At 39.3% G+C, this 72089-nt stretch overlaps 2 protein-coding genes across 3 annotated transcripts; both read left to right on the top strand.

Moving 5' to 3' along the window:
• Positions 1-26593: 26593 nt before the first annotated feature.
• sall3b (spalt-like transcription factor 3b) lies at positions 26594-36312 on the top strand. The gene is made up of 4 exons (XM_026347388.1): positions 26594-27454; positions 30978-33956; positions 34058-34401; positions 35417-36312. Exons 1-4 carry the CDS (start codon positions 27376-27378, stop codon positions 35807-35809), a joined length of 3795 nt encoding a protein of 1264 aa, XP_026203173.1. The 5' UTR covers positions 26594-27375; the 3' UTR covers positions 35810-36312.
• A 990-nt stretch (positions 36313-37302) lies between these two features.
• On the top strand, positions 37303-69839 carry atp9b (ATPase phospholipid transporting 9B). Of its 2 annotated transcripts, XM_026347390.1 has the most exons (30): positions 37334-37429; positions 37856-37925; positions 41629-41802; positions 43821-43971; positions 44953-45066; positions 45384-45492; positions 46088-46146; positions 46555-46606; positions 47861-47955; positions 49166-49246; positions 50686-50761; positions 52239-52315; positions 55191-55351; positions 55543-55685; positions 56907-57019; positions 58739-58990; positions 61892-62053; positions 62165-62257; positions 63133-63216; positions 63486-63656; positions 63881-63979; positions 64106-64195; positions 64511-64655; positions 65082-65146; positions 65283-65438; positions 65651-65715; positions 65800-65908; positions 66042-66099; positions 67052-67255; positions 67971-68107. In XM_026347390.1, the coding sequence occupies exons 3-30, from the start codon at positions 41666-41668 to the stop codon at positions 68105-68107; spliced, it is 3258 nt and encodes a 1085-aa protein (XP_026203175.1). In that variant the 5' UTR covers positions 37334-37429; positions 37856-37925; positions 41629-41665. The 2 variants fall into 2 exon arrangements, with proteins under 2 accessions (XP_026203174.1, XP_026203175.1); XM_026347389.1 differs by lacking the exon at positions 37856-37925 and having other exon boundaries at positions 37303-37429; positions 67971-69839.
• The last annotated feature ends 2250 nt before the right edge of the window (positions 69840-72089 follow it).

Below are 72089 nucleotides of genomic sequence, written 5' to 3'. Positions count from 1 at the left end.
AAAAGCAGTTTAACAATAGATTACCACCCAGTAATTCCCAGAAGAGCCACAATGAATGGCACAGGGGGCTACTTCAGCTCATGACTGTGCTGAATAAAAAATATTACTGCAGACCGTTCTTCCAGGGCTGGAGGCGCTGTTAATAACACAGAGGTGGTTATGAATCATCACAGGATCTCAGTGGGAACTCTGGGCTGCTACTGAGTAACTCTGATGGTTTGGATGATGACGCTTTTGGCCTTATTGTAATTTCATAAGAGTGAGACCTGAAGGTGGCAGAGCAGGGAAGGTGAGGGCAGGGTGGATTGATTCAAAGTGCAGAGAGTTCTTTTACATTTCTGACATGAGAGTGTGAGCGTGCTTTTGTCCTTGAGATAGTGCACCTGAATTGTTATCTTAGGAAAACAGACAGTGTTCGAGTGGAATTCACCTAAAAGAAACTAACAAATATAAAGCCACAGCTGCCAGTTGTTATTCCTTTTCCTACAAACAGAAAAACATCTATCTCCCATCTAAAGGAGCCTATAAAAACTGTATGTGTTAGATACTTTGTCAGTCACTGTACTGATAAGTGCACAAGAGAAAGCAAACTAGTGCTTTATGGAGTGTCATCGGTGGTCCAGAGAGATTAATTTAAGAATTTACCCATCATCCAAATACTCAATACATTAAGAGTTTCAGACCGAACCACAGCTAGTCTGTCCTCCATAACAAAATGTACCCAGCACCACGAAGTGAAGTGACCCGCAGAAACTCCAGGATGTCACTGTGACGCCTGCACGTAACCCCCTGTAAACAATGTCATTGTTTACACTGCACACAGGTTTTGTGCAGATAATGCAAATTGCTGTTATAAAACATTTTTACAGATGAAGACTTAGTGACATGAGTCGTGGCTTCAAAGAAGTCAATACAGACTCATAGAGTTCATATTACTTTGAGTGTAAACCTCCACCTTTTTGAGAACTGTATCAATTTCTTGGCCCATGTTGTGCAGAGATAACATGAGCTGACATTAGATCTCTATCCAGCTGCCCCGGACTCCTCGGTTTTCTGAGTACTGCAGCCGAAGAGGTGCAGCTCTCTGGGCTGAGGACGACCGTAGCAGCTCTGGCTGTCACCCTCTCTGATTAATGGCCCTGCTGAAACATGTCCAGCCACATTAGTGCCCCATGTATCTCCCAGAGTCCACACAGGCCTGGCTCTTTGTTCTGATGGGAAACGGTGTCAGCCGCTCACCGCTGCTCACCCAGAAACAGATAAAGATTTACTGTCATCAGAGGCCAGATTAAAGCGCACAAACGCAGACATTGATTTCTGAGAGGGAGAGAGGGGAGAGGAGGGGGAAAAAAAAAGACACATTTTTGGTAGGAAACTCATTCCAGGGCTGACGGAGATATGATCAGCTTATTTGGGAGGTGGATAATATGGAGCCCTTTCCCAGAATGAACTTTGAAAGAAGTAAATTGTAAATATTGATTTCTGAAATGAACTGTCAATCTCACTTGGCGAGATTATTCCTATCATCTTGTTGAGTGGGGGCCAATGGATTCAAAAGCTCGGACAAAGGTGGGCGTGCTGGATTTCTGTTAGGGAGCCCTCAAAAGAGCTTTATTCGCTTAGTGATGGTTGTTCAATTTCATCAGATAACAGCGGAGGAGGTCTCGCCGGTGGTGAAAAATGAAATGAACTCCCACTCGATGTCCAGATCGCTGCTCTTGTCCACTCTGAGATCATCTACAGAGGAGCTGCTGCAGGTGCTCAGGCCACTTCATTCCCTAAAGCTGCTGCGATCTGGTGTGAACAAAGACCTTATCCTGTCTCACCCAGGGGCCAAGTCGTCTGAGGGCCAGTTCGATGTAGCGCCGACATGGAGAGGAGTCGTCTGTTACAGCTTAAAGAGTCAGTTCACCCAAATCTTGACACCTAGATGTGAGCAACCACGCAAATTTACACCGATTTCTTACCGAATGAAACACCTCAAAACTTTGATGAATCATAATATCATATGGCTGCATGTATAATTAAATTTTGTTTTTTTTAAATGGGTGAACTGACAGAGGAAAGCATCAGATTATTTCAGGCACCTGTTTATTCTCTAAATCTGATCCAGCTCATATGGTTAAATATTCATTGTCTCTCTTACTCTACTGCAGTGAATCTAATTCTATTGTTGATCAAATTTAAAATCTAATTTGAAACGAGTTTTAATTTCAGCAGTAATTAGCTTTTCTATATATCACATCTTTGAACTTTACTAAAGTTTCTGTTATTTAAGAGTTCAATTAAAGCACAACATTTATTTATTATCCAGCAATGAGTCCGAATTAAAATGGTAATTTAAAGTGTCAGTCTTTGCATGTCAAGTCTCACTAGGTGGCAGTGTGTGACTATGCAAATCATTTGAACTTTTTTGTGTGTAGGTTTTTTTTGCAGTGACTTAAGATGAATCAGTGGGAGTTACGACGACCTCTGTGGGTCCATCGCTGCTTGTTGTGGTCTTTTCCTCTTCACTCTCTCATCTCTGATTCCTCTGAACAGAGCAGCAGCACATCACAGACCCCACTTCACTTACACGGAGAGGTCTTTGAGTTAAAGTAAAACTAATGATGCTCATTTCCAGCAGCACACCGCAGCACTCTGTTGACCATTTCTGTCATTTATCAGTGTTTTGTTCTGAATCTGTGGAGTGGGCTCAAAGGTTTCGCTTCAGGAGAAGCAGAGGAAACACATCCAACAGCAGTTTTTGTTCCCTACAGTACATATTTGCAGCTGATCACACTGATCACTTTTTCCATTATGTTTAATTGATTTAATAGAAAGAGCTGGATTTTTTTTCCACCTCTGCCTCATTTTAACAAATGAGTGTCAAAGGCCAGCGGCTCTCAGCAGCTGGGTGTGTTCCTATCAAAACCAACTGTGAAAAGCAAGGACAGCGCCTGCAGCACTTAGTGTCCTTTAATTGCCATTTACATAGTAGGCTAATCATTATTTTTTTATGTCCCCTATTACCCACTATCACAGCTATCAGCACTCTCTGCTCTCTGTCTCCCTGGGCCAAAACAATAAGCTGTTTGTCAGAAGTGATTCTCTGATGGTCACGTCACTGATGGAGGAAATTATAATTATATTATTTAAAAAATCCACTCTAATTGCTCAGTAAAGTCGGTAAACAGCTGAAACCTTTGTTAAATTCATTGGCTCATACTTCAGCACTTTTACTTTTGTGATTTCCTGTTTCCTTTTTTATTTCACTGAACATACTGCCTCTTTATTTTTTTATTGTTTTTTTTTTTGACTCCATTTCAATTTGAGTCAAATTGAGGCCTTGAATAACAATCATGTTCTATCAACACGTTGTACAGCCACAATGCACAAATGCAACTTACATTTCACTGCAAGGCTGCTTCAGTAGACTAGAATAATCCGTCCATCCATTTTTCTAACTGCTTCTCCTGTGCAGCTGTCATTGAGAGAGAGGCAGGGTACAGGACAAACTTTCCATTCTTCCGTACTTCATCACTCTGTATGTTTGATGTGCGTCTTCAGTAAAGACGTGAAAGATCATCACTGTGTTTTACCAGCTAAGAAATAATGTCTGTGTTTATACTGTGGCGAGGATCTGATCACATTGTTTGGGCTGGCAGCATGGAAGAAGATTAAATAATAGGAATTCCAGCACACATGAGTTTTAACAATTGATCATTTTGCACAGCAGCTCCCTCAGGTTCACTCATGATCTGCAACAAGTGAGCATTTCTAAAGCTTCCTGTGGTAAATCACATACTATCCATGCACATGCACCATCACTTAAATACACCTGACAACAGCAGCTTGTGTAAATGTATTTAGTTACTTTCCACCACTGTTTAAAACTAAACTGAACTGATTCATCTGTGTTTGGTTTGAGTTCGTGTTTGGACTTTCAGAGCTGTTTGATTCTCCCTTTAAACTTTGACGAGCTGCGCTCTGTGCCAGACCTGACCCCGGGTTTATCTGCCTTTCCACGCACCACAGAGTAATAATGACAAATCGGAGCGATGTTTGCTAATGATTAGTAGAGATTGTTTCAGTTCACTTGTAAAAGCCATGTTTAAAAGCTGTATTTATTGTTCCATTTGCACATTTTCAAGTGTGTTTGAGAGAGGACTAATCGTTATTAATTAGGGTCATTGTTCTAGTGTGTGTGTGTGCGTGTGTGTGGATGGGGGTGGAGTGTGTTTGCGTGTGCACGTCTGTTTATGTTTGTGCGTGTTTTATTTTGTATGCAGATGTGTTCCTGTGCTTGAGAGCGTCTAAGCGTGTGTGTGTGAGTGTGTGCAGCCCTGAAGCCATACTCGGCAAGCTGTGACAAAGGTCCATTACCTTGTCTGATCACAACAGCCTGTGATCTATTAGCATCATCTAAAAGCTACATTAGGATGAAGTGGAGACACTCATAAACAGAACGCTCTGATGAGGCCTTTTAATGGGTTCACTGGTTTTACATGGAACCTCTCCGGCTTATTCCCCCTGGTTTGTAGGTTAATGCATTTTCAAGTACCCACCAGACAACACTCAATTGACAATGAGGCGTATACATCAGCCATTCAATCTGAAACAAGTGAGGATCCACCAGTGAATTCAAATGGAAAGTGTACAGCAGCTGTTGTTGGAATATTGAGTTATTAATTCTGGATCTGCTTAGGTTCACACCCAATTGCTGTTGGAGGATAATGTATGGACAACATATCACTCGATCATATTTTAAATCGGGGGTTCCAACATTTTTGGCTTACGACTCAAAGCGAATGAGTGTAGGTTCATTAATGTGATTACAGCTTCTATACATCTCTATCTGCTGGGAAACACATGTAGGCGCATTGCTGTTACTTGCTGATCCTTCCATTAGCTGGTTTACAAAGAACACAGGATGTGACTTGTTCTTTTTCTACCTGGTTACTAAGTTTGCAGCTTCTTATTGACTGTAATTCGATAATGGCTAATTCCTGAAAGGTAGCCTGCACTCTGCCACACTGCAGAGCGTGGCAGATGGTAGAAGAGCAGAGAGAGAGATGGGGGTGGGCTGGGAGGAGCAAATAGGATTGATCTCCAGTCTTATGGTAGCGCTACCTGTAGTTGTATAATGTAGCTTTAAAATATATGTGGTTGTACTTTAGTTGATGGAGAACATCAGCAATTAAAGGATCTGTAAACATTAAGCTACACTGATCGGCCCCTGAAGCACGATATTCACAAAAAGTGGATATCCTGTGAAAGTTACAACCTTTTTAGGACATGATTTCTTCCACTTCAACTCAACCAGGAAACACAAGAGACTTGATGTGATCACTTCAGATGAAAGTCTATCCTTCTATTCTGTGGTTAGCATAAACTGTGAGTGGTCACAGCAAGTAAAAGTCATTTTCACATTGTGAATCTAACCTAAGTGTCAATGAGTAAAAAATCGAAGTGACTAAATCTTTTCTAACACCATCAACACATCCTTCTCTTCTTTCTCTAAAACCTTTTGTAACTAAACCCTTTGCTTATGCACAATTTAACCATCTCATTCCATGATCCTGCTGCTGTTTGACATTTCTCTCAACTTCAACCCTTTAACAAAAAACTTTATATTTCTGTAATTGACTTATCCTCTGCCTAGAACGTATCTCTGTGCTGAGCTGCTAGCTGGGCCAGATTTTCTAGAAAAAGATGCTCTTGAATTCAATAAGAAAACCTGGATGAAAAAAAAAAAGCTTAAGTAAAATGAATAAATCATATTCACCTACATCAAAGGTTTTATCGTGTCATTTGTGGAGCTTCAGACCTGAATGTAAATGAGACCCACAGACTAATGCATGAGGTCTGACAGACATAAAAGAAATGTTATTAAGAGGGAACAACGGTGAAATCAATAGAGTGAACTTGAAACACGACGGAATACATTTACAACAGTACGATAATTAGTGCACAGAGCTCATATCTGCAACGTGCAATCCCTTAATTATTTTTTGCATGATATCTGAGATCTTTTTCAAAACTATAATGGTCGGACAAGTCTTCAGATGAGAGATGAGATGAGTTCAGTTGTGCGGTGCATAAACGGCTGTGTTTTTGATATGCAGAGAGGGAGCACTGAGGCCTGCTCAGGTTATAAGGCTCACAACAGCAGCAGCCTTATTGTGCGTGAAATTATCATAACCTCCTGCCACCTTAAGAGTCCGGGAAGATCAGGCAGTGGCCGTCTGCAAACCAGATTATCATAAATATAAAACACAAGAAGCATCAAATAACCTGGGCAACAAATTTTAAATAGTGACTCAAAGTAACGGCTCTGGCAACACGACAACACAGACATCACATTTGGAAAACGTAAAACCTGAGGAGTTTATGTATTACTGCATGTTCGCCGTAAAGGCCTGTCACAGTGGAGGAGAGGCCAGAGAGTGGCTGCCATATTCTGCTGAGTGATATACGGCAGTGAACCATATGGACACTGTGTTAATAGAATGAGAGAGACATCAGGGAGATGATTTATGATTTTGTTGTGATTTGCAAGTCGTAGATTGCATCTGTAACGTCTTCACTATGTTCAACACATTCTGAAACATGACCTGCAGAGATCACTGTGCAGGAATCATGTTTTTTAATGTAGTTTTTCTTTATATTTACTATTAAGAAAAACATTTAAAGAATCCCAATCAGTCGAACAATGTGCAATTACTGTATCACAATTAATTAAATATGTTTAAGGTGAGAAAAGCAAAGGATCAGGAAAAAAAGCACTAGAAGCAAAATGAGAGGAAACAACATAAAAGGACAGGTGAGAAAGAGAAGGGGCAACACAAGGCTGTGGAAATGACAAACAAACAGGGGAGGGAACAGAAAGAAATAGGAAAATACTATAATACAAGTTTAAAAAAAGAAGATCAGAAGAGATATCATGCAGAAACTTAATCAAATCACATAGTATTAGCTGACGCTCTGACAGCGGTGGTGTGACCCAGCTGTCATGAGAACAGCTCCCCACGTTTGTCCCGAACACGTCCTCATCTTCCATCTCCCACTGGGACGTCGTCACCTCGGCTTTGCCCGGCAGTGATCTGACGGCTGGAAGTAGACAAAGGTCCTCCCCCGCCACCACCTCCACAACCCTTTAACCTTTTATTTATTTATTTGGTCAGTTGACGTGATGGATGGTGCTGGAGCTATGAACCCTGCTATGAATGAAGGTTGGCTAATTGAGAGATTAGACAGCTTTAATATTAAAATAAGCGTGGGTTAAATATTACATACAAATTGCGGCATATTATTAAAAATGATAAATTTTTCTGTATGATTTCTTAAATAATTAGATTTTAGGTGTATATATAGATAAATACAGGCTCTGCTGCTTTGTATCACTGGAACATTTAAAAAAAATAAATAAATAAATACCAACAGATAAAATCCTACCAATGCAACCAAAAAATAAAATGAGCCTTATGATAGTTACACTTTACATATCATTACACTGAAAATACTATTATATAAAATACTATAATACATTCAAATATGCAACATGTATGTTGTAAAGGTAGTTATGTTCTACTTCAGCTGGTTTCTTTTGGGAGTAAAATAACATTTTACTTAAAAGAATAAAGTAAATTTAAAATCTGGAGCAACAACAAGAGGCTGCAGTTAAAAAATCTCCAACATTCATTTAGAAATTAAAACTGAGTTCTATATAGTTTATTATCCACATTGTTATATGCAAATATCAACTCTTCAGAACAAGTTTAATACTTGACACAGGACATTTTTCATGTCTAGCTCGGTACCTTTATTGCATATATAATTGTACTTAAACACATTTTGAAGCAAACAATTTACCTTTCACCAACTGTAAATAAATAAATAAACATAAGAGCTGCTGATTCTCAGGAGTTTTATCTACTCCTCAATATCTGCTAGCTAATGTTGAACTAGCACAGCTACTGTTTTTAGGGACCCAGTCAGACATCACATAATAAGAAAAGAATTCACTGTACATGTGAGATGATCCTGCAGTAAACTGAGATAAAGGCCAGTTGTGCAGTCACCACGTAGCAGCACTAAACCTGCCAACATTCAGACTCTCTGAGTCATCACCACCAGAGGCAGTACATACAGCTCCACTTAACGTTGAATCACAGGAAGAAAACCTCCGGTTATAATGCTTCGTATGAAAGAAATAAACACTTCTGATTTCTTTAAGCAGACAGAAATGGACTGTGCAGAGTCTGTAAATGAAGGGATGTGTCACAACAGATTTTTAGTAGAATATGCTGCAGAAAACGGTAACAAATCTGTGTGTCGCTCCTTTTCAGGCCGGGATTTTTAAAAGTAACAGATCAGACATATGACAACAGCAGAAGCAGCAGCAGCAGCAGCATCTCCCACTGACGGCTCAGAGTCCCCCTGGAGGGAAATCCTCTTTGTCTGGGCGGCGAGAGCCAGCCATGTCTTTCAACAGGATATCCCAACAGAAGGTGAGGTCAACTATGAGCAAACTCTGCACAATAGGATCTGGAGCTGGATTTGATGTTTCACAAAGCAGTGGTGATATTCTTTGAAGATTTCGCCACCTCCCCGAGTCAAGTCTTTGAGAGTTAATTAAACATTGAGCAGCTTGAGGTCAAGCCTCAGCTCAAAAATGAGAAAACAAAGATTCAATTTTATTATTATCTGTCACCTTGACAGGATATGACAAGTGTTATTTGTTGTTATGACGGGTTTTATGAATGACACTTCAAGATTGGAGCTTAGTGGAAAGTGATGTTGAATATTTATCTTGAAATTACACTTCACTTCTACTGCACTTTACATTTCACTAACCACTTTCTGCACTTTCTGCACTCACACTGTAAAAGTTCAGTTTAATTCAACTCATTCTCATTAATTGAATTAAGAGGGCATTAATCTCTTTCTCTTCAACTGACACTTCAGTTCCTTTCATTGCTCATACATGGAAACCGTTCTAATCATCAAATCTTCAGCTTGAATAATTAAGAAAAAACCTTTTTTACCTAACACTACATCAATCGTTCATATACAGAACACTTCAACTGCTTTCACTGCTTTCGGGTCACACTGTAACTTTGTGTTTTTCAATTTGTACACTTGAATTTCTTCAAACTCAGTGGATAACCTACAATTTTTCTCCTTTCAGTGGTTGAATGATTGACCGTTCACTGCCACTCTAACTAAACTTGTTTGATAAACAAATAATTGTCATACTGTAGAAAAATACATTTTTTAAAAACAAATAAACTACTTTTACACTTGAACTTCTTTCAATGCTTTATCATCTCCTGGACTTTTTACTGTATTAATCCACATTTCTTTAAATCATTTCAGGTTTTCTCCTTTGAACAACAACAAAATAACACCTTCAGCTAATCTAACTCTGATAACTGCTTATGCTTCTACTCAGTCAACATTTTAACTCCTTTATTGACTTTCTGCACTTTCATTTGAACTGATTTCACTCAGGACTCACGTTGACTCTTCAACTTCTTTCAGCCCCTCACTTTACTTTTATTAATATGTTTATTTCACTACGTGTGAGTCTTATCTTTAACATCGTACCATTCTAATGCAAAAACCTAAATAGAAATTGGTAAATGTTGGAGTGTTATTTTTCATTTCCCTCTTGAATGAGTTTGGCAGGACATCCGTAGAAGTTGAGCTGTTGGCTGCCCTTCCATGTCTTCTGTTGTTGTTTTCTGGAGGCCTCAATGGGATGGGTAGTTTGTGAAATGACAGGACATGCCAACAAATTGCATCACTTCTGGCTCAGCGGCCAAGGACAATGCCATGCCATATGCCAATCGGGGGGGTTACGGGTAAAGGGATGAATAGGTCTCATTTCCATGTGCTCCCTTCGAAGCCTGACCCACCCCGCCCCACACACCCCTATCCAAAACTGCCCTACTCCTAACTCTCATGTTTCCATGACACACACCCAAAAAGCCCAGTCGGGAGGCTACCTTGGCCAGTGGTGTGACACAGACATATGAGCTGACACATCAGCCATTAGCTAAAACAAAACATCCAGAGATTCGTTTCAGTAGGCGGGCGGGCTGGAGGAACTTCATTGTCCCTGTTGAGCTCTCTCCGCCTGCAGCCTGCAGAGCAACAGCTACTGTACACGGTGACTTTTACCAGAGATTATGTTGTTTTACTCAATTTAAAGTCACTTCACAAGTTAGATCTGTTTTTACTGACAAGTCAAACAACTTTGTTCATGTCTGAATTAGAAATTCCCTCTTTGTGTCTCCTTTGAATAAACTTCCTACTTTGTGTCTATTGTACTTAGAATCCACTCGTATCTATTTTTCACTTTGTGTATATTTTGGACCTATTTTGCAGTTAATTTATTAACTTTACTTTATGTTGACATTCAGTTTAATATATGTTTTTTTAATTTCTACTTTCTATTTTTAATGCTCTCTGTACATTCTATCTGTTCTGTAATTATTTGTCAGTTGTCTAATTGACTTTGTTTAATTTCTACTAATATTTTATATTTATAATTAATATTCTACCTTGCCTAAGTATTTATAATTTGTATTTATTTTATACCTGCTTTTAACTTTGTATTCACATGTGGTAACTTCTTTGGATCCTTTTTGTGTTAACTTTCCATTTATATCTATTTCACATCTGGTGACTTTATACTCTAAAGCAACTTTCAAAACACTTTACATTACTACTTTCTTCTTTACTTCTACTTTCTAACTATGTTATTTCTACTTCTACTTAATATGTATTTACACTTTCCAGCTCTTATTTTACCTAGATTCTGCTTTGTTTTTAACAAAGAACAAACAAATTTTATGACATTAGAAATTAGAATAATGGAAATTAGATAACAGCACTGCGTAGCACATGACTGAATTTGGTCAATATTGTAATATTTTATCTCTTTAGACAATGTGGAAAAGTTTGTGTTTTTTTTTTTTTATTCTCCTACAACATATTAGAAAAATATTCTCTGAGAACAGCTTTGTGTTAAAATGGACATAAACATACTTTGACGTCACATTTACTTTTAATTACTTTTTCGCTTTTATAATATTTGTATAATACTTGTTTTTTGCTTTCATAATATTTGTGGAGTACACTTGATTTGTAGTAAAACCACATTTAAGAAAGTTCACACTTAACTCCCTGTCTCTTTTCTGTCTCTGTAAGGTTCACAGATTTAAATAGGATGAGGTAATTTGACCAGGGAGTGAGAAGCAGTGATTTAGGAGGTGTTTTTGCAATGACATGATACAAATGAGGTTGGCACTAAAAGGTCAAGCAGCCTGCACCATCACCATATCGTGCTAATTGGGACAATATGTGCATGATAAATCACTATGAAAAAAAAAAAACACTTTTGTCTTAAGTGTTCTCATTGTTGAAGGAGTTGAAGTTGTGTTGCTGGCCATATGTTTTTAAAGAGCATATGTTCTGTGCTGTTGCTGCTGAGCGAGGGAAGAAGCTGTGAAGGGGTTTTAACCTTCTATGTGGGGGAAGTTGTGCAGTTAATACTCCAGCCACCTCTTCATTGGGCCAGTGCCAAGTGTATCTCCAGCCTGAGCTCTGTGAAGGGGGAGGACAAGACCTCACAGATGCTTTCTCTCTGTCCCCTCTACCAGGGAGCCAGATGCCGAGAGGATAAACTCCGGTAGCTTCAGGACCACAACATCAAGGTTGTGTCCAAAACTGGAGCCTGCGATATTAGTCACAGAGGGGCTGTGATGTATGACGCCAGTTTGTGTTCTGGCTCAGCAACATCTGAAATCACAAGACAATATGACACAACTCAGAACAAATTAACATCAAGGAGTAGCCCATAATAAAATAACTTGTAACTGAAGGGACAAGATTCTGCATGATATGTATTATATTAGCATGTCCATTTGGCTAACGTAGCTAGCTGATAAAGTTGTTAATCCCGAAGAGTTTTTTTGTAATTATTCAAAATACAAAAATATAAATGTAACATTCATTTTGTGCTATTAACTTAACAACAAATCACTTTTGTCACTAAATTAACATTTTATTGGTATGACATTAACATTTGCACAGCCAATGTAATAGCTAAATTCATCCAGTGTTAGGTAATTAGGTAATATTAGCTGTGATAGTAAGGTGGTCATCATGTAGGGCTGTTAAAGCAGTTTTCTGTGGGGTACGGATTAAACAACCAAACTCCATTAGGTAGGCCCTACATGAAAATGCTACCTGGCTTAAAGGTGTGGTCATGGTGTGGCCACAGCAGCCTGCTGATACTTCGTTTATGGCTGTGACCATTTAAAACCTGATGTTAACCTCAAATGTTTATTTGAAGACATTTGAAGTTCCATTCGATGTTGTTCTTCCCACCGACGCTGCAGTCTTGCACCTGCATGTATTCTCCTTCTGTGCGAACAAAGGCGGCAACCAGTTAAGAGTTAATTGGCAGCTTCCAGCTTTGCTAATTAGCCGTTTACAGAAGTCTGTTGTTGGTGTCCAACATGGAAAAATAGAGAAAAAACAGACAAATTAAATCAGTAAATACAGGATGTTGAGTTTATGTTTAAAATAAATGCTGGTTGAACCTTTTTTTTTTTTTTTTGGCAGTTTTATGTGAACGTATGTTTCCTTTGGCTCTGAGTCTGTCTCAGTGTAAAGAAAAGTCTAAAGTCAGAAACGCTGTCTCACAAGTGGAGAAATGGCTCACAAATGTGGGAACCCATCATAATTATACATGCAGATTTATTCTACCAATCTTACATAATCTTTTTCTCTCTTGTTTTTTGTTTTTTACAGATAACTACGGGGAGGAGGAGAGGGAGCTGGAGGAGGAGACGAGTGAGGGGGGAAGACCTGTGGATGATTAGCTTCTTTTTGTCCTCTGTTTTTTCTCTGCTTTATTTTCCCTGAGAAGATTAAATATTTCTGCTTGAGAAAATCTTTTTAAACTGCCACTGACTGCTGTCCTGGCCCCCTCTGTCACTGCCTGAGCTCACAGGGTCCCCCTCCAAAAAACCCACAGTTCTCCCCCATTTTGTCACTCCAAAATGTGGTAAAAAAAAAAAAAATGTAATCTTCTAACAAAGAATAGAAAAGGGAGGCTATAGAGGAATTTTTTTCTGCAAGTGGCCTCTTTATTGGGTGGGGGATGGGCAGCAAAGGGCTCCTTCACAGTATCCACACACAACAGGGTCCAATCTGTCAAATAATTAGCCAGTGTGGGAGGACAAAGGTTTTTATTTGCCTGAATTTCATACATCACTGCTTGAATACATCATCACTGTATTGTGACGGGTCATGGGAACGTCAGCTCAGAAACAGACAGGGTGAGACAGACAGGTCTAGAAAACTGATAATGAAAAGACTGAACTGAATAAAGAATGTATACATACAATACATACAACAGGCATTTTTATGTTAATCAGAAATTGACATAATTTTGCCAGAAAGTGGTTCCATGAAGCTCAACGGAGCAGAACGAACTTTGTAAGAGTGGAGAAATGTCCTGTACCTGAGCTGAAGTCATTGTCTGTTCAGACAAAATAACAAAAATCCTGCAGTAAAGTATAAATTATATGTGATGGTAAAGTATACTGTTGATTCTTAAATAATTAGTCATTCTTACATATATTATAGTTTTAATGTGGAGGGAACTGACATGAGGTCATGTGCATACTGTTGAGGAACAAATGTATTAGTTTGAACTACACAAAGAAACAGCTTTAATTCTTCTATTTACTCTACTTTGCAGACTTTCATATTTAATATGTGTGTTTTAATGTGTCATAAGATGACAATGACATGCTAACCGAGCTGCCACTGATGATTATTTCAATTATCACTCAATGAATTGTTTCTTCTTTGATAAAATGTACTGACTGTTTAATCTATAATATATTAAATAGCTCATCGCTGTCTGTGCAACAGTTCAACAATCTAAAATATTGACTTTACAATGTTTAAAACAAAACAAACAAAAAAAACAAAAGCAATGAATTAATAACCCTTTAACAGGAAATTGTGTGATAATATAAATCATTTAAATGTAACGGAGGAAATGAATTGACTAATCATTTAGCTTTACAAAGCACAACAATAATAAAAATATGAAAAATAAAAACAAGTGTTGATTGAAGACAACAAGACATCTTAAGATCTACAGAGACACAGTTTTTTTTTTTTTGCTGTACAGAAATAATTCACAAGCTGATTAACTACCTGATAACACACTTTTTGATAAGTTATCTAATAAATTGCATAATATGCACTTGCATAAATTAAAAAAAAACAATGTTTAAACAAATCTATTGATGAAAAGTCAAATTACTTCCTGTAAAAACGACCAAAGATCCACTGGTACTGGTTCAACTGATTGACTGACTGTTTCATGTGGCTCATGAAGAGACGCTGCTTCATTCTCCACGTTTATTTGAGGTGTCTGTCAAAATAAGCCAGGTTCACTGGATACTTAGAAACGTGAGTCGAGGATTAAAATGTATTAGGAGAAACTGGAATCAGAAAAGAAAAGTTAGCAGCGTCTCGATGCCGTCTCTCTTTCTAAAGGAACTGCTCTTTTCACCTTTGAGCTCCTGGCCGAGGGAGATAGACCTGTGCACGGCCATTGTTTGGCGTGATTGCTCCAGTCCATCACACATTTCTCTGAAGGATTAGATTGATCCACTGACTGAAGATGGACTCCTGGTGTCTTTACTGTACCGAGCAACAAAAGACTCAGGAGTTGTTTTCCTCCTTTACCGCCATAAGTGTGGTGATATACTTTTTGTATTGTTGTGGTTTTCATACAGAAAGAGCACAACGAATGAAACAGTCAGTGGCCAGAGAAGCTGAAGGCCTAAGAAATGAAGCTGTAAACAACAGAGGCACACGGCTGTCATAACATTAACGAGACACTGTATGTGTTCGTATTAATATCTCTCTGTGATGGATCTTGGTTCAGTGTTTCTTGTTTTTTTTTTTTTTTGGTAAAGATTTTGCATTTTAAAAAAAAAGTCTACACACATACACAGAATGTGAAACTATAATTTACAATACAACTTACACAAAGTATAAAGGAGAATTTAGACATCTGATGTTTCACTATGAGAAGCTCCCTTTCATTTTTAAAATTATATTTGAGTAGTCGGAGCCAAAATGTATGAGAAGCAGCAGATATAATTTCATATTTCTAATGTTATAAAGTTGAATTTAAATAAAACTTCAAGAGACATTTTAAAGGAAACATTCAGGTCTCTGGGAAGCAGAGGTCACAGTTACTGTTTTGACACGTGTGTGAGAATATCACAGTATTCTGCAGGTTAACGTTTTCTATTTTATTGATCTAAAATAATGTCTAATGGTGATATTTTTGGGCATGATTGAGTTGTGTGGCCTTTAAGAATATTTTGTATTTTAAATGTTGTTATATCTTCATCTTTAGTAAAAGCTACAGTGCACATCGCATTTATGGCACAGAAAATAAACACTGACCAAAAAATACCATCAAAGACAACAAAGAACAGATAACTAACATACGTTTTCATATTTTAATTTATATTATCAACAATAGTTTTTAGATTTAACGCTATGTTATCCTGGTCTCATTTTATTTTTTCCTTTTCTGTTTATTTTGTGTTCTTAAAATTTTCTGTTAAATACTAAAATAGCGAATCAGCTGAAGACGGACGAGGACAAATGTCACCATAAAACGAGAAAGCTAAACACACTCCTAATTGTCATGTGTGACTAGTTGACATTCTCAAATCTCGCCTCAGACTGAATGTTTTACTTTCTCCCTCGTCTCTTTTTTTTTTTTTCCTCTTTCTGAGGCTGTGATTTATACACACAACATGTTGCACAATAGGAGCCTTGTTTGCTAAATGGGATAGCCTTAATGGAGACTTATATTTCCAGGATTATATCTGTATTCAGTTGCAAATGATTTGGAGGGGGGGTTGTTTCAATACTCTTCCTCTGTCTATGAATAATAGTATCATTTGAATTAAGTGGACACCTGGTGCAGTGGGTAAGGCTCTGAGGCGCGCTGTTGACCCGCTACCACTGCCAACTTCCCTTTTTCCCAGCCTGTCCTTATCCATCCCTCCAAGCCTCCGATTTCATTCTCCCTCCACAAAATGCCACACACTTGTAACTTTAGTCTCCCTTCGGTAAAAACTTGCTCTCTCCTGAAAAGCAAAAAGGGAGGAAAAAAAAAACTTTAAGGAGGAGGGAGAGAGGAGGAGGGAGGGAGAGAAATTCTTATCAATCTCCTCTTAGATTTGGGCAAAGTCATTTGAAAGCACGGTGTAATGTTTCAGGGAAAACTTCCAATTAAATACTGTAAAAAGATAAAATAACAGTACCCCGGACCTGCCCGTTGCTGGTATTAAAGCCCCCTTTTGTTGATTTATTGTACATTAGCCACTGAGCCATGCAAGGAAGGGGACATTTCAGAAGGGATTCTATTTGTATGCATCGTGCGTCTACTCCACACACAATCAGGCCTGTATTGCGTTTTGCAAATTTATACCAGGATGTAGGTTTAGAGTGTTGCACCCCCCCCACACACACACCAACCCACCCCCACCTCTCCTCCTTCCCCTGAAAGAAAAAGAAAGTTTTTCAAGTAAGTGTCTGCTTTCATGAGCACAAGTGATTGAGGCTCACAAACAAAGCTTTGTTTCTAAACTCACAGATGTACAGCCCTGCCGTAGCTTTGTCCTCTGCCCCTGAGATGCATTCATAGATTTCTATTAAAGCACAACATTGGATTGTTTGGAAATACTTTTAGAGTGGACATCCAATAATAACCCGGAGCTTTCCCAGGGCTGTATTTTTCAAGAGGAGAAACGAAAGACGCCTTTTTTTAGCCTTGATATCAGATAAAAAGGAAGTAGCCCGCGTTCTTCTTCTTCTCAGTCTTTCGTCCTGATTTTACTTTGAAACTTCTCCTGAGAAACTAATGGGACTCTCAGCTTTTTGAAATCAGATTAAATCAATGATGTCTGGCACTTTAGGTTTTGAATGGCGGAGGAGGAAGTGACAGGAAATCGTGGTTTCGCTTCAGATTTTTTCATTAGACACAATATACTGTACGCAGAGGTTGAAAGAAAGGAAATAATATTTTAAGGTACAGTTGCATATTCTACGTTATACTTGTTGTCTGCTACATTTCATTTTTAGTGCACAGCCTGGGTTTCAGATGTCTCTGAGTTGTGAGCACCTCCACCAAGGAAACATTAAACTTCTCAAAAAGACAAATTCAAAAAATGTATAAATATCTGTGTAGTCGTGTAACTGTAAACAAGGTAGGCATAAAATAATATGTCAGCTTCTGTAGAGCAAGTAGTTTTGCTTGCTTAAGTTTGAGAAAGTCAGTCATCAAACCGTGCAAACACACACTCACAGTCGCACAGCGTTTCCATCCCTTCATCACAGTGACTCACATTCATTTCCCTGAACAATAACTCCCACCTTAGCCTGATATTAAACCAAGTCTTCTTCCTGAACGTCACATCATAAGGGACGTGTCAACGGATGTATTGTGCGAGCAGCACTAGTACAAACACGCACACAAAGAGAAGCACAGTCACGTTAGATGACAGAGCAACAATTATCCCTCTAACTCTCCAGTCGATACAGTTATGTCTTATGGTCGATGGACAAGTAGTTGTTAACCCTGATCGATATTTAGACACTTCATAACACATCAGAGCATGATAGAAGCTGATATCCTGACTGACAGCCCCTGATCCCCATTTAGCTATGATTGCAGGCGTCGCTGTGAATCTGTTTGGCTGGTTATGGATTAGCTACTTTGGCCCTGAAGTGGCTGCAGTTGATGATGTGATTAAATCAATGATCATCTCTCCAAAGGCTCTTTGATTTGTTTTCGTTTGGCTGCGCAGCAGAACAGATCTGAGTGTCTCAGTCGCAGTGGGACAAATTACACAGGATTCACTTCAAAGGCATGACCCGTTCAATGTCCTAAAATAAGGCTGGAAAATACAGTATTCCTTAAAGCAGTGCAAGCACGACTAGTAAAAATACACTCAAGTAGTAAATATTTGAAATATTTTTGTGTATGATAAAATAATCTCAACTCAATCAAACCACGTACAGGATTGTTCTCAGGTTTTGACGGCAACTCACTCAAACATCAGCGAAATGGAGGCGACATTTTTTTTTTGTTGAAGACAGATTCGTTTGTGTGTATTTTAGAATACTGGCAGATTTTCTGTCTCTGTGTTAGTTTAATTAAATGTTTAGTTGTATAATCTTGCAGACGTTTTTTAGGATTGAAGAACTTTTTAGAGATTTCTTTTCTTTTTTTTTAAGATTGTTTAGGATTGGAAAGTTTATTTTAGGGAGAATTTTAATTGTTTGTGCTAATTTAAAAAAAAACATTCTTCATTATTTATAACAAAGCATCATCCATTATCCTGGATCCAGTGGTAAAACTTTTAATTTCCTCCACAGACGACCAGTGAGCATTGATACAACTCCTGCCTCAGTTGTGTCTAGACCACAGGAAATGCAAAATTGCATTTGTTTACAGCCAGCTCTGCAGCTCAAAGCTGGTGGTGGTTTAAAAGTGCAGCAGCCAGCGTTGATGGCAGAATGGCACAGAGTAAAGCAGCAAATAGGCCGGATATGAGAGAGGGTTTGTCTGCAGGCAGCCAGTGAGGCTCAGCCCAGGATGTGTTGTAAAACTGTTGTAAAGCAGATTGGACTGTTTTTTACTGTTTGCATTGCAAGACGTTTGTTTTTCTCTCTCCACACTCCCCCGGCCACCGCCTCCCCTCATTTCTCCTTTTGAATAGGCTGTTTGACGCCCATTCTACCATTTTGTGGTACAGTGTGCTGCATTGTGGCTGCAGGACAACAAGCATGTGAGGCAGGTAGAAGTTTAAGTGAGATCATAGTTGAACCTGAACATCATCATATTCACCAGTTCCTTCACCTCAGGGCCAAACATAATGCAAACATAACCCTGATGACAGATTTTCTTTCTCGTCCATCTAAGCTATTGATTATGCTTCAGCAGGAAGTCATAACAGACTCACGATCATCTGGTTGAAAACCATATTCCCGACATCTGAACTATCACCAAAGGTTAATCATATAAACCACCCTCCACTTACGGAGCATGACTTTGCAATTACCTGTTCCTTTCTTCACCTGTGCTTCTTTTATTGCATCATTAATACGTGAGAAGTCAGGTTGGCAGCTGAGGGAGATTGAAACACCAACACACTGCTCGGTGTATTTACGTCCATATGCTAACACTGATCTGCTAAAACAGAAAATCTCAAAGCTTTAACAGAGGAAAACCAAAACGATGCCAACAAACGACTATCACAACTTCAATCAGTGACATCGATGCCAAGAGAGAAACACACAGTATCACTGATGCTCAGGGATGCTGTAACATTTAGTATAGTGTCAAGACGAGTTATTATTATCAGAGAAATAATGACGGGAGGCATGGACGGCAGCTGATATGTTATTTACATCTGTTGCCTTCAGTTCCAGCTCCTAATTTTTCTTTGATGGAAGCAACAACGCTCACAATGTTGAATTTTAGGACACAAAGGCAGCACTTTTTTTTTTTCCTTAGAACATGAGAAACATGGATAACAGCAAGAGAATTACATTTTATTAATTAATAAATTCAGAATTTGCCACTACGTTCTAGATTTATATAATTTTAATTCATCACTTTATGATGCTTTCAACTTGAAATATTGTTTTATCATATAGTTATAATTAAGGGATCTTAAGGGATGGTTTAAGTATGGATTGCTGACATGTTTGCTCTGTTTTTTCTTGCTGTCCGGTTTAGCTGAATTTTTAAACCTTAAAGGTTTTAAGCTTCAATCTGCAATAAAAAGGGTTTGAATTACCTTAAAATAGAAGCGTGATAAGAACTAACAGTTGAGTTACCCCCCTGTGAATCCACTACCACACAGTACATGCGGTAAAATCTAACGAATAGCAGAATAAACGTAAGACAATCTTACCTACGACTTTGAAAATCAGCTCCTGGTAAATACTATGAAAAGTGGCCTCTTTCATCAGGCCGGAGCCTGAATGGGAGACCAGCAGCAGTCAGACTGTAACCCTGGGAATGTGTGCCATCTTGCATGATAAATATCAGTGATTTGCTCCAGGCTTCAGACTGTGACTCACAGGAAGTCACTGTTTGAGTCGGTTTACACAGATGGAGACCATTCTTAGTCAACGTTCACATAAAAATCAGCCTGGGCCCTTTAGTTTCTGTTTTTCTCACCTCCTTTTCATTGTATGTAGACAGCGGTGGACCTTTACGGTTTTACTGGGCGGGAGACAACACCTTTATTTGCTTGTAGGATCTTTGTGAGCTGACTTCAAATTTCACATGAATCTGCAACTTCACACATGAGTAGGTCTGAGTAAGTCCAACAATTTATGCAATGCGAGTCACACTTTTGTGATCCAGCCCTTTAAGACTGTTATCATGTGGATTTCACATTCTTTTAGCTCCGTGCTCCCAGCTCCGATGATGTGGCACAATGAAAATTTGCACTTTGGTTCCCAGCAGTTGGCCTTTTGGTCCAAGTTTTCACCTGGTGTGCTTTGGGATGAGTTTCCTAATCATTATTCTGTCCTGTGTCTGTCTCCTACTGAGAGGCACACTGAAGGAGGAGGCTAAAAACTCTTCACATATGTTGCTAATGTGTCAAAGATGCCCCCAGGGCTCCTCTTACTGCTTCATTATGTGTGTGTGCCAGTGGTTGAAGAAGAATTCAGCTGTGTTGCTTCACTGAAAGCAGAAATACAACACAAGTACTTCATAGCAAGTAAAAGTCTTGGAATCTGCTTTAAAGTACAGAAGATCTAGTAGTTAAAATATATATTTATGAATGAAAAGTAAAAGAACTGCATCATCACTGATACATCAACTGTTTGATGTCAGTCAGTGTGGAACTGATTACAGTTGTATTTGTTAAGTAAGTATTTTATGGATATTTATGGCATAATTTTGGCACATAACTTGTATTTTTTGAGAGTGTTTGCGAGATTGGAATCAACTTTGAAACCTGGGAGTGAGTCAGTAATTAAAGTTGAACTATTTTTCTTGACCCTGACATTCTGTATATACTGTAGGTAAGACATTTTATTCAGTGGGAGAAGCGACTTCTGTTTTAGCACTTTAACCCTGAAGAATAAAAACATTTAAATGATTCCCAGATGAAGGGAATCTCAGCCAGTCCATTTGTAATGAGATGATATGAAAAGCTGTTTCTGTTAATGCCAGAAATTCAACAAAGGACTACCTGTGGATCTGCTTTGTTAGTCAGCGCTGAAAAGACTTCTTACTTTCACTTTGATCTACTGTATTCTTATTCGAAACAATTGTGCTGTCTAATTGTTTCTGGGAGAAGAATAAGAGCGTCCTGCTGCTACACTGAGATCTATCTCCTCTTTGTTTCACCCACCGAATGTGTGAAAAGTAAAATTTTTCTGTTAACTCGGATTTTAAAAGCTAAGATGTGTATTTCACAAACAGACGGTAACTACTTTACTGTATTTGCTATTGTGAGATTTCCGTTAGCTGCCTCAGATGTTATGTGCACAAAGGTTGCAATTAACTACTGCTTTATTGGATCCATTGTTGTAATTAGCATGCAACTTTGTGAGAAGGAATAAGTTCCTTCTTTCCTGAAATTTGCAGCTTTTTTTCGCAGTTAGCTGGTTTTCATGTAAGACTGCACGTCAACACAGTCCCAAACACATCATTATGAAGTTTTTATATGTAAGAACAGCAGCTGAGGAGGTGTTTTAATCTGCTTCTCCCATGCTGTTCTAAATACAGACATTATCTAAACAGCTTCTCTGAGGGAAATATTGTCTCTTTTTTGCTTGAGCCCCTGCAAATACTTACACCATCTCATACTATCCACACACAAACTGAACAAAATGTATTTAATTCCTGTCAGTTTCTTTCTGCTTCAGCCAATTCCCTGCTTTTTGATCCCAGTCCACTAGTATCATCAGCTTCCTCATTTACAGCTTGAAGGCGATCCTGACGCCTGGGACATCATGTGAAACCATGAAGGACAGTAGGCAATAAACCGGAGAATAGCAGCAATCTTCAGGAAAGTTCTCCACATTCACTCTCGCTCCCGTAGTTCTCTGTCCTCTTATCCAGCCTTGAAGATAAAGAAAAAAAATCAATACAGAAACACAGTGCTAGATAAAAGCACAGAAGGGAAGAGAGCCCGGCCAAGTTGGGTGTAGTGAATTAAAGCGCTCAGAAATTTCCCAGCCACTCAGCTCTCAGTCTACATAACCTAACAGCCCTGTCTTGGTGCTGTCTATCACTCTCCATTCTCTGTTCGAGCGCTCTTTGTTCACTTTTGATTTCTTTTTGGTCTATTCCCCTTTGCTTTGTGTTTTGGGATGAAGGACCTGCTTCCATTCAGCTGCAATAACTGCTGAGTGAAGGTTTTGGTTATTGCAAGAGATCCCATCCCGTTTGAGTCTGAGCCTCGATATCAGCACTGACGCCTGAGGTTGCACTGGACTGATCTGTCCTGTTTTTAGCCATGGTGGGGAATGATTGAATTAACACATTGGTTCAAGCTGAAATGTCTCAGGTTATTAGCCAAGTATGCAAATGTACAGTATGTCTGCTCCACATATGCAACACAAGAGCCTGAGAATAAATATTAAAGACTAAATCATGATAATAATAATAAACAGTTAAATCTATTTATATTGATGGTTATGTTTGTGAAATTGTAAATATGTAATATAAACTACGCAGTGGGGAAACAAGTGAGGTGAACATTTTCTACGCAAACACAATATAACATAGGATAATATTTGTGGAAATCAAAGTGTAATCCAGTGTACAGTGTCATCTTAGTATCAATATACACCCAGCTATTAGAAGTATTGCCACGGCATTTGGTTCACATGTTGCCATTGTCATTGTGAGCCTACTTCTATTACAGGGGTGGATCTACAGGGGGTAAGAGAAGCCAGCTGCCCCCTCTGTTGTAGGCTTTGCTTCTCAGATGTCCCCCTCACTGCCAACCATGTTGTTCAGTTCCTAAAGCTGTAACTGCACAATAAAATGACAAATATCTCCTAAACTTCAAATCCATGAAACAAACAAGACAGAAAAATTCAGTAGTTAAAGTAAATTATAAATATTCACTATTATTATCTTCACTGATCTTCGTCCATTTTAGAATCAACAGGTCTTTTACACACATACATGTCAGTGACGCACACTCACACATTTAAACTAAATCATACCTAAAAAACACACAACTCATGTTTACACACGTCATTTGCACAAAACCATATTTAAACTGCTACAAATATGTTTATTGCTAGACATCATCATGTTAGCATTCTCATTGTGAGCATGCTGACATTAGCATTTAGCTCAGGGGACTGCAGGGGCTGCACAGAGCTGCTGTAGCGGCTGTAGCCCCGTGTCCTCCCTCTCTCCCTGCACCTTCAGTTACTCAAGTACTGGATCACATCGCCATCTGATGAGCTGTAGCAAGCATCAGGGCTGCCTCTGATGCTCTGCAGGATGTATTTCAAAAGGCTTTGAGGTCATATGTCACTGTTTCAGGGCTCAGGCGCTGTCATGTATTAATTAAAATCCAAATACCCTGTATTGATTGTGTTATCAGGCTAGTGCAGCCCGGGCCTGCTGTATTGATCCTGTCTGTGATTTATGATCATCTTCAAGAAAAATCCCTTTGTGTGATTATATGAGGAAACAGAGCCTGAGTGAGTGTAATTCTTTAAGATCTATTCTGTATCATAGTGCTGGTGGTGAAGGGCTAAACAGACTGCCACCCCGAAGCCTCTCAGAGGGAAGATATTTCTAACTAAAAAATTGTTATTATCCAGTTGCTCTCATTGAAAAGTAAATCAAATGAAGCAGCAGGTTCCACAGAGCCATAAGTTACAAGGCTGAGGCTGCATATGGTTTTCAACCTTGTTACTCTTACTGTTACATACTGCTATTAAAACCTAAATTCCCAAGGACAATTTTCACACTTGTAATTAGTGGAACATGTGGGTATTTTTTACATTCCTGTTGCTAGAAATTCAAATTCGCTTCCCATTGCAACTAAGGCATGGTTAAACACATACCTGTCCTTAACAAAATGTGTCCAATGTGACTGCATTTTCAGAAGTCACCGGGATTGATTCAATTCAAAAGCAATAAATACATAAAATAAAATCTCTTATGCATACATGAGACAGTTGTGCAAATAATTATGAAGCATTGGTAAAAGTAGCATGAAGCCATTTTGAAAAACATATATACACACATAATACAAATAATCTTTTTAAATATTGTTCAAACAGTGTTTGGCTGTGTAATAGGAGCTTATGAAGGTTTCAGTGAGATTTAGGAATGTGAAAAGTGGCTGAAGCGACTTTTTAAATTTAAAATGGCCTCACTTCCCTTTCAGTGAGAAAATACACCTCCAGTGTAATTACTGTAGGTTTTCCCTCTTTATCCCTGAGTAGAAATGCGTAGTTTCAAAGTCTTTACCAGAAGTCGTGCCATGTTTTTTTCCAGATGTATCCCTGCAGTGCTTTGCATTTTTCCTGTAGTTGATGACTGTCTGCCTGAGCAAGGGGTCAGCGACCATTAGCTTGTCATATCTCCATCTGAAGCCTCATTCTCCGTACAGCAGTGCTCACATTCCTCAGCTGGCACCATCTGACAGGAGGATGCTGTATCTGCTACTCCACTCAGCTGCTAGTAAATCACAGACTGTACTGTAATTTTCATACGGACGGAAAGTGGTCGCAGGGAATATTCTCAGTTCTGCAAACTCAATTTCCTGTTTTATATGGACACTACTTCATCTTTGGTACAATCTGACTTAAAGAGAACATTCTACACATATAGAGCAGTACTTAAAGATTGACAAATACTGATATACAAATGTAACTGACTGAATTCAGGATTCATAATTTAGAAAGTGAAATCACAACTAATTTTTAAAAGGCTCATCATTTATATGAGTGTGGTTTGCAGGTTGTGGGTGAACCTTGTTACAGCATTAATACTTTACTGCAGCTGTCCACTATAACTCTGCAAACTTCTTAGAAATTACATTTGAAACCAGTGCAAGTTTCACTGACTTTCACTTGTAACTTTTTTTAAGTTAACACATATTATTTACAGTAAAATAAGACATTAACAGACAGTTCTGTCCTGTAAAAGCTTCGGTTTAGAGGTGGTTCCAGCCAAACCAATGAAATTCAACAAACTAACAAACAAAACAAACTAAACTTTACACAACACCTTAAATATTTTTTGAACAAGCCTCATGCACAATTTCTGACTTCTGTATTTTTAAAATACTCCCAATCTCCCTGTTTATATTGCAACAGCTCCACAACTACATGCTCTAAATGAAGCTTGGCAGTGATGTGCGACAGGACTTTCTTTGAGGTACTTATGTTAACGTGCTCAACTCTTTTATTCTGTACTATGTTAAATATTATGTTGAGTGTCTATATTTGCTGTGTTTACTTCAGCACTTAGAAAGCTGTAAAATTATATTAAGAGTAATGTATTATTAAATGTAGTTCAGTTAACTTAATGTGGCCTCTGTGAGATAGTATAAATGTCCATTTCATTACACTAAACATTACAAATTGATACGTTTGCTTCTCCACCAGACGTAGACAATAATTAAATTCAAGTGGTGCTTCAGGCTGTGAGTGGAGTCTGCCTTGGTGTAGGCCAAGTTACAATCTGGAAGAGATCATGGTCAAGTAGTTGCTAGTTTGATTTTGTGTGCCGACGCTGGTTACAAAGAATCAATATCGAATCAAGGAGGGTTGAGTTTCCAGATAAGCGCTCTCGGCCACTCTGGCTATTCATCATAAGTCTGTAGACACCTGATAGGCCAGAAGAAATTATATTCCAGCAGGGGTAGGGCCTCCTTATCTCTCTATAGCAGGGGAATAGGAGACATACCGATCAATACCAGGCTGTTGTGTAGTACTTGCAATTATCAACAGCTGATTCTGTTCTCTCCCAGCTGCATCTTTAATACCACATAATTACAAGTTTTGGGACAATGATGAAAAGGGATTACAGCTTGGGTGAAGTATGCTTCATTCCTCTCTTAAAAACAGCTACAGTGGACAGGAAGGATCAAACAATAAGAGCAAAGTAGGTTTTATTATGTTATTATTTGACTTTTTGGTGATAGATGTAGTGTTATGTGAGTTTTAATGTTTGATCTGTGGTTGGTTCACAAACTTGAAGGTCTAGTAAGGTCAATCTTTTTAAGTTGAACACCTTCTGAAGAAAGTTCAGGTTCCACACATCTCTGATCATCACTTAAAGGAGGATTTCTTTTCCAGACACACTTTCCAGGCTATTGTGGCGCCAAATTGTGGGAGGTCGTAACAAATGAAACAAGGGCTCCAACACCTCCTGTGGTATCCTGGCAGTAGCCTATCGCAACCGGCTGAAGGGCGTCTATGATGGATCGGAGGCGGAGGCAACAAGGAGCGCGCCGGTGCCTTCGACAAACCAGGGAGTTTCACTTCCGACAGCCACCAGCTTCAGATGGGACCTTCCTGAGACCTGTGCGAGCTTTTTGACTTTACGCACGTAATTTATCCACCGAAACTGGATCTGTTGTGATTTTTTTTACCTTTACGCAATAATGAGCTCTCCTAGCGCGTAGATTCTGGACTTTGCGCAACATGCAACCTCCTGTGCAAGAATAAGTGCCCCTGTTAGTGTTGCTCCGCTGTCTTGTCTGGTGAGAGAAGAGACTCAACCGAGACATCCACCTATTCACAGCCTGAGAGGTCAGGTGAAACTGGAGCGTCTGTTAGTCAAACCCACCCAAGAGCTCACAACGGAAACAAGTCTGTCTTTAAACCTACTCGGACGACACCGAAATGCAGCATTTGGCCACGAAGTGAAACCCAAGACTGCACAAATGCGCATGAGACACTCACAGGAGTTCAGGTCGGACTGAACCATGTTGGAGCTTCTCGGAGTTGTGCGTAAAAGCAGCCGTGCACCGGACAGGAAGTGAACAAATTATTATTAAACCCCATCCCTCATTTCCATATCTAGCGAGAGTTGGTTGGAGCGCAGCCAATCACCCACCGAAGGGCAGCAAGAGTCGTAAAAGCATTATCCTTCCTCCATCATAATTACACTGACATGCGCAATCTGCACACGGGCATCTCCACCAGCCACCATTCGCTTATTTCAGCGACCCCGCTCCCTCTGAAGGGTCCCATTCGCTGCTTGTAGATGATTCGGCAAAAGGAAGCAGCGAGTCGCACGAAAAGATCAACATGTCCCGTCGCAAGCAAGCAAAGCCCCAGCACCTGAAGTCAGACGAAGAAGCGACGCACACCGGACTCTGCAAACATGGTAGGTGTCCGGAGACTTTTACTGGGTTTACTTCAGCTGCTGTTAGTGGAGGACCGGCATCGTTTAGGAACAGTTTCATCCAAAGGTTGAAAAGACCGTGTCTGTGAACGATTACTGGATCAAACGAGCGACAAACTGCTTTAAAGTAGTTTCCCTACTTCTGTTTTTTATTTTTATATTTTACCATGATTTAGTTTTCACCCTTTGAGGTTTAAAATCTGTCTTAATTAAACACAATTAGTCTAAAAATCTGAAAAGATGAATCATCAGGTTAAGGGAAAGGGATTTTATGATGTGTATTATACATCAATAATCTGATTCAGATTTATTGAATCAAAACTATTTACACACAACAAAACGTCGTGAGGCCTGAATATGTACCAAACCCAGAACTATTATATTTGAATCACTTTAAACTTTGAGTATGAACCAGATCTGTTACGAAATGTCAAGTGTCAATTCATCTAAATCCAGAATGAACCCACGGAAATAACAACTAATCCATAAATTGTTTTATTCCTGCAGATTATGTTTGAGGTTATCCTGATTTTTGGCTCGAGGCCTTTGTGCCAACTATTAAAACTTTAGCAAATTTAATAAGATAAACGAGAAAAGAATCTGAAAAAAGCCAAAAGTAGGATATATTTGTATATTTTCCTGATCATAAGATAATTTACAGGCGTAGCAACGTTTGTATTTTAATGCAAACCTTGATTTACATGTCGTTGATATTCACAACAAATAAATGACAAAATAAAATAATAAATAAATCCCAGAATTAACAATTCCCATCCTCCAGCATTTCTTAATCTTAATGTTTCACAGAATCATCTAAAAAAACAAAAAACAAAATAACTCCACAATTTCCAAATTATTTGTGACCAGATCCCATTTATTAAATTATACTAGTTTATGTCATGATACACTAGAGGCATTAATTACATTTACATTTTTTATTATTTATTTAAACAATTTCGTTTTCTCCTTGAGTACCCTGAGTGTTATCTGAACCTTTTAACAGCTACACATTAACCCACATCAGCACTTATATTTTTAACTAGTAGATCAAACAGCTCTTATAAAATTGACAGAATTTTAAATGGAATTTGGCCTGCACTGTATGAATTTTGCACAAAATCCACGAGCGAATGTCTTGACATCCTATTAGGCTATAAAACGAAATAAATTTAGTTATTGTGATGAAATATGATTCTTTAAGGTTGTTGTGTTGTCATCTATTATTCTCTGTTCATAAACAAAGCCTGAAGGCCAGATTAATTTATTTAACGTTCAATTTAACGCCTTAATTCTAATCTTCACCATTACACCTTATGTTTCAACTTTATAATTTGCGAAAGTTGTCGAATATAGAAGAGGCCCCTTCTCACTCGGGCCCTCCCACAGTCCTGCAGCCAGCCTGAGCTTTGATTGAGGCTGCTGACTTAACCTTTGTCAGCCTCACCCTACGAGAGGCAAGTGCTCCACGTCTGGATCATAATACAATTAGTACATCTGAAGCGCTGACCTCTGAAGGCCAGAGGTCGCACAGAGAGTCAAAGAGAGGCCGTGAGTCTGTTTGCTTCTCAGCTGCAGCTTCATGATATTTTTTTTTTCCCTCTCTCCTCTCGTCGCCAAACCACACAGCAAGAAACAGACATAAATCTGTTTTCAGCTCCAAGCCTTATGGATGGAGTGAGAGTGACATTTTTAAATAAATTTCTATCAGTGTTATTATATTTGGAAGTATATTCACGGCTTTAAATCGCAAACTGATCTATTCTTTGTTTTTATTGTAAGCAAATCTCCCAAAACCCAGACAAAATCCTGAGCTAAAGCAGTGACGTGTGTTTTTTCGCTTCTGTGTTTGCTGAATCGCCTTGGTGACGTTCAGACCACCCACTTGGTGAGCCAAGGACTGATTATTTACTTGTGACAAGTTTGACTTTCAAGTAGATTTTACTCACTCAACTCTCATTACACTCTTTTTTTCTGAACTAAAACATTAAAATCAGTTTTCATTGTGTGCGTTGTGACATTTTAAAGTTTATTTCCTTTGAATACAGATATCGTTCTGTGTGTTTGCTGAAGGATTTGTTGACTGTGTTTGTATAATTGTAATTATACCAGACAGGTCGTTCTGTGTTTAGCTTGAGCGCACTGGGATTACATTTTTTAGGTGTATATACATATAGCAGTGATATTTCTGAATGTACTGAATACACTTGTAAACACAAACAAACACATACAGTACGTATTTATACAGACAAACTATACACAAACACACACACACACACACACTCATACTTAATTCTGCATTAGCAGTGGCATGTCCACACATCTCTTGTTTCACGAGTCTGTGACAGTAAAATTTCTATGTAATAAATAATTCTTGTTACATTGCAAATTGATAGTTTGCAAAATATTTCACATTCACATTCAAACCGTATGAGACCCGTCTTTGTACTTTTGGTCCTTTTCTAATTGTTATTCTTGAATTGGTTTAGGGACGCCGTAACAAATAATTTACTATTGATTTCCCCAAATGTTTCCATCTGGTATTGCTGTCTGTTTCCTAATGGGGCAAAGCCTGAACAGATGCAGCAGCAACTCAAAAGTGTAAAATCTTTTCACAAAGGACGTCACACATAAGCCAGGGAAAAGGGACAAAAGAGGACAACAATGTCAAATAGATCATTGTCAAACTAAAATGAAGAAGAGTTTTATTGAAATATTTTAAATACACTGTGTTAAATGTGTTGTGACATGTTTTTTTTAACAGATGTGCTTAAATCCACTAGGAAAAACAACAACAATCCACAATTTATCTCCTTTTGATGGTTTTCTTTACACATTATTCTTCATTTTAGGTTTGTGCACTATCAGTAAATTTTGTATTTGTGTGGAAACTACAACATAGAAGTAATAATTCATTTAAAATATGGATTTCAAACCTGTCATAATATCAACAACCTGCATAAAAACACAACTCGACTCATAACTTATGCTTGATTAAAAACAAACTGTTGTGCTTTTCGACCAACATGTGTTAGGACCACTGAAGATGTTGCACATTACTAAAACGTATGAATGCACAGAAAATCAATATACTGTATGGACTTTCATTATCTGTCTGAATGCACAACCGAGAGGTCAGATAACTTCATTGGGCTTCATTGAATTTTCTGAAAGATGATTAACATCTGAAAACAAGAGGGTGTGAGTTAAAAGCAGTTATCAAACTTTAAGGCGATTTGCAGCTGTCAACTTTCAACTGAACAATATTTGCAGCTAAAACACCAGAATCTTCCTTAAAGTGGCTTTAAGGGAAAAAGATGTTTCATTTTGTGTCATATGTTGGTTTGTTTATGGGTAAATCTGGTTTAAATGTGTTTTGCATTATTTAAATCTTTGGATCTTTTGTGGATTTTTTACTTTGGTAAGTTTAGAAATAGGTGGTGATGAATTTTTGGACAGTAAATTATCAAATTTGAATTCACAGTTATGCTTTTTTTCCCCTTTTCAGGCATCGTGGAAGGCACAGAGCGAGACGAGACCCATGGAGGTCGCCATAGCAGCGAAGATATACGCATCTGTGACAAATGCTGTGCTGAGTTCTTCACTTGGACTGAACTGAGGGAACATCAGAAAGTGTGTACTGAGGATCCCCTGGTGCTGATAGTTAAGGATAATGAAGGCATGCCTGTTCCTGAGGAATCTCCTATGGGGCCCTCCCCGGTTCCTAGCATGGCATCCAGTGACTCATCCACTGCAGAGTCCACAGATGCTGGCTTTGAGCTGGGAGAGACGCTGGTGAACGACAGTGACAGTGTGGATAACTTAGAGGAAGGTAGGGAGCAGGATGAAGCAATGGAACTTGAACATCACCCACAGGACAAATACACTACAACCTCCAGCCCTCAGCCTCCAGACTCAGTTGAGTCCACTTCCCCCCAGATGTCAGCAGTTGGCAGATACAACATGCCGAGTACAAATGTGACGCTGGAGATCCTTCACGGCACAAGGGTGGCTGTCGCCCAGTTCTCCCAGGGGATCAGCAGCAGTGCTACAGGAGGGAAGGCAGCTTCAGCAGCCATCCCGGTGATTCTGGAGCACCTGTTGGCTCTGCAGCAGCAACAGGTCCATCAGCTGCAGCTTATTGAGCAGATCTGCAGCCAGGTAGCCATCATGAACAGACATCCAACCCAGGCTGCGTTAAACCCAGCCCCCAGATCGCTGTCTCTGGCTCCTAACCCATTCCCCTCTCAAGGTGTCATCCCTCCTCCCATTCTCCCACTGTCAGGTACAATGCCCTCCACCATTAATGGACAGGCGTCTGTTTCTTTGCCATCTGTGCTTGAAAAGTCACAAAATGCCCCCTCACAAACTGAATGTGGGCAGTCCACTTTTAAAGACAGTACTTGTACCTCAGCCTCCACAGAAAAGTCAACCTCATCTCTCTCCAGCAGCAGCATCTCCACATTGCTGCCTCCTTACACAGGCTCCAACACCAGCAGTGTTAGCTGTAGTCAGACACTGAGCTCCTCCAGCCCGTTGTCCCTGGGGCAGAGCAGCCTCCTCAGCTCATCCTCCAGCTTGCCATTTCTACCTCACAGCCCCCCTAGCAGCGTCATTTTCCCCAATCCCTTGGCTAGCATCGCCGCCACAGCTAATGCACTTGACCCTCTTGCAGCCCTGATGAAGCACAGGAAAGGGAAACTGCCTAGTGTGTCCTTATTCGAGACTAAGCCCAGCCCAGAGGAGCCCTTCTTCAAGCATAAATGCAGGTTCTGTGCCAAAGTGTTTGGCAGCGACAGCGCTCTGCAGATCCACCTGCGCTCCCATACAGGAGAGAGGCCTTTCAAATGCAACATCTGTGGCAATCGCTTTTCCACAAAAGGGAACTTAAAGGTGCACTTCCAGAGGCATAAAGAGAAGTATCCTCATGTTCAGATGAACCCCTACCCAGTGCCAGAATATCTAGACAATGTGCCAACAAGTTCTGGGATTCCCTATGGAATGTCTATCCCTCCAGAAAAACCTGTCTCCTCCTGGCTGGATAGCAAACCTGTTGTAGGAACTCTGCCAGCCACCATGGGTCTTCCGCTTTCCTCCAGTATTACCAGTATTGGAGGCTCAAATGACCCTGTAAGTGTAACACCATCTGTTAAATCTCCCTACCAGCCAGCTTCTGGTGAATGTATATCTTTGTCACCTAACCACAGAAGCAGTGAGGCTCATTTTTCTCCTGTTTCAGAGTCTCCACAGTCTAACCGTGGGACAGAAGCATCAAATATACTGAAAACAGAGGGAGTACACCTGCCACAAAGCTGCACCATGAGCCTGAGAGCCAACCCAGTAACAGAGGCAACTAGCACTACAATCCCATCCGTGGCCACAACACCTGAACCTGTCACCTCAGCTTCCCCTGTCTCCAACTCCCCACCCCTCTCATTAAACTCAGAGGAAACCAAATTCCCATCAGGTGGTCTCCTGGACTCTACAGAAGCATCAGAAACATCAAAGCTACAGCAGCTGGTGGAGAATATTGACAAAAAGATTACAGACCCCAACCAGTGCATCCTCTGTCACCGTGTCCTCAGCTGTCAGAGCGCACTGAAGATGCACTACCGCATTCACACTGGTGAGAGGCCTTTTAAATGCAAAGTGTGTGGCAGGGCTTTCACCACCAAAGGTAACCTGAAGACTCACATTGGAGTTCACAGAGAAAACCCTCCAGTTCAGGTGCAACACTCTTGTCCCATTTGTCAGAAGAAGTTTACCAACGCTGTTGTCCTTCAGCAGCATATCCGGATGCACATGGTTGGGCAGATTCCAGACACAACCCTTGTGGATGGGCTACAGGAGATCGATGGGAATATCTCTGTTTATGAGAAGAACTTTGACAGCCTCAGCAGCAATGGCAATGACCTTGCTGATGATATTTCAATGGAGGATGAAAATGAGGAAGAGGAAATCGAAAATTTGGAAGAAGGTGTGAGTCTGTCTAAGTCCTTGATCTCTGATTGTAATTCTCCTCCCAAATCCTCTGCCATTATTTCAAGTATAGCAGCTTTGGAGAACCAAATGAGGATGATCGACTCTACTGGAAGTCTAAACCGCTCCTTTGGTGCAAAATCTGTGACAAATGGTTTTAATGACAGCAGCCAACTCAATATTAAATGCTCTTTATCAGGGAAAAGGGAGGAGAATTGCAGTACAAACAGCCCAAGTGTGCCTGAATCCTCCTGTTCACCTCGTGTATCAGTGTCTCCTATTCAAAGCAACTCAGAAGGCATGACGATCAAATCACCTGCAGTGACCAGCAACAGGCCAGAATCCCAAGAGCCTTTGGCAGCCTTAGTGAAGAGGGAGCAATCCGAGTCTCCTACCTCTGCATCAGCAGCTGCAGCAGCCCAGGAGCTGAGAGGGGTACAGCCCGGAAAACTATGTGTGAAAGAGGAGACTCCTTACAGCATGTTGTTCCAGCTGAGCAGAGATAAAGGTACAGAGTATGAATTAAATTAGTGAAACTCAGAGTAGATTAGTATTTCTTATTTTTTTCAGTGTTACATTTTTAACTTTAACTTTGCACTTTGATTTCAGCTGCAGGTCAAAGCATTTCCAGCCTGGTTAGCAGCACATCATCGGGAATGATAAAAACCGAAGTGAATGGCCACAATCAACCAAACAACCCAAATGAAAGTCAGCATCCTCTGCTGAGTGCCCACATCCCTTCAGCTTATCCATCAGTTGGCAGCCCGGGAATGACCTCCCTGCTCGGCCCCGTGCCCCCTCGACGAACTCCGAAGCAGCACAACTGCAACGTGTGTGGGAAGAACTTCTCTTCAGCCAGCGCTCTCCAGATCCACGAGCGGACACACACTGGGGAGAAACCGTTTGTCTGCTCCATCTGCGGCAGAGCTTTCACCACTAAAGGCAACCTGAAGGTAGATAACGGCCGTTTTTGTTTATCTGTCTGGGTTCAAGCTGATACGGCTTTGTTGATGTACTATATTTGGCTGTAGATAAGTCCTTCAGGAAATATTATACTGTGTATTGACTGGTCGTACGCTGAGGGAGGGGAGGCTCCTTCACAGCTGGCACCTATAAACCTTAAAATTATATCTTTAAGTGTTTCCACTACAAGTGTAGTTGGTGCTCTCTGAAAGTGAAGAGAAACAGCATTTAGTCTTTCTGAGACATTACAAAAATAAAAGAAAAGTGAAGTTTGTAATATAAAATAGATGCATCTAAAAGAACACGTTTAATGTCATATGAACACACAATTTAGAAAAAAGGAAATATAATAACAGGAAAATGTAAAACTAAGCTAAATCTATCTACAGTGGTTTACAGTGGACTGTGCATCATAATGTGTATCACCAGTGTTCTTGTTCAGTGTATTTTCCTGAGCTCAGACAATTTCTTTTTTTTCATTGATGCATTAAAAAAATTTAATTTTATTGACTGCTTTATTCTTTAAAAAATCTGCTGCCAGTGATGATTATTTGCATTATTTTGTGAATTAATTAATAATTTTGTTTATTAAATAAAATAGCTGTGAGTAAAATTGGACTGAAAATAGTGACAAATGTACAGAGTAATTTCCAACAAATAGTCATAAACAAGATCAAGAAAATCAGCAACAATCAATTAATCAACTAAATGTTTTAGCTCTAATCCAAATAATGAAGCTTTGGTTTTGTCAGGTGTTGTGAAAATTGTTGCCTTTTAAGTGAAAAATATTTATGAAACACAATTAAGAAATTTTCAGTCACCTAATATATATGTCAGTATCCAGAATGGGTATTATGGAAAGGATGAGGAAAGAGTTGTTCAAGTAGGAGGAGACAATGTTGAATCTTTTAGTCCAAAAGACTCGTTGTTTACTGGGATAATAAATGCTTAACAAGTTTACATGTATGAACAAAAGCATTCACAAAATCTATTATATGTTTTCAGGTTCATATGGGAACTCACATGTGGAACAACGCACCAGCGAGGAGAGGTCGACGGCTATCGGTGGAGAACCCCATGGCCTTGCTGGGTGGAGAGGCTGTGAAATTTGGGGAGATGTTTCAGAAGGACCTGGCAGCTCGAGCGATGAATGTAGATGCTGGATTTTGGAACCGGTACGCGACGGCTATCACAAACAGCCTGGCCATGAAGAACAACGAGATAGCAGTGATTCAGAACAGGGGCATCTCGCAGCTTCACCCTCTGACTGCAGGCATGGACAGAGTGAGCACTGCAGGAAGTCCGATAAGCAGTCTAACCAAGACAGGCATAGATCTGGGAAATAACAGACATTTTTCTATGCGGATTGATGACAGTAAGGAAATTGGAATCAACTGAATAAAGCTGAACAGTCTTAAAAAAACTTATGCAAACCAATATAGACATTAAAATATTTGTAAAACATCTTGTTTGTTCTTATGTATTATATAAAGACTTTAAAAAAGAACTTTTTATCAATGGACACACACTTGTAGGGTATTCACATTTTGCTTTGCCGTCATTTGTGAATGTTTTTTTCTTTGTTCTAAACATCAAATAAGTTGTTCAACTTGAACCTGAAAATTCCTATGGTGCTTAGACGTATGGTTGCGCTGAAGACGGGAACACATGTTCAAATCAATAATGCAAAGAGTTGCTATCTCCTCCGGAAAGCTGCCCAACGCTGCTAGCTGGTGCAAAGCACAGAATATGCTCATAAATACCCACAGTTACAAACTGCAGTGGTCTGTTGTCAGTGTTGTCATTCTTCAACAACAGTTTGATCGAATAAAAACTAGAACAAACAGTCTGTATGTCAAATTTACTACCTCACTCAGTTTAAACACCGAAAGGAAATATGTTATCTTCATGTTATTTCACTTCATAGAAATTACACCAGAGTAAAAAGTTCAACACGGACTCAGCTCTTTTCTTTCATCATGCATCACCTGCAGTGATCCTCTTGCAAATGCCTGCATTGTGTGAGGCTTCTTTCTCTACATAAATGGCTCCTTTTGTAAAACAGCATTTATATGTGTACTCAAACAAAATGCTTTGTTTTTTTATATTGGTCTGTGCCCTGCTCAAGCTACACAAGTTCCCAAAACAGTTCCACAAAATAAGTTGTGAATTGATTTTCAGTGTTGGCAGAGGAACAATTATAAGGCTTGTTTTTTTAAAGATGTAATGGAGTCATTTATCAGTAGAGTCCATCAGAAAAGTGGAAATATTAAGATCAATCCAGATTTCCGTGGAAATGACTGTTACAAGTAATTTTGGAGATACACAGCAATTAAAAAGTCGTTATGTGTATTTATCTGGAATATTATCTAGTACTTAACCTAAATAAAGACAAATTTGCCAACTTTACACTCGATAGGAGAAGGGCAGTTTTAGGGAAGACCATGCTGATAAATAAGTTGTAGCTTTTGTAGAGCTTTCAAGTGCACATTTAGGTTTTGGCAGCAGGTAATTGTTCTAAATTAGCTTTGAACTGAGTAAAGACAGCTTATGATATATATGTATATATATATATTTATTTATTTTTTTTTTTCTTGACAATGTGTATGCAAAATGTAGGTCTCATAAACACTTTCATCTTATTATGAACCATTATTTTTATTTAAGTACAGTGACAATGGCACAGTTCTTCTGGCTATATTCAACCAGCCCTACTTAACATTCTATTTTTATTTTATTGATTGTATAAACTTGTTGTCCAAGAGCTGCGTTGTGATAAAGTGAATATGAGAATAAATGGAGGACAGATCCCTGTATACTTCACGCCGCAGCATTTGGTCGGGAGCTTTATATTACGACACTTTTCGCGGTAAGTAAATGCAGCATTCATCCCCGACTTCTGTTACTGTGACGTCAGGACGTGGACTGGCCAGCCAAGATGGCTGACAGCATCCCGTTAAATCCGGTGCGGAAGAACTCCAAGAGAATCCCGTATTACAACTCAGCCAGACTTTCAAGGTATGGAGGGACTCTCGGGGGCTTCCCCTTCGGTTTAATAGTGAATAAACAGTCGTTTGTGTGAAATATTTCCATCTGGCTCCATCACTTCGTGCCTTTGAGCCGACAGTTAGCGGTTAGCACAGCAGCTGACAGCTCCTGGCTGTTCTCACACCATCGTCCACAAAGCTCGACGTTTAAGGTTTAATCTGCCCGAACTAGTCCAACACAACAAGCTTCAAAACCTCCTTTAACTGTACAATAACGTCGGTTAACGCCATGTCACTGCTCAGCTCTCTTTAGCATTTCATGTAAAGTCACATGACGGTTTGTGTGTGTGTGTGTGTGTGTGTGTGTGTGTGTGTGTGTGTGTGTGTGTGTGTGTGTGTGTGTGTGTTAAGGTGTTGTTCACTGTAGTCATCGTTCAACAGTTTGTTCATTTTTCAGACTGGACGAGGAGGATGAACTATTAAAGCCCACAGGGTGAGGAATGGACAGGAAGTAGGCGCATAATCAGGTACCAAGTAGAAGTTAGTGTGTTACTGTCAGTAGCGACGTTTGTTTATGTAGAGTCCACCAGGAACCAGTCAGGGTCACGATCTGTATCTACTGCATCTCTAGGACGAATTTCTAGGTTCCGTATTTAGATTTAGAATAAATGTCTTGATTTAATAAAGACAGTATTTTGGTCCTTCCTCCAGTGCACTGTGTGCTAAACTGCTCCCTCCTGTCCTTTGCCCACAGAGCTAGAAATAAAACAGAACTGATCCAGATTAGAGTCTGATAAAGAGGGAGACAAGCTAGTATGCAGCTTCGAAGGTCATTTATTTATGTTGAGTGAAAAACATTTGCTTCGTGTGTCATCATCTTCAATTGTAAACATACCCATAATCTTTTATTTCTGGTGAACTGACTGATCCTCAGTCTTTTTATGTCGTCCTGCTCCTGTTTATAAACACACTATTCTATCATAACAGAGTGATGTAGCTCATTATAAGGCTGTGTGCTTGCTTTTTTTGGCTGCTTCTACTCTGACTCTGCTCTAAAACTGTGAACAAAGATCATAATTCATCTCTATTCCACCACGGTATGTTTCAGTGTGTTGATAAACTAGTATTGTTTTTCAAATTTGATTAGTTCTTTCTTTTTCATCCCCCACTATGGCTGCCACATTTGTATGTAAGCAGCTGTTTTTGAGTTGTAATGATTTTTATCTACCTCTCCTCCGTATTACGTATACAGTGGATTAGATAGTAAGAACACACTTTCACAAAACAACCCACGTTTCTACTGGTTTGAGAGTTTAAGTATTATGTAATCAGATGTACTGTAGGAGGTCCATAGCAAGAAACGCTGTGGCTAATAATGTACCTTGTTGGCAAGATCCTACATTGTGTAAACAAAGCATAAAAACAACAATGAGAAGGCGGAGGTTGATGATGAGTCATACTTTCTCTCAAGCACAGTGGTTGTTGAAGTCTAAACACCAACGGTTGATTTGCAGTGTTACAACCAAATCATACAAACTACAAGTATATATATTTTTGTTGTTTTGGAGACTCTCCTCTCATATTTGGATACACAGTATGTGTTTGCTTTAGTTTCCAATGCTCTTGTATATTTGTAAAGGTTGTTACTATACTATACTTAGAATTTCTTAGAATTCACTGCTTTTCATTTCAATAATTTGTCATTTCTGATTCTTTAGTTTAGTGGTGGATATGTTTGGAGTGATTCAGGATTCGGCTATGGAGTTATTTCCATAATCTGTACACTGCTCACTTTATTAGGTACACCTGCACAACCCGATACAGCAACCCCAAATTCTGCTTTTATGAGTTTATAAGTTCTCAGTTTTTGTTGAAAGTGTCAGAAGGAGAATAATTCTACTATATGTTTATTAATGAGGTCATGGTGGATGGTGGAGTGCATTAAATTAGGGGTTGTTTCTACTTAAATGAAGATTCCAAAACATTAGAAGCACCTCTTAATATAATGCCAGTCAGTTTCTAGTTGGTGTAAGAAATAACATGCGTGTTGGGACTTAATAATAAGATTGCTCTGTAAAATCAGACCAGTACACCTGTCTACAAGACCCTCGTAACCACCTTGTTCCTGTGTTTTCAGTGTTAATATCAGTGGTGGTTACAATTATAGTAAGTGATTGTGCAATCATTTTGACAATATACTCCTGGTGTACACTTGATGTGCTTGTATGTATGATTTTATGAGGATCTTTAACTTTCCAAAGGTTCTAAATTCGTACATGTAGAAATGCATGATTTCTGCTTTTTAAATGTTAATCTTTCTCAAAGCAATTATTATTAATAATAATAATATTAAAGCTGCAGTATGATTTTTTTGGGGATTTTGTTTAACAGAAATAGTTTGCAAAACATATGTTAATATGGAGAGGTGATCTTGAAGACTCCTGTAAAGTCAGACTCACTGAATAACCTAGCAGCTGTGCAATTTTTGAAAAAGCATGTCCTAATAACCAATTGAAGAATTTAAATGAGTTCTGCTTAATTAGTGTGTTTAACTGCTTCTTATTTATTGTAATTTGATAAAGACTTACTACTGAGAGGCTGTGCAGAGTGGAGCAACGGTAGAAGAGCATAATGAAGCAGGGAGCAGAGTGGATTTATTTCAAGCCTCATGTGACTGCTAGCTTAAGTTGCATATTTAAGTTTTAAATTATAACAGATATACATGCGGAAGTAAAACTGATAGGATCACGAAGGAACCTATTACAGACAGCTTCCTGAATCAGATGAAGGAATTAGTATTAAATCATCTGACCACACAAGGATTTTATTTGTGTCATATAGCCAGATGTAAAACTCAGATTTATTCCCTACAAAGATTAGAAAAGACATCTAGTACAGAGACATGGTCAGATTGCAATGATGGAAATAACTGTATTTAAATGAATTTGAATCTAGAGTAAACTTTTGAAATCTGAATAGAAACAAGCCAGTCTAGTGCTATCATAGCGCTTCTTTTTACTTTATAACTCATGAGATACTTTAAGAACTGGGAATCCACAAACCATCCAACACTTTCCTGGATCACAATGGTTCCGAGTCTTGCTTTAGAGGGGTTTCACAGTCCACACTGACTCACATGGTTCATGGATAGATAACAGCTGGTTTCAGATCTGAAAGCCTCTTAATCACTAGAGTATCATTATCTCTGGGGGCCTTAAACTGAAGTTGCTGGAGCTGTCAGCTCAAACAGAAAGTCAGGTTGCACAAGCTGCCGCATGTGTTGCTTTGGCGTTTTGAGTTGATCTGCTGGGCTGTGTCAGCGAGAACGAGTGTGGATGATTGATCTTAAGCTCATAATCCCACTGATGCTAGTTTTATGCTTGTTCAAATGTTCTTGTTTTTTTTAGGTACAAGACGCACGTTCATGTACTGCTGAGTGACCTCCAGGCTGCTTATATTCTATAATTTACATTTTTTGTCCAGCTAATCTCCTGTGTGCAGAAAACGCTAAAACAGAAACAGTTACCACCCTCCTAGACTCTCACACTGGGCCTTACAGAGTCATTTGTGGATGTTTCTCGCTTGTCACTTGTTTATGAGCTTAGTTTATATGCCTTGTTCATTCAACAAGTGGAAACTGGTTTTAGAAGTGATCCGACATTTCAGAGAGACGCTAGATTAGACACATGAGCTGATTTAGTGTTTTGAAGTGTGATTGATTGATTGATAATAAACATGATAAAACCTTCAGTATCGCATGGTCACAGCGGCGACAGTTGGCTGTCGATGACTAAATATGTCATGTTTGTCTGTATCATATCAAAGACATTTGGACACATTTTCCTGTGTTGCATCTTTTGTTGTTTGTTGTTGCTTATTATCTGTGACTGGCTTGTTTATCTTTGTATGCAATTTGCATACAGAGGTTTCTACAGAATGTGTATAGACGAACAAATAGCACGTAGGCTGGGATAATGGGGACGTGGACTTTTCATGGGAGGGGACCCATGAAGAAAACATTATGTAACTGGAAGACATACAACAGCACGTATTAACAGAGGAACTGAGCCAACTGTTCAACTAGCCTTAATTCAAATCTTGCTTTATAGTGCATAACACTTTTTTTTTCTTGGGAAGAGTTTCTATAATAATACTGCAGCACAAAGTACAAACACGATTTATCACAATTCCATGTGCTTTCGCTTTATGTTTTACTGTTACTCCTCGCAGATACTCAATAGAGGATGAGCCTTCTAACCTGGATGAGATGCCTCTGATGATGTCGGAGGAAGGTTTTGAGAATGACGAGAGCGACTACCAGACGCTGCCCCGGGCCAGAGTCAATCAGAGACAGCGAGGCCTCGGCTGGTTTCTCCTAGGAGGATGGAAAGTCCTCTGTGGCAGGTGTGGTATCCTTCCACTATTACTTTGTAGTTGTTAACAGTTCTTTTGATGTAATGACTTGTGCTAGCGATCTATGCGTGATGACTCCAAGAAATTTGTTGTCTATGATTCACAATTTGCAACCTATGGATAAGAAATCTGTAAATATAAAGGACAAGAACATTAGCCAGCTCAGCTCTTAACCTTAAATTAATTCCTCTTTATTCACTGTCTGTAGATTAGTGCTGTTGTACTTCCATTTGGGTCTTTTAACCTCTCAGGCCATTGTCAGAGTTTTGTCATTCAGTAAATGTATGTGTAGTTTATATTGTCAGTAAGTATGCTCGTGATGATCAGTTTGGATTTCAAACGCACCGGTAGCTGTGCGTGAAGTGCGAAGAGAGGATAAGGGCATGTTTTTGGTCGAGTTCCTCGATGTGCACCATCAGTCCAAAAAGATTTTAAGGTCAAACACAACGGGGCCGTTTATCCAGCTAATGATTAATTTGACAGGTTTGCCCTCTAAAGATGCTCCTCTCTGACTAAGAGAGGGGTGTTTGTTCATGTCAGAACAATAACATTTATAGACAAATGTTTGTGCAGCACGGTCAGTGCCCAACAAGTAACATTTACCGACAGAGGAATTTCAGACAATATTCAGTTTTTGGTGTGGTTCTGTTGTTAGTGGTGCATCTCCAGCTGAAGCGGCATATTGATCCCACCTCCCCATCTCCCCACTAATGAACAAATCGGATTTTTCACAGCTGACCAGTTTGATGCTTTCCAGTAATTTTATGTGTGCTTAGTGTGGGATTATAAAACGTAAATAATTCACGCTGAATAAGCCCTGACTGTTCAAATGTCATATTATTTGAATAGCATTCATTTGCTCAAATAATCGCTCTTATGAATCTGGACTCAGAGTGCACAGACACTCAGAACATCGAGGCCAATACAAACAAGACTTTTTACCAAAGTTGATTTATTTCGTTTTATGTTTTGCCAACTTGCTTAAAAAGTGGAAAAGCCAAGTCGATCAGCATGACGGCATACACTGACACTCACCCCTCTTTCCCCCCAGGTGCCAGTTTAGTTTATGCTCACATGAAGCTGCTCTGATTGTAATTTACCCCCCACTCTACACTGCTGTTTGCATTTGATATCAGATATGCCTGATAAGCCTCAATGCAGTCATTAGCAGGTTGATAGAAAGTCAAATACTTTTTGGAAAGTAAATGTCAATCTACAGTCCACCTCTTCTCGAACTTCTTCTTGAATAATATCACATTACTGATGGAGCTACATAGGAAACTGTTGGTTTTATGTTGGAATTGTTCAGCATGAGGTGAAATTGTTAAGTAAACAGGAACAAATGTGAATCATCTTATGCCTCACAGTATTGTTTGTCTGCACACACTCAGCTCTGAAAGTGTCTGACTCCCACAGCATTAGTGAGGGAATTCCCACCTGGAGAGATGCTGACCTTTTCAGATCACTCAGAGTGCTGCAAGCAAAAGAGCTCTTTATAAAATTGTGTCAAAAGAAGCCTTGAAGCCTCTAATTAACACTGACAAGACCAGAGACATAAATAACATCAGTACTTCAGGATGTAGCAGGGCCCAGCTGTGGAGCTCAGTGGCCACAGTTGATTTAATAGCTAAGAAAGCTAATGAGAAAAGAAGTTGTTGAATTTTAAATGCTTAATAGTTTACAAAAGGACTCATTAGTTTCTTAATAATGTAAATGTTAGAAATGATTCAAAAACACCCAGAAAACACTGATGTACATGTTACTGTGCTGTGTACTTGGTATATTACTGCATCTTGCATCAGTCAGTCTCTTTTTATAAGAGTTTCAATATGACTAGAGCAAAGATTTAAAAACAACTCTGTCTAGCCGGTCCCTTTTTTAAGCTTGTTAGCTCTCACATAACCTCTTACATTTATTTTAACCCTTTGTGTAAGTTGGCAACTGACACACAGCCACGTATTAAGCAGCTTTTGGTTTCATGTACAATGTTTGGTGTCTTTCTTTCTCAGCTGCTGTGACTGTCTGGCCCATATATGTCGGAGGAAGAAGGAGCTTAAGGCCCGGACAGTTTGGCTCGGCTGCCCGGAGAAATGTGAGGAGAAGTACCCCAAAAACGCCATCAAGAACCAGAAGTACAACATCTTCACCTTTGTGCCTGGGGTGAGTGACAGTAGTTTTCAGAGACCCACATGGACCTTTAGCCTCATTAGATCTGTCTTTATGTGAGAATTAGCTGATCCAGATGCAGCACTGATGACTTTTGTCAAATCTGTGTTCCCACCTATATTTTACAGTCACCGTAGTTGCACTTCATACTAAGTTAAATATGCTGTTCTCTTCACAGATTAACAGTATGTAAAGAGCAGTTAACTATTAACTATTCTGTCATTAAAATAAGGGGTTTACACTGTAGGGGACATTAGAGATCTATCAGAGTTACTTATTAAAAAGCAAATGGTTCCATGATTAAGAGAGCAGCTGTTAGCCCAGGCCATAAAATGTCAACTGTCTATTAGAGACATAGATATTCTCATCAGTGGTTCAGCTTTTCCCGCTCCACTTTGAATTATTAAATACACACAAATTGAGTTTAGCAGTGTGCATTTTCCCCAAAGGTCAGGGGGTTCATTAAGTGTAGAGCCTCGTCCATTGATCGCATTGTCTCTGATAATCTGTGACCAGACACTAGAATCTCATTATTGCAAACATTATTCAAAATTTGACCTTAGATGAATACTAAGGCCTCCCTGTTGATGGATAGGCCATTAAGAACAAACCCCTCTTTGGTATGTGTGATTTAAGAAAGCTGGCCTTTCTTTTCCTTTTTCTTCCTCAGTCCTGTTTGTCTTGTACTGTATGTTTTTTGTGCAATGTGCACACACCACCTAACATCGTGTCAAGTTACTCTGCCACATGAAATCTGTACCCTGAATGCCATTTGACACAGAAGTTCTCAAAGTGTCTGTTTCCACTAAGTTAATATAAAGCTAACAGCATTAACATGTATCTTATTCCTCATTGTAACTTGTATAGTAATCCATCCGGTCTGAGTCGTTGTCACTACATCCTCTTTTAACTCTTGCAGCGGCTCGTCATCATGTTTGATTCACCTTGCTGACATGTTCACTGCTCCCCTCTCAGGTTCTGTACCAGCAGTTCAAGTTCTTCCTCAATCTCTACTTTCTGGTGGTGGCCTGCTCCCAGTTCGTGCCATCTCTGAAAATCGGATATTTGTACACATATTGGGCACCTCTGGTAAATACACCTGAGTTTTTCTACCGTAACTGATTTGTATGAAGAAATATTTAGGCCTTCTCTTTGGTTGTCTGAAAATTAGTTACTCAGCATTTGTATCATCATTTCAGTTCTTTTTTTTTTAAGCTAATGTCCATTATCCTAAATAACACTCAAATTGCAAATTGAATGTCTTTGGGTTTTGGAGGACGGTTTTGGTCAGGCAAGATCAGCAATTTGAAGGCATCACAACTATTTATACATCATTGCATAGAAGAGGCTTTCTCAGTGACCATGTTGTGAAAGATCAGTTTTTAAAGTACTCTTTTGTCCCTCAGGGGTTTGTGTTGGCTGTTACAGTAGTGCGAGAAGCTGTGGATGAAGTGCGCCGCCACCAACGGGACAAAGAGATGAACTCTCAGCTGTACAGCAAGCTCACAGTGAGAGGTTAGTAAGGAGACTGAAATATATCGCTTCACTCTCCTCTGTAACTGTTTGCTGACATTATGATAATGGATATAGTGTATGCAATTTAGCCACAGCACTCCACTGAATCTACACTTGTAACTGAAGTCATTCCTCACGCTGTAATTGCATTGATTTTTTTTTCTCGATTTCTCAAGACTGTATGATCTGTCTCTTTGTTGAATATGTGGTAAAATCCCCTGGTGTAATATCTGTGACCATGACTGAGGATGCAGCTTTCACACCCTGTGTGTTCTGTACAGAAGAGGGTCATAGCAGTTATTGAGGCGATATAATTGAGAGTGACCCTCTGTGCCATTGTTTTTGCTTTGCTTTTATACCTATACCAGAGATGAAAACAGAAGGGTATCACTTTATCACGCCGGAGGTAATCGATCTCTTAGAAGGTGAGAGAAAGAGAGGAGCAATAGCAAATAGTGGCTTGTGGTCAGTGTAATTTTCTAGGGCCAGGAATCAATACCTGCATGTTTTATTTTTTTACAGCTGTTTTAAAATGTGCCACATAAATTAAAAAGGAGCCTGTTTTAAATGTGAAGGTACTTTCTTCTTCCCTTAGGTAAAATTCAAGTGAAGAGTTCAGACATACAAGTTGGAGACATGATTATTGTTGAGAAGGTAAAACTTTCTTCTCCCCTGTAACAAATGTTGACACCAAATATATTATTTATACACAAAAGATGCATATTTGGCTCCAAGTTAAGCTTTATGTATATATTAACATTAATGTATGAACTTTAACACCCTTGTGCAATGTTTGTATTAAAGTGTACTTTCACTACACTACTCCCGTTTTAATGTGAGATTAAAAAGTGAATTGGGTTTTAGTTTAGCCATTAAGAAATCTATTTTAAATCTAGTTAAATTTACATTACAGACTTTTGAAAACAGTTTCTCCTTCACCCTCATGTCAAGGTATTGACCTTGTTTAATTATTCAGGAAGATTCAAAGAGCTTTTGCCACAGTGTTCAATAACACGCCACCATTTGTGCTGTTTTTTCTTTCTTCTTTTTTTTTTGTTGTAGAACCAGAGGATTCCTGCAGACATGATTTTCTTAAGAACATCAGAGAAAAATGGTGAGCAGACAATTACATCAATGTGAAGCTGGACGTTGGTGCAAAGACACATCGATACACAACAAAACTCCTGTGTATCTTCAGTAACTTCAATAGATGCTGTATGTACTGTACGTACAAACAGGCACAGCACTGCACAGTTGAATCTTCTTGTGACTTGTGATTCTCAAACAAACATGTCAAGATCTTTGGGGTAAGAAATGTGACTTTTCCCCACACTTCCTGTCCTTTGACGGGAAGATGTGATTCATATGATTTATGTCACATTGTTCAAGTGACGGATGATGCAAATTCCAATTAATCAATGAGCTTGCGTCAGATACTGGCTTTTGTTTTTTCTGAGGGACACTGAGGGGAAGTGTACTGAGGACATCATTTCCATCAATCTTTGATGTGCCAATATGCTTGGCAGGATGTTGTTGATGACTTTATACTTCTAACACACACAAAATGCATAAACACTCAAACACAGTCTGATATATTTTCTTTCACATATTCACACAAACACGCACACGTCTCGATAGAGTTATGTGAAGAGCTGACCTCCCATTGCAGCTAAAGGAAAGCATGAATCATCCTCCTTGTGTTAATGTTTTCCATCATAGTTAACCCTCCAGGGCTGGTTTATGGCTGCCCTTTACCCTCTCTGTCAAATAGTTGCTCTCATCCATCAGTTTCATATGTAATATTACCTCAGATCAATGCAGGTCATGACTGCTTAGTGTTTATCAGACTTTGCGGTCTCCAGAGTTTGTGTTATACTAGAAACTATGTATTAAAGTACTGCACTGTTTGCGATGCACTTCTTCTGCCAACTTATTATCAAAACATAATGTTACTATAACATTTTAGTACTATATGCTAGATTTATCCTCTATGCACCACACAAACTCCAACCAACTCGATCAAAACAGCTTCATTTTTGTTTACTGAAGATTGTTAAAATCTTTAGAACATGATTTTGTTTCTCAAAAGACAGCATGCCAGGATTTCAAAAATAATATACCAAAAAATTATATTTAAATTGACAAAAAGACATTAAATGACTAAAACTATAATTTCATTATTATAGGAGCTAAGCTTGCACTTAGCTACGATGTATAAATTGCTCAACTATTAGACGTGAAGGTGCTAATATTTGGTTATGTCCAGTAGCTTACATGGTTAAAGTTGGCTCATGTTTGCAAAGAAAAGAGAAATATTAGTAGAAGGGAGAATTTAAGGTCCAATACCATTTGTATTCATTTTTTTCAGGAGCATGTTTCATCAGAACTGATCAGCTGGATGGAGAGACAGACTGGAAACTCAAAGTTGCTGTTGGCTGCACGCAGCGACTACCAGCTGTGGGGGTATGTATACATTACAGTGTCGTAAGTCTCTGGTAACAGACAAACCCACTCTGAATGAGTGCTCATTAAATGGAGTTGTCTGTGCTGCAATGGAGACCTAATCACTGATGACGGACAGAAGGAGCAGTCTGGACCTGACAGCAGCTTTCTTGTAGGCAAGACAACACTTAAGAACTTGTTGTTGCCACTTAATGTGATCGCAGAATTAAACTTTCAGCAAGTCATTTGATGAAAGAGCTGCAGAATCCATATTCGGTTTCAAGAAACGACAGAGATGTCTATGGGTTGGCCTGTATTTACAATAATATCCCTCAGTCTTACACTACAGAAATGGTGGTTTGCTAGAGTATTTCTGTCAGGGACCAAAATGAATGAGTTTGTGCACTTTTAAGATTGTTTCCACAACAACACAGACCTCAGATTATTACTCACAGTCTGCTGATTATAAACAAAAAAGCACTAAGTATAAAGAACTAATTCATTTTAATTTTAATTCTTAACTATCAAATTTGATTGTCTGGCCTTAATCATGGTTGTATAAACAATGTTCATCAACTTGCTATCACTGCTTGTGTCAAGACTATTCAGTCTCTGAGTCTTGGCCTGTGAAATCCTGGAGCAACACTATTCTCCATTGGGGGTTGAGTAAAATAATCTTCCCTGCTCCTCTTTAACCGCTCTGCCCATGTTCTCACCAGGAGAACACTATCTGAGCATGACTGAGGACTGCCTGGCCGCTGCAGAGGCTGCATGCCTGCCCGCCTGAATAATTTAATGTTTACAATCAATTTTGTTCCTCTATAGGGGGAAAGGCTGGTGTTGGTTGCTTGACAGGTCATTGTTGGAATGACTGAGAGAGGACTAAAAACTTAACTCAAGATCCTCTAACATGCTTTTATTCTGAAAGAATCGTATATTTTCTCTGTAATGAATGAGCTAATGTCATTTACTTTTGGGACCGCGCTGTGATAGTAACGTGACACTGTGTTAAGATTATTGTATTAAACTGTTTCCAAGCACACTCATTTATACTGGTTTAAAATTATTGCAGTGGCTGAATGAGCATAATTAAGAAGAAAAATGAAGCTGTATTGTAACGTAGAGGCACATGTCTAACTAGGCTAAATTAAATTTAGTTTGAGTTTTTACAGTAGTTTATCAGTAGTACAGACATCATGTCCTCTCTTTCTGTCATGTCTTCTTGTCTCAGGATCTCTTCTCTGTCAGCGCCTACGTCTACGCCCAGAGGCCTCAGCTGGACATCCACAGTTTCGAGGGGAACTTCACAAGGGTACAGTAGCTCGTTGACGTATTTATTACTTGTAAAACAAATCTTACACAGATGCAGATTTTTCCATATAAACTGGATTGACGTGGAAGATGTGTTGACAAGTGGCAACAATGAGAGCTTGTGTGACCATCCCAGGCCTGTTGTTACCTCCAGCAGGCATGCCCCCTTAGATCACAGGCAGGTTCTCGCAGCTCCAGCTCCATCCATCCTGTCTTGCTTGTTGCTGAGTGATTTTTTTTTTCTTCCTTTTTTTTTTATTAATAGCAGATTAGCGCAGCCCCCACAGAGAGGAGAGCTCCGGTACAAAGGGAGGCTTTGTGGCCCGTCTTCACTCTTGGCCACACACCAGGCTTAGTGAGCGAGCACTTCCTCCGCTCATTCATCCTCTGCGGCCTTCCTTTGCATAGCGTGTGCTTTTAGTCTGAGCAGGATGGGAAAAAAATGGGTTCCCACAGATCCCCGGCAAATGAACTTACCTATTTATGAGGGTTTCTTTTTCTTTTTTTTTCCCCTTGCGGCGGATATAGTGGTTTTGTTTCTGTGGTCTTTGAGACCTTCTGCAGTTATGAACACCGTAGTATGATGGCAATGTCAGAGCGGTCAAGCAATCTGCAACCTGCCATTTATTTTTCATGCACCTCTTCCCATATTTGAGTGGACTGACAGGATGTGGGTGCTTAGGTATCATAATTATCATATCAGGCAGGCTATTTGAGCTGAAACTGGAGCCTTGACTCTGCACTCCTGACTCAAGCCATTTTCAGGATTCGTCTTTATTTAAGAGAGAGGGTAAAAAAAGGAGGAGGGTGAAATAGGAGGCTCTCCAGGGGCTTATTTATCACTGAAATCTCATCTACATGCACACTGTATACTTTTTTTTTTTAAGGAGTCTCTATCGCCATGCCAAATCTAGTGAACGTATTGATAAAGGGACTACTGTATTGCTTCAGTCTGCACAACTGTGTCAGGAGCTTGTGAAAATTAATGGTCCACATTCTGCTAAGGCTTTATACAGTCTCACCTGAGCTCATTTAGCTGAATTATTTCCCCCTTAAATCATTATTTAGGGATTTCTTTTCCCCCAAAAATGGAGTAAAATGGCAAGAGAAGTGGATAACAAATAACAAATAGAAAATATTGTTCATCAAATATAACATATTATTTTTGAGACCATCTCAAAACATGTAGTTGTCATGTACTAATTAAAAGCATAGAGCAGGTTTATATATTTAATTAGTTTCAGCATCAATTTACTTTTTGTTTTTCTAGTGAATTAATTGTCTAACTCCATTGTTTTAGATTGACTGAAAGCAGACACTTCACATCAACTCATTGGCACACAGATATGGTTTCAAATTATGCTAAACTGCCATGACCAAACCAACGGGTGAACCTACACAAACTTAAAGATGTCTTTCTCTTTTTTATTTCTGCTATAGGAAGACACAGATCCACAGATCCATGAGAGTCTGAGTATTGAAAACACTCTTTGGGCCAGCACAGTTGTTGCATCTGGTAAGTGACTGTCTAATCTTAAAATAAGATAAAGATAACATGTTGATCAGCCAATTACAATGTAGAATGTCTTATGATTTTATTATTGTACACAGCATTCGTTAAATGCTGCCGCTCCAACAAACAAGTGAAGACTAATAGAAAGAAAGGAACTCCCGGGAGTGTATGTAACCTCAATGACCCTGGTTCCAGTCCAAACAGGGTCCCTTGTTGAACGTCACCTCCCTTCACCCGCCATAGTGGCACACAGCAGGAGAGATTAGAAGAGACAAATGTCTGTTCACATAAATGAAGTTGGGGGAAACACACATTTTATTTTATTGAGAAATTTGAATTTTTCTTTATACAAAACCACCTCCCACTCTTCATTGTTTATTTATGATTTAATTTAAGTTATTCTGCTTGGTTTTTGTGCTCAAGTTGTGTTGCACAAATGATTCATGGCATGAAACCTTGAAGGAGTTTGATCCGATGCTGCTGTGTGCTTGTTTGAAGAACTCTGAGAAACCCACAGTTGAGGTAATCCTCTCTCGTTCCAACTAAGTGATTCCCCACAGAAACAATTGTGTCAGTTGAGAGTGTTTGTGATGCTCCCAACGATGGCCACGCCATTGATTTGCGGTGTTGCTCTCCCCTCTGGTCTGACCTTGACCAGAAGAACAAACACACATGTACACAGGCACAAAAAGCCTGGCTTAGACCCCTTACATCATCTGTGCCTGGGCATGTTATTGTCCCTCACAAGCCTCTCCTTGACAGACACTTCATTGCCTCTACAGTGGCGTTCTGGGCACTTGAACTAGTCCAGATCACCGTGTTTTCACTCTCTTATGGGCCCCAGTCCAGCTGTGACAAGAGAATTAGTTGCTTGCATATTCAAATTGAAGCCTCTCTGCATGCTGAGCCACACACCATTTGTCACATTGCTCAATTTTTCTGAAGTTAGAAGTCAACTAGAGCAATTCATCACCTTTCTCATCGGGCCCTTCAACAACAGGTTGCTCCTGTCTTTTTCTCTCTACCTATACTTCACTTTTCTCATTTTATTTTCTGCCCTTTTTTAAACTTTCTTCTCAGTTTTATAGTTTGGGGATTTCAGGCGCAGTATTGAGGTTTATTAGTGCCTTTGCCCTCCCATTAAGCTCATTTAATATTAATGCTTCATTAATCTTTGGTAATAAGGCCACCATAATGAATTGGCAAATAAAGATGGCAGTGTATTGATCAGGTTTTATGAGCTTCAATGGGGTGGCTGAAGGCACTCAGAGTCTAAGCGTATTAAACTCCTGTCTGTTGTCTTGAGTGGCAATGAGACAAAACTGCCTCAACTCAGCCTTATTGTGTTTCCTCTCATGCAGTTCATCTTACTTGACCAAGATGAGTATATATGTGTGTGTGTGTGTGTGTGTGTATTAGATGGTGGGGGTGAGGTTCAGTTAATGAGCAGCATTACTTTCCTTGTCTCTCTCCTTGGCAGGCACGGTGATAGGGGTGGTGATCTACACGGGCAAAGAGACCAGAAGCCAACTGAACACGTCCTATGCCAAGAACAAGGTGAATATGTCTGTTACAGCACAATAGACAAAGAGTTATGTGATTTGTTTGTTATAAGTTAACATTAAATAACGTATCAATACATTTTTTCAATAAATTAATTCAACAGTTTGAAAGTTTAGTTTGCTGTATAAAACTCTGGGAAATTGTAGGAAGACATAAGGACAGAGTGATCAGATTTTGGTCACTGTGACCTTTTCCCTTTTCATCAGTGCAGTATCTTACAGTAGGAATACCTGGAGGGTTTTCATTACATCTGGCACAAATGTTCGCTCAGACTCATGGATGAAATTATTAGAATTTGACGTTTCATATAAACTCTAACTTCACTAGTTGGTATTACTTCTAGTTTCTTATTGTAATTTTATAAATGTATGCAAAGTCTGGGGAATTTGCTGATAAAGATATCTAACTCTAACAGTTTAACATAATAGTTTATGCAATTCTGAAAGCAATAAGGCTTAAAAATGTAAAGGTCTGTAAGGTGATGCCTCCATAAATGTGAATACATTTTAAAAGCAGCAGAGGGTGAAATTCTTCACACAAAATGAATGAGTGAAATTCCCATTGTGCCATCTGTTTTGTCCCCCCTGTTTCCTAATCGCTAATCAATCACTATGGAGAGGTGGTTTTTTTAACCTTGACTTTTTAGATAAAGTTGGTCCTGTCAATGCAAAAGGTCAGCCCCAGTTGCTAATTAACCAAAAGGGAAATTAACTAACCGAGGATTTAAGTGACATTTTCGGCAGAAAGTTAATCCCACAGAATCCCCATTGAGCGTTTTATCCCCTGATTGAGGAAAATTTGATTCTATATATAAGATGGACCTTGAAGATGGTTAGGCTAGATAGACATGGGTCAGTTGATGGAGGCGACCATCAGAACGATGTAGGCGACACTGCATCTGCCACGCAGTGACTTTTACACACAAAGTTATCACCTACAGCTGTCTGTGCCTCTCAAACTCTGTGTGGCACAACATAGCCCCTTCCCTACTGCAACGCAGTTTTGACACCAGTGTCTTTTATTAAGAACGCTGATGTGGCTGGTCGAACAGCGGGTGTTTTGTGTACGCTCGACAGCTGAGAGGAATTCAATATTTCAAGGAGATGATGTCAGAAGTGCCAATATGGAGACTGGAGATTGGGGAGAAAGTCGATACAGTGCGGCTGAAGTCGCAAGAACGTTTTGGCCTCATATAATCTGTTGTGACACCAGCCAGGACAATGCCTGCACTTGATCAATCTGACGAGGCATCACTCTTTGTTTCTGTGTAGTTAGACAGACCTGTGTCTGAGTAAAGAGACAGAACAATGTCATTTGACAAGAAGTTGCTCTTCAATAAAGATTCAAACATCCAACTCCCATTACTTTGCAATTTTCATGTGTCTCTCAAACTGCTCTGAAAAAAGTTAAACTAAAAGTTGTTTACTAAGATCTTTAAAAAATAAACTTCAATTTCTTTTCTTGACTTCTCTGATTTAGAGGTGTCACTGCCACTAAACAATACACTACTTTACTCACTGAAGTGCTGATTCTGTTTGGTTTTAACTGAATGAATATTCATGTCCTGGGGCTTTAATTCTTCAGATTTCACACACATGCTAAAATACGAACCACACAGGCAGATCGAATCATTCCTTTTGCTTTTAAAAGCTTGGAGATGAATGGAGTAAAATATGCACTTTTATTCATTGATAGCATCTTTAGGTTGAGGTAATTGAGTCTTTCCCCCGCCTTGACTGAATGAATAATGACTTCATCTGATCCCCGGCAAGGCTCGGAAAATTTAGACTAGCCATTGTTCAACCAGAAGGGGATCCTTCGCTTTTCAGACATGCTCTGTGCTCTCTGTCTTAATTTTTCTTCATTTTAATCCACCCAAACCCTCTATTTTTCTCAATAGCTCAACCATGAACCATGTAGTGAGGCACTGGGGTGGGGAGAGACCCACCCTCTCGATCCCCCTACCCATTCCTTCTCCACACTCTGCTACTGGGAGTTTAACAGCAAATGATAAATCAGTCACACTGGTCTCCCAGCTCTCCCAGTCCTCAGGGGAATGGGCTTGGTGGGGGTTTAGGCAGTGGAGGAATTTTGCTGCTTTTTATATGTGCTTGCCCCCTCCCCTCCTTTTCAGAGCAGTTCCTTTATTTGAGTGAGGAGAGATGTTATGTTCTGCTGTTTTTGTAAGCGTGGTGCGTCAGATGAAAGCCCTCTGTGTACAGGGCTTTGCTGTGAGCTCTGCCAGAAAGGGGAAGGGCACTTCTTTATTTGACATCTTTTTCCCACATGCTCCATTGGCTGGGAGATACACTCGAAAAATAAAAGACAACTCTGACCCCATCTCCTTTTTTTTGGTTTTTGCTTTACTTTTTTTTTCCAGAGAACCATCTCAATATGGGAACTTTTTCTATTTTTGAGTCCCTTTGACCTTCTGTTGCATTCAAGCACAATACTTCAGCACAGCAATGGTGCAGTTTGTAGTTTACCACAAAATAGTACCACCAGTAAACTTATTTATGCCATACACATGGTTTGCATGATAAAAGCCTGTAGCTCAGAATGTCTTTCATTGGCTTTGTTGTTGCCCCTGTGCAGCATATTGTAATGTTCTGGGAGCAGATGGGAGAGTTTCAAAGAGTCTTTATTAACATAAGTTGTTAGAAAAGGAATAAGATATTTACTCTTTGTCTCCAATTTGGACTGAAACAATGCCTGACTTACAACAATAAGTGCCTTTCAATGGAAGTAGCTGTGCTTGAGCTATAGAGCAGACTTTACAAATCACTTACTTAACCAGCTTGGAGAAAATAAGTAGGGCAAGATTTCTGTAATAACTGCTTGTTTTGACCTCTGCCTCTTGTCGCCATAGGTTGGCCTACTGGATCTGGAGCTGAACCGCCTCACCAAGGCCCTGTTCCTGGCCCAGGTGGTTCTATCTGTCGTCATGGTAGCACTGCAGGGGTTTGTGGGTCCGTGGTTCCGCAACCTTTTCCGATTCATTGTGCTCTTTTCCTACATCATCCCCATCAGGTAGTTCTTTTCTCATTCTTTAAATAGGAGCTGATTTTTTTGTTGTTTTGTAACTATAAACAAAAAACTGACGTGTTTTTAGATTGTACTAAGATGTTTAGTAAACATGTCATCATCTGGAAATTTCATGTCTAGTGCAGATTTTCTTATGTTGTTTTCTCTGATTAACCCCAATTTTATCCATTATGTAGCTTACGTGTGAATCTGGACATGGGAAAGTCGGCCTACGGTTGGATGATCATGAAAGACGAAAACATCCCCGGCACTGTTGTGCGAACCAGTACCATCCCTGAAGAACTGGGTCGGCTGGTCTATCTACTGACAGACAAGACAGGTAGAAGTCATAAAAGTCAAATATGATAATCCTCATATAATGCCACATTATTACTTCACATAGTAGTTAAGACACTTTATTGTAGTTTAAAGTAGTAGATAACAAGCTTAAAATGAAGAAAAGCACTGAGGAGAAAAGTTTCTACATCTCTAATGTTCTTTAAACCTCCTCCAGCTTCTCTCATTTTATCACGGTTCGTTCTCTAATAACAAATAGGTGCTCTTTACTAATTCTAGACAGTGTGTCAGAGTGATAAACTCCTGAGGTGGTCCTAACATGCTTCTTTGTCTTAGCACGCTGATCTAGGTAGAAATAGATTAGCTTGGGAGCCTATTTATCCAAGTTCATAGTTAAAGCACATGGAAAGAAGAACAAACAATCAATCCATTAGGATTGGTTAACCCTGTGGCTCTAATGTTTTGGAAGTTAGATGGCCTCTAATCAGCTTTACGCTCTATCAGCACACATTCTGGCAACCAGCATCCATTAAACAAGCCCATTGCCCTCGTTTTACCAAGTGTTTTTTTTCTCTTTTAGCATCTGAACATTCACTCAGTCTTTTTGTATGCCATGTTGTGTCTTGCCTGTTAGTTAGGGAGGACATGCAGTCTATATTGGTAATGAGATTAGGTCAAAGAGAAGGTAATCACAATACCCTACAGGTCCCATGATGCATTGTAGGTAGTCTTTTGAGGACAGGCGCCATGTTTCCCGTGTGTGTGTGTGTGCTTTCCGAGAAGTCTTTTATTTTGCAATGAAGTAGTTGCAGTGTGCTTTTCTGAAGATTTTTCTGATGTATTTTTACTCCTTTTTCTAGAAATATATTTTTCTCCACACACTTTACAAACTTTGTATTTATAGAAGATAAGATTGTGAGCTGTTATTGTGTTACTTTACCAGCTACTGTGACAGACTGAGAATAAATAGTACATAAACAAACTTTGGCACCTTTTAATTATCAGCTATGCCAATATAATTCATAATAAGTTTTAGTTATGTTGTTTGTTTATCATCGGCCACTTAGTGTGTATCTGGAGCATATTCTTTAAAAAAATTTAATGACGATGAATAGCAGATATATACTAAATGATATTAAGTAAATAATATGATGAAAGTAAATTTCATAAAGTGAAAAAAGTCTGGGAGTAGCACAGAGAAAATATATATTTTTCTAATTTGTTTCATGTCATTCAATGTGTTATGTTGTCTTCTGAACTGCAGGCACTCTGACACAGAACGAAATGATCTTCAAGCGGCTGCACCTGGGAACCGTCTCCTATGGCACTGACACCATGGATGAGATACAGAGCCACATAGTCCAGTCATATGCACTGGTGAGTCTCACTCTCCAGTCTAAAATGAAAGTTTGAAATTGAAACGTAAGGTTTGTCACCAGGGGTTTCTACACATTTGGTGAAATAAGAAAGAACCTATTATTACCTTTCAGTTGGAATTGTCCTACACAGACTCATCATTTAAAATCCTCAACACAAACATTATCACCATCCAGTAAGTTGAGGTGGGGGTGGGGAAAGTTTATGTAAATTCTGATGCTAGAGTTTTCAATGCTCTTTAGCCCTATGAAGGCATTAATTCCAGTTAAATGGTACACGTTGAAATACAGCATGCACCATATTTCATTCCATGTTGTTCCTGCTTATATCTGCCCCTCCCAGTAGATCAGTTTAATCAATTTTTATATTGCGCTAAGAGTAAGTTTTCCAGGAAAGAAGCCCATATTGTTCATTCATCATGTGATGTCCCTGAACGACTCCCTGTACTGTAAGCAAGTGTTTTCCTCACTGGGTGGCTCGGATCTGGCTGCAGTTTGACAGAATGATATTGTTCGCTCTCAGTCAGGTCCAAACAGCTGCTCGACACTGAAACCATCTGCCACACAGCCTTATGTGTAATCTCAGCTAATGAAAAATGACTAGTCGTTTTAGCGCTGCGCAGCCGAAGCAGGATAGGGATTTTTCTGTCCAACTAATTTTTTCACAGCAATGCTGTTATTATAAGTCACTGTAAATGTATAAGGAAAAGTTGTGTATTTAAAAAGAGTAGAGGTAGCAGCAAGTCCTATAAAAAAATAGACAGTTGCTATTATCTCCATTTAAAATACATCATTTAAATGTGTCAACACTAATATTAGTATTGAGTATTTTACATAATTCTGCTAATAATGTTACCAATAATGCTGCAGAACTATTTTAAGAGGTTTATTCTTTTTCTAATAACACAGTATGCAGTTCTTCCTTTCATGTGTACAGTGTTGAATTAGTTATTGATCTACATCAGCAGAGCACTGAGCATTACAGAGCAGTTATTAGGTATCTGTGTTTGGTATTCAATCAACATCCTTTACGTGTGACCCGGACATTAAATTTGTCAGACAGAATAACCTAAAGATCTCTCTATAGATCACTCTGTCGCTCTTGATGAAGGTTGTCATCTTGTGTCCTCACTGTTCTCCCCATCGCCCCGCCTTCTCTGCCTGGCACGATTGAAGGTTAATAATAAGCCAAAATCAAATGCTTCAGTAGAGCGCATCGCCCCTGTCAAAGGCAGCTGGCACAGTGGGCTGTCTGCCTACTCACTAGTCACCACCCAGTTAAATTGATGGTTGATGTCAAAGCAGCGGAACACATAAAAGGCCCTCAAACCAGATATGACACGATAAAGATGGTGATACAACACTTGCCCTCACTGTGCCATTTAGCTTGTAGAGGGGTGTCAGAGTGAATTGCAAGTGTAGGATTAGATCTAGTCTACTGTGTGCAGGAATCCTATAGCTGTGGTATAGCTGGAAAACTCTGACTCATTCAGCCTAGATCTGAACCCTGATGCAGATTTGAGTAATAAGGATAATAGCTTGTAAATAAATAAGTTTGGTTTGTGTCTATCTCAACTTTGTTTGAAATAAAGCAAATTAAACAACAATACAGTGCAACCTGGTACTTGCAGGGATTTCTTCATGATTAGAATTGAGCTATACTCACTGTAAAATCAGAGCATACAGTATAAAGAATTCGGTATATTTGTTGTTATTTCAGGTGACCTCTCAGGCCTCCAGTAGTAGCACCAGTGGCTCTGCTTCATCACGGAAGACCCCGACGTCAGGACCAAAAGTCCGTAAGAGCGTCAGTAGTCGCATCCACGAGGCTGTGAAGGCCATCGCCTTGTGCCACAACGTCACACCCGTCTACGAGTCACACGCCAGTGTAAATGGAGAGCCTGAGTCTGCAGAGGCGGACCAGGACTACAGTGATGACAACCGCACCTACCAGGCCTCCAGTCCAGATGAGGTAAATATGACATAGAAGAGTCGTAGCAGATACACATTAAATAGCAGAAGTCAGACATGTTTTGATGATGCGTTACACAGAGCGCTCACTGATAATTTTAATTTTACTATCCCAAAGTAGACTGTTCTGCCTGCACAAATGCCCTTAAACATATACATATCTGAAATATTTCCAAAGGTTTCAGTTTTGTTGCCATATCTTTAATGCTGTCTTTGAACGAGCGAGAAACCACAAACAACAACATGGACATCACACATTTACGTCGTCGACAGCTGTTAAACGTTTGTTTTCTTCTTAACGTCTTCCTTTGGTCTAGGAAGAAGAAACATGGGTGTTTTTCAGGAACACTCTCTGTCATCCTCTCTCTACACTTTCCTCTCCATCTTAATGCTTTATGTGTGATCCTAAATAATCCTTTTTTTTTTTTTTCATAATAGTCTTTTCATGGCTAGAAAGCCATAGGTCATGAACTCCTGGTAAAGGTTAAGCTGTTTAATTGTCTGTGTTTGCGTCACGTGAATTTACTGCTTCAACTAAAGGAAGAATGCAGCACAAAAACAATTCCCAAAGACATGGCTTTGTTCCGTCTGCCTGTTTGTCAGTGTAACCCAAGAGCTGGAGTTTTTATGACTGAGGGTGCTACTAAGCCTGCTGTGTGCAGCCCTTCCTAATGACAGAATTTATTAATAGAGAAATCCAAGGAGAATGCTGATCATAATTGAATGGATGGGAATACGAGGACATATTTTGATCAGTAAAAGTTAAATAAAGTGAGTGTTTGCTTAAGAGTTGTTAAATGAACACCGAAGGAGATTTCATCTTCCCATACCCCCACCCGCACTCCACCACGCTAGACTGTTGGCATGTTTATCACCCATGACGTGAGGCTCCGTAAAGCCTTTGTGGGACTTGCGTACATCGTGTCGAACCCCAGCCAACTCTAGCAATCAAAAAGAAGATAAAAAGGTGTCGAAAGATAAATCTCAGTTTTCCATTTTGTCTCTCTCTCCTTTTCCCCCACACTGCTTGGATTGATCAATATTTAATTTTCTCTCAGAGACGATGAGAGGTGGAGGTCTGTGATTGTTGGTGGAGCACTCACTTCCCCTTGTACTATATTCTTTGTTCATTCTCTGTCCTTTTATATCCCTGCTCATCGCTCTCTCCTCTGTCTCATTGACTGCGGCGTCTGATCTTGGCTGCTGTGCTGCTGTTAGTGATAGTTTGTTTGGCCCTGACTCTCTCTTCAGCCTCTCTAATGTAATAAGGCATCATTAAGGAGATGAAGTGGGCCAATCGCTTAGGTCAGAGCAGGGGTCGCCTGACCTGTTGGTCAGTCGTGCTGTAAACGGAGTCCTCCTGTAACCTTTAACCCTTAAAATATCAGATAAGAGCATTTGATTGTAGCTTTTAGTGACTGCCATGTCCAGGAGAGTTGGTCATTCATCATTCATTCATTCACTTCAATTTATAACAACTTGCAGGATGTTAATATGTAAGTATTTCAGTTGGTTTGCCGTTTGCTCTTCAGTAAACTATCGAAAAAGATTTTTCTTTTCTTCTTTTAATAACAATAGTCGTCACCAACAGGTGAATCCAGAACAGATGCACTTACATGTAGAAATTCTTGCACAGTTCTCTCAGTGGTTTTTAAAAAGGCACTCAGTAAAACACATCCACTAGTATGTATAATATATATTAAAAAATATATATTTAAAAAAAGGCACATTAAGGGTCAACTTTGTCAAGATGGGAGGGAAATATAAACATTTAAGAGAATAACATATTTAACAGCAAGACACTGGTATTACACTGAGAAAGAGAAGTCAAATAGAATATAAGGATTATAGAATCAGAGATGGTGTTAAACTATTCCTGAATGATTTCAGCTCTTTCAGCTGTTGACATTACAGGAGAAGAATTTAACTGTTAAAAAAAATCACGTGTTTATCATGACGTTTTTTAACTGTTGTTTATTTTAAAGCCAGTGCTGCTGCTGTGATTTACATCATCACCAGGACGTTGAAATGATTCAATGGGTTATTTAAGGCGGTCGGCCGTTGTCGTAAAATAGTCAGCAGTCTTTTCTATTACTGTGGTAACATGCAGTTAGTATCAGAGTTGACAAAGCTTTAAATTGTTTCTGGAGCTGATAAAATAGATTGAGGAGCTAGAAGAGGAACAGCGACACATGGTATGAGTGTGTAGCCACCCACACACACACACACACACACACACACACACACACACACACCAGGATAATGACGCACAGATGTGTGTTAAGTAAATATAGGCAGCCCTTTTTTTACGGAGCTCAAAGGGGGAGCAGGAGAAATGATGGGGTATTAACAGGAAGTTCCAATTTGTAGGTCAGAGTATAATAACAACCTTTGAGTGAGCAAATTGAAAATGAACCCATTGAGAATGAGTCGTGTGCAGCTGAACGCTCACTCGGGGGCCGCAGTTCCTGCTGAGGAGAAAAAGAGGAAAGAGAAACAGAAAAACACTTATCTAGAGCTGAATGAGAAGAGCTCAGCAGCTCCGGAGATACCGTAACTCTCTCATGCCTTGTCCTTTATGTGAAATTTTATCAGCTTATGATCTTAACACATTTTTTTTATTTTGTAGAGATTAATTTGGTCATTGTAAATTAAGAACTTTATTTGACTTCTGTCATTATTCTGTCTTATTTCCTTATTTTAGTCAGTATTAATGAAACAAATATGGTCACAAAATTCAATTTGTGAAGTGAATTACATTGTTGTTCAAAACTAGATGTCATCTCCAGCAAACACATTATGTCTTTATTCTTTTTGTTTTTGTCAGTGTTGTCAGTTTCTGAAGATTCCCTTATGAATCATTTTTACATCTTCATAAAACCAATTTGTGTGTTTTCCTCAGGTGGCACTGGTGCGGTGGACAGAAAGCGTCGGCCTGACTCTGGTGAACAGAGACCTGACCTCCCTGCAGCTGAAGACTCCTTCAGGACAGATTCTGTCCTTCCACATCCTGCAGATCTTCCCCTTCACCTCTGAGAGTAAAAGGATGGGCATCATCGTCAGGGTGTGGACTTTGTGTTGAACAGTGTAATAATATAATATGTTCATGCTGCTGTCTGTGTGGTCTTTTTGTTATGGACTCATGTTTCTGTTTTGAATTTATATTATGATTTAGGAGGAGTCTACAGGAGAGATCACTTTCTATATGAAGGGTGCTGATGTTGCCATGGCGAGCATAGTCCAGTATAATGACTGGTTGGAAGAAGAGGTAAAGCCCTGGACTGAATGATGACATCAATGCAGCATAATTCCAGTTTTTCACACTGGACAAACAGTTCAAAGAACTGAACATCTCAGAAAACAAAATAGACAAAGCCGTGTGTTATCATCTCTTTTAACGAGCTGTTCAAGATGAAAACATTAACAACGTGTCACACATGAAACCTGTCAGGAAATGGATAAACACAAACAACACATACATTTGAGAACAGTTTGTTTTTAGTCCAATAAGCTCTCCTAATCAGGACATTCATCGGGAGATCAACAGGCCGAGTCTACACCAGTTTGGTCGCTGAAGGTCTCGTGTGCATATGTTCATAATTATATTGGCATTATTGAGTGATTTAGCACTGGGGGCAGTTTTTCATTTAATTAGTGACCTAGATAAAGTTGAAGTAATTACAGTATGTCATATTCTTGAACAATGGTGTTAATGATCAGCCCGCGCTACAGTTACTCTGCTTGTCAATAACAAATCAACAACACAGATTCATCCCATTGGTGTTTCATATCAAAAACAAAACTGCCATCCATCCCTTTGTTTTACTGTGTCCTCTAAGTTTTACCAGAGGCTATGTTATTCAATATTGATTTCTTTTGGTGTTGGTAACCATATGCTGCTATTGACAGTGCTGTGCGTGGTGTATTTATTCAGCAGCTGCTCTAATAAAATAGATGATCTGCCCTAAATTTAATCTTAATTTGATTTGAGGAAATGACATGATTAGACCTAAATAGACATTTAAAAATATGTCTAATGTTCAAAATCAGCAAAGAGATAACGCTTTAAGAAACCTTAAAATAGCACAAATTAGTAAAAGAAATGTGTGTATCTGTTTACTCACTATATTTCCTTTCTGCCAGTGTGGAAACATGGCCAGAGAAGGCCTGAGGACACTGGTGGTGGCCAAGAAGTCTCTGTCTGAGGAGCAGTATCAAGACTTTGAGGTATGAGTCAACCCCATGAACCCTGCTTGATGCATTATACACACTTTTTTATCCTGTACTCCTTACAGCCATTTACTTAATTCACCTTAATTTATGCTTGTTTCCTCATATGTATTTATTTATAAATTGGATCAAGAACAGTATGAATGTAAATAAAACAATAACGTGATGTAGTAAGTCTGGCAAGTTAATTGCTGTGTTGTCTGGTCTTCCCACAGTTTTCTCCTCATTTATCCCTCATTTCCTCATTTCTCTCGTTCTCTGTGCAGAACCGCTACAACCAGGCAAAGCTCAGTATCCATGATCGGGCCCTAAAGGTTGCAGCAGTGGTGGAGAGCTTGGAGAGGGAGATGGAGCTCCTCTGTCTGACTGGTGTAGAGGATCAGCTACAGGCGGATGTCAGGCCCACGCTGGAGCTGCTTAGAAACGCTGGCATCAAGGTTGGAACTGAAATGTAACCTGGTTAGATGGGTTGGTTCTGTTTACATACATCTTCAAGATTCAAAGAACTTTATCATTATTATTTATTAATCCAAGGGGGAATTGCTTGGTCTTTGTAAATTTTTCTCAGAGAGAAAAGAAAAGTGAAAAAACTATAGTGATAGAATGACTATGAAAACAGCTAACAGCGTTACAATAATTTTGATCTCTTCCCTCTGCTCAGATCTGGATGTTGACAGGAGACAAGCTTGAGACAGCTACGTGCATCGCCAAGAGCTCCCATTTGGTCTCCAGAAACCAAGACATTCATGTCTTCAGACCGGTACACTGTTTTATAAGTCCTCTGTCCAAGTGCTTTAATGATCATGATAATGAACCTACTTAATGGAATTTAACGGAAAGCCTTTAATGTTCTTGTGGCTAATTGTATTGTGTGGCTCTCGAGCAGGTCTCGAACAGAGGAGAGGCCCATCTGGAGCTCAACGCCTTCAGAAGGAAACATGACTGTGCTTTAGTCATCTCTGGAGACTCCTTAGAGGTACTACAACACACAGTGACATTTCCTTGTACAACACATGATGAGGATGATGCAGCCAAACATGTGATGAGAGAATAAAAAGTATTTCGCAGCCAAAACTAATACTTTGGAGTTTAACCAGGGCCTCATGGGTTTGGAATTGCTGAAAAAACAAAAACACACAACTTTTCAGTATATTTAGTTTGACATTTTAAACTTCTACTTTAACGTTCTATAATAACACATGCGATTTACCAATATATTGTAAAAATACACTTAAATATGCATATGTTTGATATCCAGTGAACTATATTTTATGTCTTTGTCGTGTTGCAGGTGTGTTTGAGGTATTACGAGCATGAGTTCGTGGAGCTGGCTTGTCAGTGTCCGGCAGTTGTCTGCTGTCGCTGCTCCCCGACTCAGAAGGCCCAGATTGTCAGACTTCTGCAGCAGCACACAGCCAACAGAACCTGTGCCATAGGTGAGTGTTTCCGGATATGTGTCAGTGTCATTACAGGCCTGGATGGTTGTTGGCTCCAGTCCACAGGCAGCCTGTCAAAGGGAAAACGTTTGTGTGTTTTAAACTCAGTGTCTTAGAGAAGACGGTGTTAGATCATGTGTAGAAGACCCGGTCCAGTGCATGGGGTTGTTTGATACTTTGATTTAACTAAATACAGATATGTCATTTTCCTGATAAAAAGTGCTGGACACATTTTTAAACCCAGACTGAACATGCACCTAACAAACCAGCTCTTCTTCTTACATCCACTAGATGGCAGTCAAAACTCAAAGAGAGGAGCACATGCTATGCCCTAATGTTATAACCTGAAGCACACTTTACTGAACTTTACTGTACTCTGAAATATGATTTAGCTTGTTTAAATGTGTGTTTACTGTTTTGTTACAGGTGATGGGGGTAATGATGTTAGCATGATTCAGGCCGCAGACTGTGGTATTGGAATTGAAGGAAAGGTAAAGCCTTCCATAAACCATTCACTGACTAATACTATGAATAAACATAACAACTGTCCAGAACTTAAATAGTAGTGCTGCATGACCACGACTACTGTAGCACTGTGGCTTTAAACTTGTTTGTCTCTCCAAACAGGAAGGGAAGCAGGCGTCTCTGGCTGCAGACTTCTCCATCACTCAGTTTAAGCACATTGGTCGTCTGCTCATGGTTCATGGCAGGAACAGCTACAAGCGCTCTGCAGCGCTCGGGCAGTTTGTCATGCACAGAGGAATGATCATCTCTACCATGCAGGTGCAACAGTCAGAATGTTTTTTGGCAACGATTCATCAGTACAGATGAATCAGCATGTGTATCACCCCATTTTACATAACAGGGACTTTTAGGATCTTTTAAAGCCTTGTTTGCTGATATCTTGTTCTTGATGTCTATTTTCATTACTTATACTTACTTTATGTATGTTTATACTTTAACTTTATGACACTGCTGTTCCTTTTTGTCTTCAGGCTGTGTTTTCCTCCATCTTCTTCTTTGCCTCTGTCCCCTTGTACCAGGGGTTCCTCATGGTTGGGTATGTGTCTTTTTCAAATAGCTTATGGATTTCCTCAATTATCACAGCCAATCCAGTACAGATGATTTGCTTTGCTTTGTGCAGGTATGCCACTATCTACACCATGTTTCCAGTGTTCTCCTTGGTTCTGGACCAGGACGTGAAGCCAGAGATGGCTCTGCTCTACCCAGAGCTTTATAAAGATCTCACCAAGGTATGGTGTCTAATCAGAAACAACACATTCATCAAAATAACATTTCATCCTAATGTTTTCTCTCAACAGCTTTCAGGTTGTCTATGTAGACGTACAGTATGTTGGATTCATTGATGATGTGTCTGTGTTTCAGGGGCGGTCATTATCATTCAAGACTTTCCTCATTTGGGTTTTGATCAGTGTCTATCAAGGTAAGATGCACAGACTCACTTTAAAAGTTATAATTGGCTAGTTGCTCTAATTTAAAATAAAAGTATTGGTTTAAAAAAAATAACTTAATATTACTTTTTAGCAGAAACAACTAAAAACTTAACTTTAAAGTATTACTATAAAGAATTACCAGTCTGACTTTTCCAGCTGTCAAAGCAACTCCTCAACCGCCATTTTATCATTTCTACTGTGTCTAAAACCAGGGTCCCTGGGCCTCTTCAAACTCTCAGACAGTCGGTTTCTCAGTATCTTAGGTTTCCAACCTCCATACACTTTCACATGCAGGCTTTTGTCTGTGTAGTAAATCGATATTTCTGTAATCACTAAGCCATGCAGCGTGTGAGAAAGATCTATGTTCCCGCTCAAGCATGACTTCCTGACAGCTTGAGGTTTTTAATTAAAGCCCAATGCCATGTCTGTGGAAATGTGAAGATGATATGAGAGAACAACAGTACAGGAGGGAAATATTAGGCACCAGACTAGCTTAATTTATTAGAGTTTGACTCGCTGGAATGCGCTGTATGAAGACTGTATGAAAAAGCAATTATGTGATCTGTTATAGGCTATTAAGCTCAATTTGTGCAGTTTTATGATAAAATGCAAGGCTATCAAGATACAGTAGGCGCCCAAAGATGAGTGAATGTCTGGACGCTTAAAGAAGTTTGTCATAGTGAGACACACTAGAGCACATTGTGCACCTTTTATCTTCATGAATAATGTTAAATTAAATCGCTCCTTATCTCCAGACACATTCATCCTTAACTCAGTGTCCCAGACTGTTTGTCTTGTTTGTCAAGTAGACCTGAGAAAAACGGTGAAACAAAGAATGTATGAAGAAAAACGTAAGACCTGTTCCTACAGGAGAAAACTCCAAATGAGTAATTAAAATGGTCCAATGTCATGTGGTCGATTTGTTTCCTCTGGCGCCACCAGGTGGCATCCTCATGTATGGCGCGCTGGTGCTGTTCGAGTCCGAGTTTGTGCACGTGGTCGCAATCTCCTTCACAGCGCTCATCCTGACCGAGCTGCTGATGGTGGCGCTGACGATTCGTACCTGGCACTGGCTCATGGTGGTGGCCGAGTTCTTCAGTCTTGGCTGTTACCTCGCGTCGCTCGCCTTCCTCAATGAGTACTTTGGTAGGTATTAGAAGAACCATCTAAGTAAATATAACCAGTGTATCACAAGACCAGGTCTGCAGTTATGTTAATCCATTTTATCTCTAATAATAATAATAATAATAATAATAATAACTAATGGATTGAATAGTTTTAGACCTTCCGACCTACTATTGATTTTTCCGTACAGTGAAGAGGTTTATTAACATTTCGGTGGTTACAGGCTCTCGCTGCTGATTTTGATGTAACGCTACCTGGCACCTGAGTGTTAGTTCAGCTCTCAGCCTTGTGCTATTACTGCCTCTTTCTTCTCCTCTGCATCACTTTCTATTTCTGTCTTCACTGCTAACTGTTGTTGTACTGCACTCACTCTCTTTCTGCTGCACTTCTTTTGCTTCTGTATGTTGGCAACAGGCATAGGCAGGGTGTCCTTTGGAGCTTTCCTTGGTAGGTGTGCAGCCTGTAAATTAATTTCCTCATCCCATCTCACCATGTGGTGTTAATGTGCCGTCGTAGCCTGTTCCATTTGAGAAGTCATATGCCCTGCAGATCTTTTTTATGTCACTGTTTCATTCTCATTTTAATGCTGCAACAAATACACAAACCAACATCCACGTTTGCCTTTCTGACCTGTAATGCAACTGTTCCCATTTAATTATTAATAATAATAATTACTTGACTGAGTCCCTACAGTCATGTTCAGTCTTAACATATTATTACGTGTATGTTTTCTCAGACTTGTCGTTCATCACGACTTGGCCTTTCCTGTGGAAGGTGTCTGCCATCACGCTGGTCAGCTGTCTTCCTCTCTACATCATCAAATACCTGAAGCGCAAGTTTTCACCACCGAGCTACTCCAAACTATCCTCGTGAGCCGGACTTGGCCTATCTGTGCTGTAGTTTTGTGCTTCTTTGAGCTTTCATCTTCTGCACTTTTGTACTCACTGATCCCCGGCGACGGACAGGTGACCTGTGGAAGTTACGGAACCACTGGAACAATCAAAAATGGAGAGAAATTAAATGATTATTCTTCTGATTTATTTCACTAAGACTTGGAATTACTTGAAAATACGAAGCACATAATGAAAGCTACAAAAGGATGGATTCTGTCACACAAAAGGGTGAAAGGCTGTGAGTGACTGCAGTTAGACAATAAGGCCTGAAACACCTGACCCTGTTTTGTTGGGAGGGGTCAATCCGCCTTCTTCTGTTTTAAAGTGTTGGAAAAAATCAGCTTCAAGTGTCATTTTATACAGTTCTGATGCATTAGTTTCAATTTTCAAAATTTTATATGTGGATTCCAACTTTTTTAAGTGTAATTTTTTTATTACTCAGTATAAAAAATATACAGGTATTAACAGTTCCTGGTCTGCTTATTTGAACAGTGTTGTGTTGTAAGGGATAATATGATTTGCTTTATTGTCCTGTGTTACTGTAAACAAAGCCTTTACATTACACAGCTTTGATTGCTCTTCTGTCAGCCTCGCGTGTTCCACTCGTACTTTACGAATGTGCATTAGCTAAAAGTGAAAACATTTAAGGGGACATTCAGAAAGATGCTGATTATCTTTCCCGGACAGAAACCTCCTGCGACCAGCTTCAAACTGAGTTTCTGTGCATTTGCTGCTATTTGTTCTTTACTTTTCTAAGACAGTGAATGATATCTGCAGTCCATCATCTGTGTAGTATAAAAACCAGCACTCCAAAGCAGCATTAATATACATTACACATTATTCAGCATTATTATACTGCATCATGTTTTGATGTCTGTGTGTGGCCACCAGTCCGCCTGTGAGGACATGGGAGCCTAGCTTTGTGCCTCATTACAGTGGATGTTAATGTACTGGAGCTGCATTTGGCAGCATTGGATGTTAAACAATCAACTCGAGGTAGCTCTCCAGCCAGATATGAACTTCAAGAGCTTGAACCCTGTTGCTATTCTTGTTTTTCTAAAGGTGAAAGCTACTTTATAAGTCACAAGGAAGGATCCTGGAACAGTGAGAGCTGTTTGTTTTTAGGTCTTTATTGGGACTTTGGCGTGTAGTGAACTCTTTTTAAGGAGGAATGAGTTTTATTATTCACTCCGTGCAATGTAATTGTTAAGCATGTTGAGCACAGTGGATAAAAAAAGTAATGGAAGAAAGTTAAACTGGCTTCTTAAATGTACAGGGTGTAGTTGAGCTATGTTTATTAGTAAGGTTGTCTTTTGTTTCTGAATTATCAGTGAGTTAAAGTCAGGTTGATCTTTCTTAAACTTAACTGTGTTAAGTTTAAATTATGGCAACCATACTGTAAAACGTAGCTACACTGTAAGAAAAAAGACAAGTAGTGGATGTAGTTGTTTTGGAAAGACTTTGTGACACTTTAATGCAAATTGCATTTAGGGTTTGAATTGGTGATTTATGTTTTTATAAAGAGCAATTCCAAATGTTTCCAAGAATGAAACCTGTGGTTCCTGTGTTTTCTGTTCAGACCTTTATTTTGTGTATGTGTTGTATAAATCTTCTTTTTTGTGAACTTGCTTTCCATGTCCTACACTGCAGTTTTTTTATTTATAATATTGTTATTGATTAATGAGTAATAAAAAGAAACGACCAATGCCAAAGAGTTTCCAAATTCAGTTTGTTCTGACACAAATGAAGGACTCGAGTTTGAAACTTGCTATGTGGCCACTAGATGGAGGTAGAGGCTTAACACTTTTCAGACGAAGAACCTAAAGTGGCTGTAAACGAGCATCACACTCAAATGTGCAGCATAATTAACTTTATTGGCAATTCTGCTGCTTTTTTTATTTAAAACATTAAACTTTGGAAACATGTTTTCATCAGCGTTCCTCTTGTAGATGGAACAAACATTTTATTAACTGGTTGAAACCATTTGAATTACGTTCACGTTTTCTTTTCTTGCCCCTTTATATTGAAAGCTAAGCAATTATCATTTAATGACATGTTTACAAATATTAATTACACATTTATAATTGCCACATACTGACAGTTTTTAAATTAAAATGTTTATTATCTGAGTAATGCTTTAGAGTAATGATGTAGCCATACTATAGGTCAAACATTTATAGTAAGAAAACAGCCCCAACTATATAGTCATTACAGAGTGTGTCTGTACAGTACATGTGAATACTACACAGGAAGATATGTTGTACACTGTAAAAAAAAAAAAAAGATCTAATCTAAGGCAGCCACTGAACAAAAGGACAATGTGTTAATAATTTCTTGCAGGGGAGGAAGTACTTTGTGGGTGGAGGGTGATCCAGTGATGAATGTGATGGTCCGGTGGCTTTAACATGCTAAGAAATTCTCTTTATGTCCTTGTTTTAACGCTGTAGCTGCACATTCACACAAGAAAGTAGTGATGCACTATAGGTTGTACATCTATCGAAGATCACTGTGGTGTGTTTTCCCAACTAGTGTCAGTTAATGTCCTGCACGGGGAGTTTGATGTTCATGTGACTGGTGATTTATTGTCCTAATAGAGAACAGTGAGTCTTTGTTGGAGTCTCTTTCATGTAGAGATTGAGTATTAATTTATGGTTTCATGATTAAATAATATCATTTGAGATCAGATTGGCTTTTCCTTTTATGCACAGGGCTGGTATGACATATTAAGAAATCAAATAAGATAGTAATTACAAGTTATTTAGGACTAGAGGAGAATGAAATGCTCTTCTCTTCTGTACCTAGACGAGAAATGAATGCAACTTTCTTTTTGCAATAGTGAGTTTTAAAGGCTTTTCATACAGAGAATTAAATATAGATGAAAATTTGACGATTCCATCATTTAGCATGTTTGCATTAACCTCAGTCTGCATAAAACATCAGAAGATACCTGTGTCAGATGTAATTTGTGCTAAAATATATTAGCAACCCGGACAAAAATGCAAATACAGGACTTTCCCCACTTCTTTTCACCCCTCACCACTCTATCTGAAGACTTTATGTCCATCTGAAAGCACAAAGAAACAATATGAGTTTGAGTCACTGATAAATAACCTACTGTATGATTACACTGACTGCTACTACTGTAGAGCTGCTTTTGCATCTCAAACACACCTATATCTACATTTTATTTGCTTAGGCTAACATGCTGTGGCTGGCCCCACTCACTTGAAAGGAAGTTTTATCTAAAGGTCATGGCACACTCAGTAGTCCAGCCTTTATTCCTGCTTTTCCGAAGATTACCACTCTCTGACTTCAAGCATTCTTGGATTCTATGATCACCCAAGAAAACAGCACTGGTATGTGCTGGCTTCATGTTTATTGTGTTTATTAGTTCAATCAGCCTGTACAGTAGCTCAATCAGAGGGTTTCATGTATATGGAGATTTTCAGTAACCTGGTTGCTTAAGTGCATGTAAACGCCGTCAGTGCCAATTATATTAATATATAAAATCTGTATAATGGACAAATAAATGAATATACAAATCATGTCAATCAGCATGATGCAGTTATATATGTATATATATGTTCAATCCATGTTTCTGCCATTGATTTATCATTTGCTCCTTTATTCAGACCTGAGTATAGACTCAAGATATCAACATTATGCATTTAACACAGGTAATAAGGTGTCTGATTAATGTTCATGTCCACTACAAAACTAGATTGTTATGAGGTTGAAGAAAACTTTGAGATGGTGGACAATGGGCCATATAATTATTAATAGTAATATTATAAGTTATACTATAAAAAGCTGTGTTTCAGCAAAAAAGGCTATTTTACGATTTTATGAAATGTACAAATCATTACCCAGAGATCATGTCTCAGTCACGTTGTCTGCTTTCAGTCTCTGGAGAACTTTGACAGTCAAATGTGTTTACGTATATATAGTGTATACTTTATGTA

The sequence above is a fragment of the Anabas testudineus genome, chromosome 11, assembly GCF_900324465.2.
Source record: "Anabas testudineus chromosome 11, fAnaTes1.2, whole genome shotgun sequence".
Classification (NCBI taxonomy): domain Eukaryota; kingdom Metazoa; phylum Chordata; class Actinopteri; order Anabantiformes; family Anabantidae; genus Anabas; species Anabas testudineus.
Note: the sequence above shows the minus strand (reverse complement) of the source record. Positions and strands in the feature narration are given on the sequence as shown.

Excerpts from the sequence above, each read along its gene's own strand:
- sall3b (XM_026347388.1), top strand. The coding sequence starts at position 27,376 with ATGTCCCGTCGCAAGCAAGCAAAGCCCCAGCACCTGAAGTCAGACGAA. Across the intron at positions 27,455-30,977 it reads CACCGGACTCTGCAAACATG|GCATCGTGGAAGGCACAGAG; the intron begins GTAGGTGTCCGG and ends TCCCCTTTTCAG. Across the intron at positions 34,402-35,416 it reads CCACTAAAGGCAACCTGAAG|GTTCATATGGGAACTCACAT; the intron begins GTAGATAACGGC and ends ATATGTTTTCAG.
- atp9b (XM_026347389.1), top strand. The coding sequence starts at position 37,350 with ATGGCTGACAGCATCCCGTTAAATCCGGTGCGGAAGAACTCCAAGAGA. Across the intron at positions 52,316-55,190 it reads CGTCCTATGCCAAGAACAAG|GTTGGCCTACTGGATCTGGA; the intron begins GTGAATATGTCT and ends TTGTCGCCATAG. Across the intron at positions 64,196-64,510 it reads TCTCTGGAGACTCCTTAGAG|GTGTGTTTGAGGTATTACGA; the intron begins GTACTACAACAC and ends GTCGTGTTGCAG.